Source organism: Cydia pomonella, unplaced genomic scaffold, assembly GCF_033807575.1.
Source record: "Cydia pomonella isolate Wapato2018A unplaced genomic scaffold, ilCydPomo1 PGA_scaffold_143, whole genome shotgun sequence".
In the NCBI taxonomy this organism is placed as follows: domain Eukaryota; kingdom Metazoa; phylum Arthropoda; class Insecta; order Lepidoptera; family Tortricidae; genus Cydia; species Cydia pomonella.
The window spans coordinates 288,359-348,374 of record NW_026907786.1 but is presented as its reverse complement, the minus strand read 5'-3'; the positions used below and the strand labels follow the sequence as shown (position 1 = coordinate 348,374).

Here is a 60,016-nt window from a genome sequence, read left to right as displayed (position 1 = left end):
ATGTGACTGTTTTGTTTAAGAGGGTGAACGTGAGCAAAAAATCCTTGGGCGTCATATCATTTCCTTGGAAAAGGCTCAAAATCAAAAGGCACGGATCCGCCACATAATTGTGACTAGTTGTAGTTTCCCGGTGACCATCAACAAGACCCGCTGCACTGAGCTGTGGAGCAGAAAGTGTCCGACAATCGGATAGATGTAACTTTGTCTGTCCATATATTCATGTAATTTTTAGTTTTTTGGGCTGATATATGTGATATGATTACAAGTTACACTAATTGCAATTGTGGAGTAAAATCAGATGTGCCAAAGATCATGTTGTTAGATATATAAAAATCTATATTAAATGCAATAAATAGTATATGTAATATAATAAAATTGTTTTTTATCATGAAAATTTTAATGACTTCTATTTATTGTTATGAAGGTGATCTGGAATTAAAACATGCGCTAAAAATAGACAACCTAAACAAAATAACTCCTTAAAAAAATCAAAAGATAATCACACGCACAGGATAGGTTAACTATTTGGTACCCACATCAATAATGAACCGAAATTACCGACCTGTGGTCTCATTGAATAAAATTCATATAGGTATGTAGATATTATATGGAAGTGTCCACAGTGTAGTTCAACAAGCCCCGTCCGATACATAAATTTGTATAAAAAATGACTTTTTTCCTGCCTATTGTATGTTTTTTCGAACGAATTAAGCTCTTTTGATCCTAATATATAGGAATAAAAACATTTATAACTTGATAATAAACTGTATTGTTACCTTTTATATTGAATAAACTTTAAAATATAGATATCATTATCTCTTAGGACAAAAGATGCCTGTGATTTTGATTAATATGTAACATAATATTTTTTATTTGATAAATACTAATTTAAAAACCTCACCCCAACAAAAACAAAAAATGAAAAAATACAAAAAGAAATTCCGTCGCCGGGATTCGAACCAGAACCACTAGCTAGAACTGGATCACTACCTACCAAAAACCCGCCAGGCTAACCGGTTGTCAATTTTAGTACTGAGATACAAAGAGAGCGCCACTAGTATAAACGAACTTTTGAAGGGGGCATTTTTTTGTATGGAGTTAGCGTTCTTCTCCTAGTGAGTATTATATTCTTTGATAGAGATTGCTACGCCAGCGCATGCGGTTTGTTGCAAGATCTATTGAGCCCTTTATGACCGCACCGGGGAGCCTACCGCAAAACCCGAAATTTGTAAATTGCGGGGATCTTTCTCTGTTACTCTCACTAAGATGTAATAAGAGTGACAGAGAAAAATGCCCACAATTGACGAACTTCGATTTTTGCGGTAGGCGACCCCGGACCGCGACCTTGGTTATATGGCTAGTTTAAAGTGCCAATTACATCCACACTTTATCAGGCCTGATATCAGACCCGATTTCGGGTCCGAGAAGAATATTTTTGCGTTTCACATCACAGTAAAATAACCGGCCAAGAGCATGTCGGGCCACGCTCAGTGTAGGGTTCCGTAGTTACTCTTCCGTCACAATAAAGCTAAACTGGAGCTTAAAGTATAGTAAATTGTTAACCAAGGGATGAAACGCTACCTTTCCCCTGAGATAAAGAAATAGGCAAATTTGCATAATCAGTACCTAATTTAAAAATAAGTCTTTTTACTTACGCGTAAGTTCCACGCAGTGTCGGATAGGAGTCACAAGTGTTCTCAATTACACTAAACACATCACACACACAAAACAACACTAAATGAAATATACTAACAGTGTTCACTTCTACACTTTTTGCACAATGACACATTAGACAGTCAACAAACAGAATAGTCTTTAGTTGCTAGGCTAACTTGTTCTTTTTTCAATATCTCCTCTCAACAAAGACCTATCTGTTGAGTTATTTTTCTCAACCTGGGTCTTGCAAGTGGCTTTGTGAACATATCAGCCAGTTGCTCTTCACTGGACACTTTAGCTATGGCAAGTTCTCCACTTGTAACCAGGTTCTCTCACAAAGAAATGTCGGACTCGGATGTGTTTCGTTCGACGATGAAACTCCGGATTCTCAGCTAGCTTAATAGCTGCTTCATTGTCCACTCTTAGGCAAGGTATGTGCTTGAGGTCGGTTATACCACCGATGAGACGAGAGAGCCAATCGATTCTCTTGCAGCTTCGCTCGCAGCTACAATTTTCAGCTTCCGTAGTTGAAATAGCTACACTCGATTGCCTTTGGCTGAGCCAGGAAATAGCTCCTCCCGCATACATGCAAAGCACACCACTTGTGTGATCTTCCAGTGTTAATGTCTCCTGCATGATCAGCATTCACTATAGCATTCCAAATAAACCCTTTCTGTGATCTTTATGATACAGTATTCCCAAGTCTGGCGTAAATTGTAAGTACCGCAAAATTCGCTTCAGCTTGATGCAATCTTGATCACTGGGATTTCTAAACTTCGTGATACTACGCTGACAGCATAAGCGATATCAGGCCTGGTGCATACCATTAAGTAGGCCAAAGCTCCAACCATCTGTCTATAGTTGCTCAGCATGTAACATCCGGTCAACTTTGTCACAAAACATGCTGTCCTTTGCTATAGGCGTCGAGACTGGCTTACATGCATCCATCCCGAATCTGCGCAATATCTTATGAACGTACGAGGGGTTGACAGATTTTTATATTATCTCCTCTGGTTTGTATCTCTACTCCTAAGAAGTAGGATGCTTCCTTTGTCGTTATCTTGAAACGACCAGAGAGCTCTTTGACCAGTTCGTCTATTAGCTCCTTATTAGTGCCAGCGACCAAGCCAGTCGTCAACGTATAGAGCTATAATAAGCTTTCCAGAACCCTTAGTGCGAGTCAGAAGGCATGGATCGGCGACACTTGTTTCAAAACCAATCTCTTTGAGGAAATCCAAGATACATCGATTCCAACATCGTGGAGCCTGTTTCAAACCATAGAGGCTTTTCCGTAAAAGGCACACTTGACCAGAGCCATCATCATAGCCTTCTGGCTGTCTCATATAGATTTCGTCATCCAGGGAACCATACAAGAAGGCAGTTGCAACATCGAATTGCAGCATTGCCATTCCTTCACTTGCGGCTACGCTAATAACAGAGCGAACCGTCGCCATTCTTGTAACTGGACTGAAAGTTTGCTCGTAATCTATTCCTCTTTTTTGATAAAACCCTTTAATAACAAGTCTGGCCTTGTATTTTTCCACAGAACCGTCAGGGTTTAACTTTATGCGGAACACCCACTTACAAGGTATTGCTTTTCTTCCTTTCGGTAAGTTTTTCAGTTCCCATGTCTGATTTTCATTCAATGATGTCATTTCAGCATCCATAGCTGCTTTCCAAAATTCTTTTTCTGGGCTCAAAATGACGTCCTTTATAGAAGTCGGTTCCTGATAGTCAGAGTAGCCCATCTCTGCGTTCATAACAAAATCTTTGAATCTTTCAGGAGGGCGAAGAGTAGCACGATCTCTTAATATCATTCTTTCCGGTACCTCAAACTCTGTGCTTAAATGTTCTTCATCTTGGTTTTCTCCAAGCAACATTTCTTCCGTAAATCTCGATCCTTGCTCATCGTTTGAAAGTAACATTTCTTCCAGATCTACTCCTTGCTCTTCGTTCCTCTCATCCTCCTCTAATTCAAAAGATTCTTGTTGAACTGGCGCTGGTAACTCTGGTAACGCATCTTCGAATTCATCTCCGCTAGCGTAGGAACTTCAGGATAATCTACACCTTGGTCTCCTCTAAGACCAACCTCGTCACGCTGTATCACAGGAACAACCATGCTGTGATCTTCTTCAACGCCAAGTCTGTTACGTTGTTCTCTATCCTGGTCTAGCTCGTTTTGCAGTTTGTCGACAGATTTACGTACCTCCTTATGAAGAGGAATCTGGAAGTCAGTCGTTTCTTCTCCTCTTTCCGTGTCGTCTGAGTCTATTTTTGTTCGAATAGGTCTTTCGTCAAAAATAACGTCTCTTGACCTTACTAAGGAGTTCGTACCTTTGTTCCAGAGTCGGTAGCCATCATCGTTGTCATAGCCAATTAAGATGCACTTTGTTGCCTTTTTATGCAGTTTCTTCCTTTTCTGCTTAGGAATATGCGCATAACACGTTGAGCCGATAACCCGTAGGTGTTTTATTTGAGGCTTTTTACCAAGCCACAGCTCGTAAGGTGACTTTACTCCATCTTTGGTCGGACCTGTCCTGTTAAGAATATATACGGCAGTACTCACCATTTCAGCCCACAAAATCTGAGGGATTTCGTCGTGCGCGTGCATCATGGCTCGAGCTGACTCGACTATAGTCCTATTTTCTCGCTCGGAGCATCCGTTTTGTTCAGGAGTGTAAGGCATAATTAATCTTTGCTTAATTCCACTTGCCTTCAACAAATCCTTCACTCTCTTGTCATCGTATTCACGACCATTGTCGCTGAGCAGCTCTTTCACCGTATGTCCAGCATTCTTAGCTTCAGACAGCATCTCCTTGAGCTTTTCATATACGTCCGATTTGTTCTTCAAGAAGTATACATACCGGTAACGTGTACATTCATCCTTGAATAAAACAAAATATCGATATCCAGAATTGCTTCTTGCAAATGGACCACAGACATCAGAGTGCACCCGTTCTCCAGGCATAGTGGCTTTATCACGAGTGCCAAACGGTTGTCTATGCGCTTTTCCAAAAATGCAACCTTCGCATAGCTCTCCACTCTTCACAGTCTTGACTCCTAATTCTTTTTCAATCAGTCTTAATGTGATTTTTGTCTTGATGTCCCATACGCTCGTGGTACAATTGAAGCACGTCTTTATCCTCAACAAGGTTTAAGTCAGCAACTGGCTGTATGGCTTTACAATCCAATTTGTATAGCCCTCCATATCTTTGCCTTGTTCCTGTCATAACAACCTTCCCGTTGATAGTCATGGAGCACTGTGTAACCTTTGACTCAAACAGGCTATTTGTATTCCTGTCCTGGGTACTGAGCACTGAAAAAAGGTTTTTGCTTATTTTTGGTACATACCACACGTCTCTTAAGTACAGGTCATGCGTCTTTTTATTGACCGTGGCCTTCACATGAATTGTACCTTGTCCCACAGCTCCAATGACATTACCATCAGCTGTTGTGACGGTATGTGGTTCTCCAAAGTGCTCAAAGTCTGTATAAAGGTCACTGCGCATAGTGACATGGTGCGTAGCCCCGTTATCTACATACCAGCCCTCACTATCTGCGATAGAGTCAATAGAGCTCAATGTGAGCAGCATCATATTGGTGCTTGTTGACTTCTTCTGAGTGTCCCTCTTTGCTTGCGTCGGACAATCTTTCTTCAAGTGACCTACCTCTTTGCAGACGAAACACTTAAATTTACTTGCAGGTTTCTTTGCTTCTTTCGATGTGTCTCCTCTGGCTACCTTCTTGCCGATTCTCACAGTCAATGCCGTGCCGCTAGACTCTCCGTGAGTATCCTTAGCGAGAAGCGCCTTTTCATGTGCACAAAGCTGGCTCGTAATGTGTTCCACTGTCCGATCTTTTTTCGCCATCAATAGCCAACTCGATCTGAAGGCGAAAAAATTTTCTGGTAGAGTGTCCAGAATCTTGCAGATCAATAATACCTCAGGAAGTTCTGCTTGTTTTTCTTTAAGGAGTTCCTCTTTAAGTCTATGCCATAAATTCTTTAGTTTTGACACATGAGTTGCCATGTCGTCGGAGACTTCCTTCTTTAATTGGAAGAATTCAAGGCACAAATCATATAACCGATCCTCATTAGCACCCTCATATAGCCTGTGGAGTTCTTCCCAAACTTCCTTTGGTGTTGACAGCCTTATTACTTTGCCGAGTGTCTCATCAGTAATGTTAGTTGTTATCAAAAGTAGCGCTGTACTTTCCAACTTTAAAAACTCTTTTATTTCTGTGTTGTATGTTGCCAAAGCAGCAGCATGAGCAGCTGGTACAGCAGCATGAGCAACGGCATTTGCCGCATCACCTTCGCCACTGCCGACCAAGGGTCTAATTGGCCTTTGTGTGTTGCCCTCCACAATATCCATGAGTCCATGACCGCGGAGCAGCGCTAGCATGCGGTATTTCCATGAAACCCAATTGTGGTCGTCTAGTTTGGTGATCGAAATTTTTGACAACTCCATTTTTATTTTCAAATTTCCGGCAGCTGGGCCCGTAACCACTTACGCGTAAGTTCCACGCAGTGTCGGATAGGAGTCACAAGTGTTCTCAATTACACTAAACACATCACACACACAAAACAACACTAAATAAATATAACTAACAGTGTTCACTTCTACACTTTTGCACAATGACACATTAGACAGTCAACAAACAGAATAGTCTTTAGTTGCTAGGTAACTTGTTCTTTTTTCAATATTTTTACTATGAAGGGAAAACTTTTTTCTTAAGTCTTTCTTAAGTTCTACTTCCACGATTTTTTTCATATTTTTTGGACCTATGGTTCAAAAGTTAGAGAGGGGGGGGGACACATTTTTTTTTCTTTCGGAGCGATTATCTCCGAATATATTCACTTTATCAAAAAATGTTTCTTGAAAACCCCTATTAGTTTTGAAAGACCTTTCCAACGATACCCCACACTCTAGAGTTGAAGCGAAAAAAAAAATTCACCCCCACTTTACGTGTAGGGGAGGTACCCTAAAAAAAATTAAATTTTTAGATTTTATTGTACGACTTTGTCGGCTTTATTGATTTATATATCCATGCCAAATTTCAGCTTTCTAGCACTAACGACCACGGAGCAAAGCCTCGGACAGACAGACAGACAGACAGACAGACAGACAGACAGACGGACATGGCGAAACTATAAGGGGTCCGTTTTATGCCATTTGGCTACGGAACCCTAAAAATGATTCATATGCAAAAAGCAAAAATATCAATTGAACCTTTTTGACAATTAGACACAAAGTATTTTCTACATTTCAAAATATTGTTAACGATGTGATGATATTTCGTTAAACGAAAACGATTATCAGGCCCGAAATCGGGAAGTGTGGATGTAATTGACACTTAATAGTTTATTGTGTCAGAAAGTATGTTTTGTCATTTTCAATTTACAGTAGATACATTATTTATTAGAGTTAGATGGACTTTAAACGTGAATATATTACTGAACATTCAAACTGTATTATTTAAATTAAAGGCCAATTGTTGCTATTGTTACTGAAACAAAATCAACATTTTCAGTATGTTTTTTTTTTTTGCAATGCAAAAGTTACTTAGTTTGCTTTGATCAATTAAAATAAGTGATTTCTAATATTTTTCCAGTAATAAAGTATGGCACTGCGAGGCATAAAAGTCGTAGAAATGTTAGGGCTTGCCCCTGGGCCCCTTTGTGGAACCATATTAGCTGACTTTGGAGCTACAGTCACTGTGATTCAAAAGGTGTTTCTTATTTCTAGGTCTTTATGTTATAATACAATAATTGTTACTTGTATGTGATTGGTATATAAATCTTATTTCATAAAAAAACTATTTTATTATTTTTGCAGATGGAACCATCACCATTTGATGTTTTATCAAATGGTAAAAGGATGTTGTCTGTTGATTTAAAGTCTATGGAAGGAGTACAAGTCATCAGGAAATTATGTGCATCATCAGATGTTTTACTAGACACATTTAGACCTGGGGTAATGGAAAAATTAGGTCTAGGTTCTAATTTGCTCCTTAAAGAAAATCCAGGTCTTGTTTATGCAAGATTAACAGGCTATGGGCAAAATGGAGCATATGAGACCAAAGCTGGACATGATATCAATTATGTAGCCATGTCAGGTGTTTTATCTGCACTGGCAAGAAAAGAAGGCTTACATCCACCAGTTAACTTACTAGCAGATTTTGCTGGTGGAAGTTTTATGTGTGCTCTTGGTATTGTTTTAGCACTTTATGAAAGAACTAAATCTGGAAAAGGTCAAATAATTGACTCCAGTATGACAGAAGGAGCAGCATATTTAGCAACATGGCTATACAAATCCAGAAACTTACCAGTGTGGTCAGGACCTCCGGGAACAAATGCCCTAGATGGGGGGCTTCCATTTTATGGGACTTACAAAACTAAAGATGATAAATTCATGGCAGTAGGAGCATTAGAACCACAATTTTATGTTAACTTTCTGAATGTACTGCAGTTGTCTGAAGAAGACTACCCACAGGGAAGTGATGTGGAACACTGCAGGAAAGCATTTGCTGAAAAGTTTTTGACCAAAACTCAAGAAGAATGGTGTCAATTATTTGATAGAGCTGATGCTTGTGTCACACCCGTTTTAGATATTGAATCTGCTGATAAGCACCAATTACACATGTCTAGAAAGTCTTTCTACAGAGACTCTGAAAATCTCTTAGTGCCAGAGCCAGCCCCACGGCTATCAGTGACGCCAGGGGTTTCCACGGGACACCACAGCATGCCTATTCCAGGACAACATACAATACAAATTTTAAAGGAGTTGGGTTATAACAAAAATGAAATAGAAGACTTCATAAATAAGGGTGTTGTATATGCTGCAGAGAAATCAAAACTATAATGGTTTACTGAACATTGTTAATTATTTGTTGTTTAATGGTGAGGGTGTCATATTTATAATCTATATTTAGAGAATTATTTACAATCAAGAGGTGGTTATTAAACAAATCTATTATTTTTAGTAACTTTTTCAAGTCAAACATAATATGGTTTTTGCCTAATATATATTTGTTGAATACAATGCAATTATTTCCTTCTAGTTCACTAAGTCTCTTTTTAGCTATATCCTCGTGGCGCCCACGCGCCTTTTGATAAACCAAAATAAACATGGCGACTCCAGCCCAGAACTTTTTTCAGGTAACTTTCAATTACCGCTCATGCGCCTTTCAGAAGGTCATATTAATAAACTCTGTCTAGATTTTTTAAATTTCGCGGGTCAAAGAAATAATTTATTCCGATTTCTGATCGAAATATTAGGGAACAGTTTCCGGTATGCTACCATTAGCTATCACAATTGACAGATGTCATTTTTTTGATAAATGGACGGCGGTATGGCTGGCTCACGAACACGTGGTAAGTAAATCGCATTTTATTATGATAATCCGTGACTGTCGAGTGTGTTTTTATGCAAAAAGTTGCTAATGAATGGGTAATTCTTAAATGGAGATAATTATTTCGCATTTTTATAGCTTAAATTTTTCGAAATCTTGGTTTGAAATAATATGTACTTTGTGAAGTCGGTTGGGTCGAAGCTAGTACTAAAAATATCTTAAGATTTTTAGTTTGTGGCTTTATGTTACGCTGGTTTATGAAATATTACTAAAATGAAAATGCTACTTTTTCAGTAATAATTTAATACTCTTTACACTACTAAGTTTTCGTGTCTAGTCTGTGTAGATACACTTATCTAGCACTATTCTAACCCAGTATTGTTAGCCAGAGGTTCAGGATTGCATTGATCACCTATACGTAAGGTGTTTTAATCACAGGTTTGCGGGATGAAGAAATCCAAGCCTTTATGGGCGATGGTAACCTGGACAATTCGGAGTTTGAAGATGACGGAGAAGCGGATGCAGATTGCATCATGCAGAGATAAGAATTTAATGAGTAAACCAAACCTAAGCCTTGTAATATGAGACTGATTAAAGAATAACTGTAATAGAAGTAAGTCATTTAATTGAAAAATAACTGAAATAAACATATTAATCCTAAAAAAGTTATTAATTTTACATCACTTAATAATTCCTTCTAATCTAGCAATTGTGGCCCAGTGGCCTTTGTAAAGAACAAAAGGTAGACAAATAATTGAATTGAAAAACATATGCTAATATAATCATAATTATACCCCGAAAGTTTCACTTCAAACCGGTAACTCTAACACATAAAAATTTCAACTCGAAATCTTGGGCGGATAGGACTATAACTATTATGTCCTATAAGAAGGACGGTCGGGTCATAGTTAAAGAAGAGCCAAAAAAGCCTTGGGCGCCACGAGGATATAACAGATAAAGTTAATAAAACATTCAAAGTCCATTCCAAACATTGATTTTAAGATTAGCTGACATTGGCTCGCAAACTCCGGAGTGCTTTGGAACTCTTTTATCTCATGTTCCACACTTAACAAACATTTTTCCAAAGCTTTCCAAACTTCTTCTATGTTGCAAGCATTAATCCAGTTTTGGTTGATGGATATAGTATCAAGCTCATTGGAAACTTGATGATGCCATCCTGAAGGCACAAAAATAGCATCACCTTTTTGTTGTATTACTTTGAAGTGTGTTACATTTTCAAATTTCGTATCTTCAAACATAAGAGGTAAATTTCCTAAATGATCTTTAAGTTTTTCTTCCTCCCCAGGAGGAAATAAAATCCATTTTTTTCTACCAACAACATTTACTGACCAGCTAAAGGAACTATAAACATCTGCATGTAAAGGTGTCCTGTAAAAGAAATAAAATATATTTTTAATTTATTTAGAGTATATTATTTAAATTTAATGACAGATATACACATACAGTACATACCAAGAACCGCTAGGTCCTATGTAAACAAACATATAATCATCTTCTTGGTGATCTTGTGCATACTCATTGAGCCAATCCGAGCCAAAGATTATTGGAACGTCATAGAAATTGTCATCAGGACAGAGTCTTCTTAAATGCCAATCTTTCAAGTACAGGAGCTTTTCCCTTTCTCTGGTTTTTAAATACGTCATATAATCAGTGATTTTGAGATCGTTTTTAGATTGCGCATTATAAGCGATAGTACCGCAATCTGCTACAGGAGCATAAAGATCACTGTATTTGTCTATGAAATAGTTATAATTTATTGTGTCGTCTTTGACCCATGTTGTAGAACATTCCCAGTTAGAACTAATGTTTCGTATTATACACGGCAAATTGTTGTAAATGTAATCCTTATAAAACTTACTGTATTCTATGTCTTTCGGTAAAATACTAATGTCGCAACCAGCGTATTTATATCTATGTGTATTATCGAGACATTCATTTATTTCTATTTCCATCACACTAGGTATAAATAAATTAAAACAGGAAATAAATAAAAAATGTTAGATTTTTCTAATATTGTAATGACTGATACTTTTGACAAGACTGAAGTATATTTTTCTTCATAAATTAGAACAAAAATGAAAAATACAAGAAAATACGAAACATTTTTGAATTTACCCATTGCTTTTAATAAATTCTACTTAATTAAATAGAATGATAGGATAAATAAGTTTTAGTAGATTTTTTTACAATTTAGATTAATATTGATAAATTTCTATAAAATTATGTGTCTCGAACAGAGTCCTTTGTTTAATTAGTTGGTTTTGTCTGTGGCATGTCATATTTGTGATGGCGGTGCTAGCTTGGGGGCTTTGCTGCCTTGCTTAGTCGTAAATTTACGATACAATACTTTCTGATTGATTTCGAAGTTACTAATATTGTTTTATAAAGTTTTATTTTGTTCTGTTATTTTTCATGTATAAATCATGATGTATTTCTTTGAGATCGCTGAAGTTTGCAAGATAAGAATTCTTGGCGCTAAGAAAACAATTAATGATTCTTGATGAAAAATGTGCTTATTAGAACCTTATTAGCGTAAGAGGATTATTAAACTTCGATGCAAGACAGTTTAGTGCTATATAATTCTTCTTATTATTAGTTGAATCAAAAGAAGCACCATGAATGATGTTCGAGACAAAGTTGTTGCCGGGTCTTCGAGTTGGGAGAACACAACAACGCGAAGCGACTCATCACCCGAGACCCAGTCATCGCCCGGCGGCAGTGGGGAGACCCCCCAGACGCCCGGAGCGCCAGCGCCGCTGGCTCCACACCTTGCTGCCGACTTACATCCAGATCTCATACAACAGGGCTGGCGCAAGTACTGGTCCAAACGAGAAAACAGACCATACTTTTGGAATAAGCTTTCTGGGGAATCAATGTGGGAGTTACCGGCGGTAAAAAGAGATTTTGACCCTATCACAGACCCCCTTGGCATTTGTCACACTGGTCCACCCAATGCAGGTAATATGACTCCAAGTGCCAGCAAACGTCGACCTTCAGAGGACAATGGACCTCCTCCTAAAAAGTTTATTCTGGCAGGGCCTTGGGATATTGAGGTGCCAACAAATGTGGTTATATATGAGCGGCCCCCAACAATCTGCCCCCATCCTCATCCAGAAATAGAAGGTTTCAGATTTACACTTGCAAACAAACTTCGGCAATGCTATCAAGAGTTGTGTCATACCAGAGAGGGTATTGATGCTCCAAAGGATTCATTTAATCGTTGGCTCATGGAGCGAAAAGTGAATGACCAAGGAGGTTCAGATCCACTTTTGCCAAGTCACTGCTTCCCTGAAATATCCCGTTCTATGTATGAAGAAATCATGAATGATATACCAATCAAGCTGACACATCCAAAATTCACTGGGGATGCTCGTAAACAATTGTCACGCTATGCTGAAGCTGCAAAGAAAATGATAGAATCCAGGAATGCATCACCTGAAAGTCGTAAGGTGGTGAAATGGAATGCAGAAGATACATTCCAATGGCTTCGACGCACTGTTGGAGCTACTTATGATGATTTTCAAGACCGACTTGCACATCTACGGGTTAGTTATTACATTTTAAAATGATTTCACTTCTTTGGCTTTAGTAGCATACTTTTTTTTAAATAACTATTTGTAATCTTTTGTGAAATATATCTCATGTTAATCATTTTTCAGAGACAATGCCAGCCACATTTGGCTGAAACAGTCAAGGCTTCTGTGGAAGGCATTTGTTTGAAAATATACCACTTATCTGCAGAGTATGCGCGTAAAATAAGAGAGAAGCATAGTGCTCTGTTAAAAGAAAATGGAATACAGGTATGGAATAATAAAAAAAATCTTTGCAAATATTTATTCATACTTGTCACACAATTCTTATTTATTTTTATTTTCTTACACATAATGTGTGCATAAAAGTAATTCAAACAAAAGAACATGTTTTGTAAAATATAGTACCAATAGTATAGTATATATAATTTCCGTATACAGTGGGAAGATGTTGATAACTCGTGAGATTAAATTGATTTTTTTTTAACTTAAAATAGAATTACAGACAGACGTTAACAAGCTTTTCTTAATTCAAAAAAGATGCATTTGTGTGGTATGCGGATTTGGTCCACGAGACCCTTGTAAGCCATTATTTAAAAAACTAAACATACTGACACTTACAGCCATGTTCATATATGAACACGCAAAGTTTGTTAGACAAAATCCTGAATTATTCACTAGGCCTGTACAAAACCCAATGTTACGGGAAAGGGATATGTTGAAAGTTCAGCAGCCCATTTCTAAAACAGCCGTATTCAGGAAAAATTTTTATATTATGTCAGCTAAGATCTATAACCATATTCCTCTCGAATTAAGAGTTTTGCCGTATAATATATTTTTGATAAAGCTTCGATCTTGGTTAGTAGATAAATGTTTTTATTGTATAACTGAATATTTTAACATGAAATTGATACTTTAAATAAACCTAATTTACAATATATATGGTTTATTAATAAGAATAAACTAGCTTATTTATTAAATTATTACGCTAAATGATATTAAAATGAATGCCTTTAAATTATATGCTGATATCGACTCTTTATATATGACATTTTAGTATGTATTGTGAAATTTAATAATTTATGTATTTTGAAGTACCTAGGTAATTTTGATTTTGTATAATTTTGAAAATTAATGTAAATGTCTGTGTAGGTATTAAACTAACTATAAAATAGGTATTCTGTGTAAATATTGTTGTAATAGTTAACTGTAGGAATATATATAATGTTTTATGATGTAAATAATATCCTTATGAATTGTTGTGTAAATAATTAGCGTAAGAAATTCCTTTGCATGCCCTTAATGTTGGCGAGATGTGTGTACTTTATTACCTTGTGTAAAACCTTACAACACCTTATGTAACCATGTCTCTGGCAGAATAAATAATTTCAATTTCAATTTACATAAGATCTAATTTCTTCAATTTTATATCTCGAGTTATTAACTTCTTCTCACCATGTTCGGCGCCAGATATAGAAGTGACCCGAAGTGAAAAATCTCTATTCTATTGACCTCTTCTACATTATTCATCTTTTGTCACTTTGTCATAATAATTTACTATAAATACTATAATTTACATCAAAGTCAAAACTTTGTCATGATAATTTACTATAAATATAATCTTGTAATCCTTTTTTATGGTAATTTATTTGCACTTAAAAACCTCTATAAATAACACTTAGCTACATTGCCCACTAAATTGAATTCACAAGAATTTGCAAATGGGTGTGAAAGTAGTTATAATGGTGGTAGTTATTATTATTACCAACAAGATTTGAGATATAAATCTTTAATCAACCTTTTTGAGTGTCGAACACAAAAACTGTCACTTGGACGCCATGTCACTGGAGTGACAAATCTGAAATTGAACTTTATGCATATGCATGTAGGTCTATGTTTGCTCTGTGGTCTGTGACGGATTAATCCGTCTTCGGCCTTTGACCTACGGTGCGGATATATCCGTCATTGGCGTCAAAAAGGTTAATAGGTTTCCATTGACAGTTCACACCTCGTAATACTTCCAAACAAAATTTTTAATTTTTAGAATTAATATTTTGAACTTTTTTTTTTTAAACCAACCAAGGAAAAAAAACGAAATTTCTAAGAAATTACCTTGACTTGCTCGATTTTTTTTATTCTATTTGTTATGCAGGAACTGCCGGCGCCGCTGCAGCAAGCTGCACTACGGAAGGTGTGGTGCTACCCTGTGCAGTTTGCTCTACCGGCCCCGCGGCCGCCCCTAGTCGAGCACTTCCTCGACCGCGACCAGGCACTGCTGCGCTACCTTGGCGAGACGCAGGTCATCAATGCGGCCTACCTCCAGAAGCTGGTGGGTACACCTGGGCTAGGTCTGGTGTTAGCTGTGCAGTTTGTTCTGCCGGCTTCGCAGCCTATCCTAGTCGAGCGCTTCCTCATCCATGACGAGGCGCTGCTGCGCTGCCTCTGCGAGACGCAGGTCATCAACGCGGCCTACCTGCAGATGCTGGTCGGTGCATCTATTTGAGTCTGGTGCTACTTGGTGTAGTTTTTATTTGCACTGCCTCAACCATAGTCAAGCACTTTCTGGACCACACCCAGACAAAAGCTTGAGAAGCTGATACACCCACTAGCACATAATAACAGAATGTGAAGTATTTGGTTTGGTATAATTTAAATTAGAGATGGGCCGAATATGAAATTTGCCGAATATTCAGTTCAAATATTACTGAACTATTCGGTTCATCTATAACATTCTAATAAACCATTCGAAAACGCTTCAATTACTTAAATTAGCAACTTAAGATTAACCGCTTCTTAGGCATTCCCTGACAATAAACAGGCAAGCGCCAACCCCCAACCCTCGCCAAACAAAACAGACTCAACATGTCTCATCTTGCATTTTAATGACAACGGGAAGACTTCACCTGGCAGAAAGTAACTTGAAAAGTTCTGGAGTTTGGAGTGGAGCTTATATTTTATAGGTTCGCAACCAAACATTCGGCATTTTAACCGAATATTTCGGCCGAATACGGACATTGAAAACTTACCTAATATCAGTGTTGGTCGACGGATCCCTTTGTTTGACATAATTATTGAAAGTCATAATGTAATGATAGTCATATTATCATTAGTCATAACTCTGAAACTGTTAACTTTTCAGGAATTTCCTCAGGTTATCCTATAGATAGGTTAGGTTAGGTTAGGTTTGTTTTATGGCAATTCTGAAAAGTTACGCGTTTCTGAGAAAAACCAAATTATGGCTAACGAAAATGCGGACAAACAATACATTATGACTTAAAACTTTATGGGAAACAATAGAGACCCGTTGGTCGAACGTAAATTAGAATTACCATTAACCATTATAAACTGTAACCGTCCGTTACGGTTATTGGCCGGGCCAAATAATTACCTAACATTCGACCCATCTCTAAATTTAAAATGTTGATAGGCCTTTACTGTTTATTATAATAATAGCTTAACACGTTCTACGATCTTATCAGACAACCTTGACGATCATAACGTATGCATTGAGTGTAAAAAAAAATGCAACATATGCGATATTGAGAGCTAAACTCTAAAAATAGCTCTATTATGAAATGGCGCCAATGCGCCATCTAGCGAATTCCATGAAATATTTCGTGTTTCTTGGTTTTTGCGTGCCTGTTCCACATCCTACAGCTATTAATATAACTTGTTGTGATTTGTATCTGTCTATCTGTTTCAAGTACCTCGTTTTGTTTTCAGGAATGCCTATACCGGTACAGCTGTTTCGACGACAAGAAGTTCGAGCAGTTCCTCTCTCGCGTGTGGTGCGTGCTGCGGCGCTACGCGGCGTGGGTGGGCGCGGGCGGCGACGCGCAGCTCGCACAGATGGCGCTGCCCGTGCCCGTGCTCGAGTGCTTGCACCGTTGCTTCGGTGTCACGTTCGAGTGCTTCGCTTCCCCGCTCGATTGCTACTTCCGTCAGTACTGCTCGGCGTTCGCCGATACTGACTCGTACTTTGGATCTCGTGGGTACGTAGTATACTATTATTGGAGTTATAATTCGCGCGCAGCTCGCACAGATGGCGCTGCCCGTGCCCGTGCTCGAGTGCTTGCACCGTTGCTTCGGTGTCACGTTCGAGTGCTTCGCTTCCCCGCTCGATTGCTACTTCCGTCAGTACTGCTCGGCGTTCGCCGATACTGACTCGTACTTTGGATCTCGTGGGTACGTAGTATACTATTATTGGAGTTATAATTCGCGCGCAGCTCGCACAGATGGCGCTGCCCGTGCCCGTGCTCGAGTGCTTGCACCGTTGCTTCGGTGTCACGTTCGAGTGCTTCGCTTCCCCGCTCGATTGCTACTTCCGTCAGTACTGCTCGGCGTTCGCCGATACTGACTCGTACTTTGGATCTCGTGGGTACGTAGTATACTATTATTGGAGTTATAATTCGCGCGCAGCTCGCACAGATGGCGCTGCCCGTGCCCGTGCTCGAGTGCTTGCACCGTTGCTTCGGTGTCACGTTCGAGTGCTTCGCTTCCCCGCTCGATTGCTACTTCCGTCAGTACTGCTCGGCGTTCGCCGATACTGACTCGTACTTTGGATCTCGTGGGTACGTAGTATACTATTATTGGAGTTATAATTCGCGCGCAGCTCGCACAGATGGCGCTGCCTGTGTGCCGTACTGGAATATCTGCACCGCTGCTTCGATGTCACGTTTGATTTAATGCTTTGCGTCGCCGCTCAACTTTTACTGGCACCAGTACTCCTCAGCATTCGCCGATACTGACTTTTTACTTTGGATCTCGAGGTTATGTAATATTATTATTGGGGTTTTTCAAGGCGCACAGCTCGCACAGATGGTGCTCTCCCATTAGGACCAACACAACCGCGATGGAATTTCGTACTATTGTGTCAACCAAATCAAATCAAAATCTTTTTATTATTACTACCAGTAACAATTTATCCATAAAAGAAATATCTGGTGGAACCCAAACTAGGCTAAGTCTGTATCTTGGGGCTCTGAAGCGCAAAGCAAGTTTAAAATTAAGATTAATATGCTATACTTATACTTAACTATAGTACATTACTACAGAGGCCGGGACGAAAGGGGTTGCCGTCCGAAGACATATAGACATATGTCTGAGGCGGGCATGCCCTATTTCCCGGCGAGGTATGTATAGTGCTTTTCTCAAACATGCAATGAAATAAACAACAAAAAAATCTAAGTTTTATTTTTAAAGAAATTATATGTAAAAAAGACTAAAACTAACGTGTGTATATTACTATTTCGCTATATTTTAACTCGGTTTTAATAAAAAACAGATTCTTCATACATTTATATTTAGTATTATACAGCGAACGAAAAAAACATAGAAGACTAACGTCAAACAAAATATCAGCGTAAAAGTGGCCCCACTATTAAAACACGCAATACTAATAACGGACCAATTGCAACTCGTCTAATTTCAGGTCTTGTTTTCTTCGACGAAACTTCATTTGACCATGATTAGTCAATTTAAACCACCCGAACTACGATCGGTCTATTATGAGGCGCTGTGATTGGCTGTAGCGTTGTCACTTGAACATACATGTCAATGGAAACCAACTCTAGGTAGACGGTTTTATGCAATATAGACTACTTTTAAATGCAATATTTTTGTATGATAATTTATTAATTTATTTTAAAGCCTTTTTTTTGTTCGTTTATCGCACGTGTTAAAGGCAATTAAGCCTTCGAACCAATTAATACATTGTGTCGTTTATCTTATAGGGCACCTGCGACGTTTGGTTAGGTGGCATAGAAATATGTCAGATGTAAAATAATGTAAATTTGATAGGTCACAATTGGAAAAATACAGCTGGCATTTGGGATTTTGGATTTTGGCCTGATCAAGATGAAAACCGATATCTGAGGATCCAAGAGGCTTTTTATTATGAATTTGAGATCAAAATAATAAAAAAAGTGCCGCGGGTTGAATTTTTGAATTTTTCATCCGATCAAGGTGAAAATCCATATCTGAGGATACGAGTGGCCCTTCATTATGATTCTTAAGTCATATTTGGTAAAAGCGCCCTCCATCTTGAATGAAACGCCCGACATCTTGAATTCTCCATTTTTAGGGTTCCGTAGCCAAAAGGCAAAAAAACGGAACCCTTATGGATTCGTCATGTCCGTCCGTCTGTCCGTTTATGTTACAGCCACTTTTTTCCGAAACTATAAGAACTATCTACTATAAGAACTATATAACTATCAAACGTGGTAAGTAGATGTATTCTATGAACCGCATTAAGATTTTCACACAAAAATAGAAAAAAAAAACCAATAAATTTTGGGGGTTCCCCATGCTTAGAACTGAAACTCAATTTTTTTTTCATCAAACCCATACGTGTGGGGGTATCTATGGATAGGTCTTCAAAAATGATATTGAGGTTTGTAATATCATTTTTTTCTAAACTGAAAAGTTTGCACGAGATATACTTCCAAAGTGGTAAAATGTGTCCCCCCACCCCTGTAACTTCTAAAATAAGAGAATGATAAAACTAAAAAAATATATGATATACATTACCATGCAAACTTCCATCGAAAATTCGTTTGAATGAATGAAATTTATAGATATTAGTTCTAAGCATGGTTCTTATAGTTTCGGAAAAAAGTGGCTGTAACATAAACGGACAGACGGACGGACATGACGAATCCATAAGGGTTCAGTTTTTTTGCCTTTTGGCTACGGAACCCTAAAAATGGAGAATTCAAGATGTCGGGCGTTTCATTCAAGATGGAGGGCGCTTTTACCAAATATGACTTAAGAATCATAATGAAGGGCCACTCGTATCCTCAGATATGGATTTTCACCTTGATCGGATGAAAAATTCAAAAATTCAACCCGCGGCACTTTTTTTATTATGAATTTGAGATCAAAATAATAAAAAAAGTGCCGCGGGTCTTCAAAAATGATATTGAGGTTTGTAATATCATTTTTTTCTCAACTGAATAGTTTGCGCGAGAAACACTTCCAAAGTGGTAAAATGTGTCCCCCCCCCCCACCCCTGTAACTTCTAAAATAAGAGAATGATAAAACTAAAAAAAATATATGATATACATTACCATGCAAACTTCCATCGAAAATTCGTTTGAATGAATGAAATTTAATCCAGAAAATTATTTCCATATATATTATACATTTACACATAATTGCATTACATAAAGAATTAAATTAAATTAAAATAAAATAACATCCTAAAATTTAAATAACAATATATTATATTACATTAAAATTCAAATAAGGGCCTGCGTCCCGGGTTACCCTGAGCCCGTCACGATAGGCTTATGGTAGCCCCTCCAGCGCTCGTGCAGCGGGCTGGCGTCCCACTCTCTCACCGCCGACAGTAGCGTGTTGAAGGAGCCATATATTGCCTTTCTGGCGGTGGCGCTTCTCGCGCGCAGCAGCGCGTCCCAGCCCGGCGCGCGCCCTTCCGCGAACATGGCGTTCGCGCTGCACCAGCGCGGCAGGCGTAACAGCGCCCGCCACGCGTTATTGTACTGCACACGCAAGTCTCTGACCGCCGCGCAGGTGTAGTCGGACCATAGCTCCACTGTATAGACGCTTGTACAAAAACTGAGGAACAGCTGCCTTTTTACGCTGTCGCTACATTTGGCGAATCTTCTAGCCAACATATTCGCGCGTACCGCAGTGGCTCGCCTTTGCATTTCTACGTCCTATATGTGCGGTTTGAATTGAATGAGATCTTGTAAGTAGTTTTTTTTAATACGTCATAAATATATATAAAAAAAAAACATCAAACCCATACGTGTGGGGAATCTATGGATAGGTCTTCAAAAATGATATTGAGGTTTCTAATATCATTTTTTTCTCAACTGAATAGTTTGCGCGAGAAACACTTCCAAAGTGGTAAAATGTGTCCCCCCCCCCCTGTAACTTCTAAAATAACAGAATGATAAAACTAAAAAAAATATATGATATACATTACCGTGCAAACTTCCACCGAAAATTGGTTTGAACGAGATCTAGTAAGTAGTTTTTTTTTAATACGTCATAAATGGTACGGAACCCTTCATGAGTGAGTCTGACTCGCACTTTGCCGCTTTTTTGCTTTTATCATGATCATCATACGTCATTTATCATATAAAAGCAAACACGGTGAAATTTAAGATGTCGGTCATTTTTGCCAAATTTGACCTCAGAATCGTAATGAATCGCTCGGATCCTTAGATATCGATTTTCATCTCGATCAGAGCCAAAATGCAAAAATCCAAGATGGCGGGCGTTTGTTTCATTGTTGACCTCATATTCATTATAAAGGTCCTCTAGGATCCTCAGATATCGATTTTCATCTTGATCAGAGCAAACATGCAGAAATTCGTATTGAACACGTCGTCATAGGAACAGTTTGTATGGGAAAGTATCATTATAGTTTTTACTATTTTCCTCGCATTCTTTCCATATTTTTTCACTGTTAAAACCGTCCCTGGACCTAGAAATATTCCAATACCAAAATTAGCCAAATACGTCCAGCCGTCCGCGAACTTAACGATAAGTTTAAATAGCAGCGAGGACTTAGTAAGAAAGTACACATAAAAAACCTCCACCTATAACGGCGATTCATATTTACTATCACAAAGGGTCTAGCCGCAATCCTATAGTGAAACTGCCCCTATACCTTTCTTAGAAGCGTTAATTGGTCTTATTATAAGATATCATACCTGGGCGACCGAGCTTTGCTCGGTTATAACTATTTATTGTAATATGGTGGTGTATAGGTAATAATCTTAACTACATTTTTTTTACTTATTTAAACTTGTCTAAAACAATAAAAACTAAAAAATTATATATAAACTTGAACATATAAAAAAAAACAAAAGTTAGTCACCGGGCGAGATTCGAACCCATAACACTCGTTTAGCAGTCCGCGTCTTAACCCGCTGGACCAGACGGATAGTGGCCGGCAACACGAAATTAGCGACCATATTCTGCGTCGAAAGAAAAACGCATGAAAACTCTAAAACACGCGTTAGATTGTATACCCCCAAAAACCCTCATATACCAAATTTCAGCGAAATCGTTAGAGCCGTTTCCGAGATCACAGAAATATATATATATATATATATATATATATATATATATATATATATATATATATATATATATATATAGAAAAATTAAAAAAGATTTTATATATATATTTTTTTTTATCCAAACCAAGGGGATTTCAGGCTTGAAATATTGTAAAATGATATCCTATAATAAGACCAATTAACGCTTCTAAGAAAGGTATACATTTCAGCCAGGGGCAGTTTCACTATAGGATTTTGACCCTTTAAATTATTAAAATAACAACCTGATCAAATTAAAAATGAAAGTTTCATCGTTTCATCAATGGTTGTTTAAAATGCATAACATCATCCCCATATAAAGCCTGTTGTGCTCAAGAAAAATCAAAATAAATATGATCCTAGCTAAACTGTACGTGATAAGTAATCCCATATTTTTTCCAGTGTTTGTTGGAACGACTAACACATCATTTAGCCGCACAATAAGGCATATTTCTTTGGTTAAAGATATTATTTGAATACTTCTTACTATGACTGTCACAACGGGCTGCCATTTGCGAACTAAATAGCTCCACGGCACAAAGTTGATGCCCCGCCCGCTTTGGCACAATGTGTGTGGGGTCATTTTGCAGACCTAGTTCGTCATCTATGTTTATTATCAGTCGCTGGTATTATATTTCTTTAAAAAAGTACGAAAGAACGTTTCTGAACGAACCTTTAGAATTTCAATTTGTCGCGACCAAAATTAAATTATAACCTCTTGTCAATCTCAATAATAAATCAGAACTCAATAGTAATACTTGTTGCTAGATAATTATGTAGATAAACTAAACTTATATATTAAGCGTTGTAGTCTAAACTGTCGAGTTACAGTTTAAAATACTAAAACACAATGCATTTCGGGTTAAAAGATGCTTAGTAAACAAAACATTGAGCATAGAGTACAATGCCCACTATGTTGAAGACTTTTTTGTTTCTGCCAGTTCTTTTAAATATGACAAAAACAGGTGTTTTGAGAAAATGGACATTTTTTTTGGTTTTCCAATTTATAAAATTGTCATAAGTAACCATATATATATTTCGCCTTTTTGCCGGCTGCAAGTTCTGTATAGCCAATTTTGCTTCGGCTCTTAATTCGGTTCGGACATCATGTTGAATTATTTATAACAAAACAAGATTATAAACAACAAAATTAAATCCGATAAAACAGAATTACAGCGAAAAATTATCAAGTTTCCCGCCAAACCTTTTTTTTTCTATTCGGTTAGAGACACGTTTGAGTAGACATTTTTACCGCTACCTAATATTTAGATGAAATATTGATATTTCAATGTGTATATGTATAGTTATGAAAAAAATTGATAATAATGTGTTATTTATTATGTTCATGCGGATTTATTATGTAAATAAAACTGCACTAAGTACATACCAAATCGTTTATTGTTTTTTTTAATACGCATAGTGGCAGAATGTCATGATGCCGGTGCCAAAAATTTATGTGGAATGGAAATTAAAAAAGAGGACTTTGCCGGCCTAGGACTGCAAGATTTGTATGAAATTCCATTAACGACCTCTTGTCCTAGCCGCACCTGAAACGTCATACTTCGCAGCCATAAGCAATAAGGAACATAACATGAAATTTTCATTGCATGTTTGAGAAAATACCATTAACTATACAATTTATAAAAACAACAAACAATACATAAATAATTTAGAATTCATTATTTATATTTATACTATTATGAATAAATGACTATGTGCTAAATGCTAGTTTTAACTTGTATTCAATCGACCTCAGCGTGCTGCAACGGTCATGTTGTTATTTTTTTATTGAATTTTCTTACACTTTTACTTGATAAAAAATCGTGCCATGATCTTGACAGCTGAATTAGATGGCGCTGCTCAGCTCCATACAATTTTCGTTAACTCTGGGTTTCAAAAGTTGACTTTGGACAATTACCATAAAACATGATGTTTTATAGCACCATCTAGTTCGGTTCGGCTGTCCTAATGGGATGCACTATTTTAATTATTTGCAGACTTTTTTACAATCAACCTCTCTTTTGGTAAACTATAGGATATTTTTTTTTAACTTGCAGACCGTTCCTGGAGCTGCGGCCGGTGTCGGGGTCGATGGTGGCGCACCCGCCGTACTGCGAGGAGCTGCTGGAGGCGGCGCTGCGCCACATGGAGCGGCTGCTGCAGGACTCGGCCGAGCCGCTGTCCTTCCTCGTGGTGCTGCCCGAGTGGCCCGAGCGCCACACGCATGCGCTGCACAAGCTGCAGGCCAGCCACTTCAAGCGCAAGCAGGTACACACCAGTATACGTACAAAACCTTTTTCTACTCGTCGACTGCAATTATTGAATTAAGATTTCGTATACCAAACTATAAATGTGTACTTTTCATGTAGGCCACATATCTATAAGATTCATTTTGTTACGCTGTAGTCAACTATAAAAAAATTTACCAATAGGCGGGTCCACACAGAGCGAACATACGCGCGAGGCTGTTACCTCACGCACAAACCGGCTAGTGTAGACGTGCTTCGGCCGAGGCGGCGGGCTCAGGCGAGTTAAATGCGCGCGCCGCCTCGGCCGAGGCACGTTTAAACTGGCCGGTTTGTGCGTGAGGAAACAGTCTCGCGCGTATGCTCGCTCTGCGTGGACCCGCCTAATAACGTGCCGCCGCGCTCCCATAGAAAAGACTGAACGGGCGCGGGGCGGGAGTCGCGCGTTTATGTCTACATTTTTGTTTACTGACTGAGATACTTACCAATTTTCATTAATTATTTAGGTTTTATAGTTAACAAAAATCCAGCCAAATGCGAGTTCGTTTTACTCGCGCACCGAGGGTTCCGTACAAACTTTCAATTATCTCGTGTATTTATGAACGCGAAAGACTTGATCAGAAGTACTTATACTAAATATTATTGTGTGCAGCGCCATCTTTCGGCAAATTGTCTAACTAATTTTTGCGATTTAATCAAAGAATAGGGAGCGTGCATGAACTATAGGAGACAGCACAGGAGCCGTCAGATTTTTGGCGCGAGGCGTAAATGTGATGTTTATTGTTCCAATGTAGCCCACGAGATGGCAGAACCTACCATGCACAACACAACACGTGACGTGTAGATTGCAGACCCTCCATCGCGCACGGTCCCTATACAATAGTCACAAGGAGAAGAACGCTAACTCCATACAAAAATATGCCTCTTTCAAAACTTCGTTTATACTAGTGGCGCTCTCTTTGTATCTCAGTACTAAAATTGACAACCGCTTTAGCCTGGCGGGTTTTGGTAGGTAATCCAGTTCAGAAAGCTAGTGGTTCTGGGTTCGAATCCCGGCGAGAGTATTTCTTTTTGTATTTTTTGTTTTTGTTGGGGTAAGGTTTTTAAATTAGCATTTCTCAAATAGAAAAATATTATGTTAAGGAGATATTAATCAAAATCACAGGCATCTCTTGTACTAAGAAATAATGATTTCTATATTAGGAAGTTATTTCAAAATATAGGTAACAAAACAGTTATAATCAAGTTATAAATATTATTATTCCTATATATTAGGATCAAAAGAGCTTGTTTCAAAAACATACAATAGGCAAAAAAAGTAATTTTCTATACCTATAAATTTATGTTTATGTATAATTGTTGAACTTTTTTTTTCTGTTTGAACTGCCATCAGTCGGTAACGACTATAATCGGTTTTGATGTATGTAGGAATTGACATTGGGGTTTTGGAGACCATTGTCTCATTTAACCAGACATTAATTTTGCACAATGTGCTTCCTTTTAAGTTTGTGTACAGTTTTAGTCTTATCCAGTAGTTTTGAAGCTAGTGGGTTTTGGTGGCTTGCTAGGCGCTCAATATAATTGTTTGTGAATTTTTTGATCTCTTCCTGTATGGTGGTCATATTGAGATAATCGTGTATTTCATCGTTTCGGATGAACCACGGTGCGTTGGCAATCACACGAAGGATGGCGTTCTGTGCTCTTTGAAGACACATTATGTTACTATCACTAGCAGTTCCCCATAGCTGGATCCCATATGTCCAGATGGGCTTAATGATTGCGTTGTATAGGAGTAATTTATTATCCACTGAGAGAGTAGAGTTTAGACCCAATAGCCAATGAAGATTTTTATATTTTAATATATTTTCATTCCGTTTGTTTTATGTGAGTTTTCCATGTAAGGCGCCTTTCTAGATGAAATCCTAGGTACTTGATACACTCGCAATGTGGCAGGACATCAGTTCCAAGTTTGACTGGAGGGCAATCTCCTCTTCTTAGGCTAAAGGTGATGTGGTTTGACTTGTGAGGACTAGCTCTTACGCGCCATTGTGTTAACCAGTTATGAGTATTGTCCAGTACAAGCTGTAGTTGCATACTAGCTATTTCAGGAGATTTGTGGCAGGAGAGGTAAGCTATGTCATCTGCATAATTGGCAACCGTCACCTGCTCAGAGGTAGGCAAGTCATACGTGAATATGTTGTAGAGAGTAGGTTCAATCACTGAGCCCTGTGGCACACCTGCTTCTATGTTATAAAATTTTGATCTCGCATCACCATCCTTCACTTGGAAAATTCTGTCATATAGGTAAGAGGCTAGGATTTGAAATAGCGAATGAGGCAGTTTCTCTTTAATTAGTACACAATAGTCCCTTGTGACTTTCATCTGTTCCCCAATTTAAAAAAAAACATGGGTGGTATGAAATTTTCAAGCAACGCCGAGGTCCAAGCTGAGGTGGATGCCTATTTTGAAGGTCTCGAGGAAAGCTTCTTCAAAAGTGGTGTAATGGCTCTGGAATCCAGATGGAACAAGTGCATTCAACTCGACGGGGAACTATGTAGAAAAATAAAAATAAATTAAAAAACCTCTGTTTTGTTTTTAATATTCAGGCCGCAAATTTTTCAATCCACCCTCGTACCCTTATGAATTTTATTCAATGAGACCACAGGTCAGTAAATACGGTGCATTAATATTGTGGCTATCGAATAACCTATCATGTATGTGTGATTATAATGTTTTAATTTTTTTTAAGCATTAGGTATTTATGTTAAGTTGGCCTATTTATTAGCGCATGTTTTAATTCCCAGATTACCTTGATAACAATAAATAAGTCATTAAAAATCTTCATGATAGGTAATAAAAACATTATGTATATACTATTTATTGCTTTTAATGTAGCTTTTTAATACCTAAAACATGAATCTGTGGTTTTACTCCACAATTGGAATTAATGTAAATTGTAATCAGATCACATATATCAGGCCAATAAAAAACATGGATATATGACAACTAAAGTTGTTATTACGATTGTCGGACACACTGCTCCAAGCAGCAGTCTTGATCACCGGGAAACTACCAGGGCGGTTTGAGAAGTCAGTGACTATATAAAACAAAAATCATTTTAACATATAAACTTTTTAATTGTAAATTCTGAACTCATTGGTAGCTGGCAGTTTTTTTTTAAAGGCGGGGTACTTTGGCCAAAAAGTGTGTCCACATGAGAAGTCAAAGTGGGCCGTTGCATGTCTTTCTAATTAGGGTGACCATGAGTTATATGTATCTGGGATATTGGGATAACGTGGAATATATAGTTTGGCCAAGATCTTTTCTCATGTATAAATTATTAACTAATAACAGGACTTAATCGCATATTAAGTTTTATGTTTACATCCGACGTTCCGAGGACGGCGTTGTCCCCGTGGTCTCAAAGAAGACTGGCTAAAATTGACATCAACATCTTCTAGCCGCGCGAGTTTTTTGAACTACTCGCACTTGGTCTTGTTTATTGACTTGAACATTTTGCGCACTAGGGATGTTACTCCGTCGACACACAACACTAACGATATCCGATTTTTCGACTGTCGATATTGGTTCTCACTTACACATACTAATAACTGGGGGCCTACCGCAAAAACCGAAATTCGCAAATTGCGGAGATCTTTGTCTTTTACTCTCAGTAAGACGTAATAAGACAGAAAAACGCCCGCAATTGATGAACTTCAATTTTCGCGGTTATAGCCCTGGATTCCATGTGGATGAGATTTATATTTTCTAATTAAAATACTTAAGGTGTTACGATGCCGGACATGTGTTTGAAAATTAGTAAATGGCAGCCGTTAGCCGCCACTGTCGAATTCAAAAATTGTCACGATTTTTCATTTGTAGTCTTCCTCTTTCGCACTCATGTGTATATAAATAGTTAGCAAAACCGTTTCAGTAAAAAAAATTAATGTATAAACTTAAGTCTGGAATGTTTAAGGACTTTGGATTTCAATTTTGGCAATTAATTATTCTATTATAGCTATCATTCCACCAATTTAATCATGTTGAAATATAGACACACCTAATTAGATAAACTTACTTAAGTACTTAATAAGAATTGTGTAAAACTGATTCACATCGTGCCGACATCATGTTCACCCTAATGAGTTTGACAATTATCGTCTTGTATTTTTATCGTAAAATTGAATGATTGTGGTTCACCTGTGAAAATATATACCACAATCAGCAAAACTTTCACTTCTACAACCTGTCACACAACATTTATGAAAATATCTCAAAAATATGTGATCAAGTTGGGGATATCAATTAATATTCAAAGTTTTTACAATGTCTACCATATTACAATTTTGTTTTTTTTTTGTTGTGCACATGATAAAGATAAAGATAGTTTATTATTCAAGTAGGCATATTACAATGCGCTTATGAATGTCAAATAAAGCTACATGCTTTTGCAATCAGTTAATAATATTGACATCATAATTAACTACAAATTACTTAAAAGATTTGAGAACCGCACTCTGTATATAGCACTAAAATAGTATAAGACAGTATTTAATTTCAGTAGTATATTGATATAAATGGTGCGAGTGAGACACCGCGCCCCACTTTTGCTATCTCAAGTGGACCGTTTTCTCTAGTCTGATAAGAACACCTTTCTGCCTCAGTGATAAGGTTCAATTTACTGTAACAAAAAAGTTAGAGTGTGCTCCACTTTATATCTCCATGTAAAAAAGTTGTTGAGGCATATGTCAAATACGATCGGAAAATTGTTGGAAAATGGAGAAAAGCTAATTTCGTGTGTTAATTACACATTACTTTTTACGTGGAAAAACTATTAAAGAGACTGAAAACTGTTTAAAAAAATATTATGAATAATAAATAAATAAAATGAGTGAAGATTCGTGAGATAGCTGAGACTGTACACATTTCATCTGAACGAGTTTTTCATATCTTGCACTTCCGAGCAATGCTTAGCCAAATTCAAGCGTAATCCTAATGAATTTTACGTCGATTTGTGACGGTAGATGAAACGTGGATCCACCATTATACGCCAGAGACGAGAAATCAGTCAAAACAGTGGACTTCTGCTAACGAACGGGCTCCAAAGAAAGCGAAAACCGTTAATTCGGCAGGAAAGGTAATGGCCACTTTTTTTTGGGACAGCCAAGGGGTTATTTATATAGATTATTTAGCGAAAGGTGAAACAATAAATGGCCAAGCCTGGGCAATAGCATGATACGCGCAGATGGCTGTCTTCAAATTTGTATTTATTTTTATTTGTCTAAGAGCATAGGCAAAACAAGATAATTTTGCGGCTATTTTCCCCACGTGAGTTTTCAAGTTTATATGCACATCTATATCTATACCAAGTAATGAGCACCTGCTTTTTAATTCTAGTTTGCAATCACGGAAGCAGTAGTCAAGGTCTAGGGGCGATTTCTGGTGGGGTCTGAATTGGATTAAATTGGTTTACCGTAGATTTATAGTTAAATTATGGTCTTTTAGCTAGGACAATGTTGTATTAAAGATTGTGTCCAATTTACTTGAAACTTCGTTACTGTTGTCGCTGGGAAATATTATAGATATGTCGTCAGCATATAGTAATGATTTAATATTATTTACTTCTAGTAGTTTTGGCAAATCGTTTATGTATAAAATAAACAAGATGCATCCTAAAACACTTCCTTGCGGGATAGCGCATTTTGTAGCAACGTTGAGAGAACGGACTCTATTTATATTTTTGTTTTCATCATTAAACTATTCAATTTCCACAACCTGTTGTCGGTTTTCAAGATATGATGTAAACCATTTGTGTTTATTTAAAAGAATATCATGTTGCACTCGATCGTAAGCTTTGCTCATATCTAAGAGAAGCCCAAACGCGTATTGTTTATTTTTTATTGATCCTATAGCCTCTCGAATACATTTATACACCGTAAGGGTTGTAGATTTTTCCTTCCTGAAACCGAATTGGCAGTTATCAAAAATTTCATATTTGTCACAAAATCAAGTTAACCGTTTCGCCATAATCGTTTCAAAGTCCTTCGAAAATGTACTTAGTAACGCTATTGGGCGGTAATTTTCGGGACCTGACAAATTTCCTTTCTTTGGAATAGGCTTTATAAGAGACGTTTTCAGTTTTTCCGGGAATATTCCTGAAGAGAAAGATTGGTTGATAAGGTCCGTAAATGGGTTTGTAAGCTCTTTTGCGCATTCTTTTACAAGCATAGGAGGTATCTCGTCAACCCCATAGCTAGTTTTTTTTTAAACTCATAGCTAGATTAGTTTTGTTTTTTGTATGTATGTAAGAAAATGCTACTTTGTTAGAAAAATTTAACGTAGAAGTTGTGAAAAAACGGCCACATCTGGCAAAGAAGAAAATCCTTTTTCACCACGACAATGCCCCTGCGCACTCGTCAGCAGTCGCAACAGCCGAATTAGTAGAATTTCGTTACGAAATACTGCCCCACCCACCTTATTCTCCAGATTTGGCCCCATGTGATTTTTTTTATTCCCAAACATGAAGAAATGGCTCGGTGGGAAAAGATTTTCATCAAATGAGGAAGTCATAGCTGAAACTGAAGCATATTTTTCAGGGTTTGACAAAAAATATTTTTTGGAGGGCTTGAAAAAACTGGAACATCGTTGGATGAAGTGTATGGAGTTGAAAGGAGATTATGTAGATAAATAAAACTAAAAAAGGTAAAAAAAATTTTTTTTGCAAAAAGTCACTGACTTATCAAACCATCCTCGTAGTCGGGATATGCGGCGGGTCCGTGTCTTTTGATTTTGAGCCTTTCCAAGGAAATTATATGACGTTGACGGTCAAGGATTATTTTCTCACGTTCATCCTCTAAAACAAAACAGTCACATTTTAAACACTACTAAATATAATCTATCTCCTTAATTACTAACCTCGCTAATTGCTACCAGGGGTCTAACATGCCAGCTTAAACAATATTGGATTTTACATCTATGATGCATTTTGATTGTAATTTTGGACGCGATATAGCGTCCGTGGGACTTAAGGGGGTGGTAAGATTAAATTTATGTTATGTATTTGAATTTGGCAATAGTACGCTTATTTTATATAAAGATTGAAATATTTCTTGCCTTGAAATAATTGTTGTTTCTTGGTTTAGTACAATGGTTTAAACTTTAACTGAGTCTGTGCGGAGACTGTGCGGTGGATTTTTAATTTTGAAAATTAATCAATAAATATATTTTATGGAAATAAATCGTAAGTTAATCATTTTATATGAAAACTTTGATAATTGTGCGTCACTGACATTATTGACAGCATTGAAATTGCAGACTTTTGTCTATCTTCTAACCGGCCAGACCCAAGTGCAAGGCCTTTTGTTAAGATTTTTTTTTATATTATAATAATTAAATATTATTATAATAATTTATTATGGAGGGCCTCTACTCTCCATAGATTTTATGAACATAGTCAAAGACAAACTGAAATAGGTAATAATTTATATAAGATAATAAAATTATAATTTACATATGGTAGTGTGACATAAATCAAAATATTTGATAAAAATAATTTTATTTGTTCCTAAAGTTGTATAAACAAAGCCAGATGGGAGCAATGTTGCTGTAGCAAAATATTTTTAAGTTAATTACTGGCAAAGTATTTCCCCAGCATCAGACCACACATGCGCAATTATAAAGGGTCATGTCTTTCTAAGGAAGTCGACAGGCCTTGGATTTAATGCACGTATGTTGATTTTTCGAGGATAATTCTCTGTCATGTGATCCGATTTCAAAAATTGTTCTTTTGTTTGAAAGGTAGGTGGCAGGTGTCTTTAATGTAATCTCATAGAAATTTCAAGTCTAATAAACACAAAGTTAGTTAAATTTCAAACTGAATTCGGAAATGTTTTTGGATAATTAAAAAAAAGTTGTCACAATAGAGATCTCATTATATTTTTTTTTGTAGATTTTATAGTAATGTTAGTATCATGTAAAAAATTGTTTTGGAATGTTCAATTTGGGCTCTTTTAAATGATACCCCACTTGACCTAGTCACTAGACTTTGCAATATTGGGCATTTTCCATAGTTATTAAAAATTAAATATAAAAAGAATACTTTCAATGTGTCTGGGTTAGCGTTGTTCATAAGTATTCCAAATTTCAAATAGATAGCTGAAGTGCTTAAGCGGGGGATGTGGGTTTGCCAGCGTTTCTTGCGTCGGCGCACGGAGTGGCTGGTCTTGTCTCTAGAATTTTAAATTACCATGGAGACGGGGTCACCATTCCGTTTGTTGACGATGCACTGGCGCGGTGGAGGACCCACTTCCCATTGGCGACATTGCCCGAAGCTCCGCAGGTCCAGCGGGCATGGGACAACGTGGGGGCCAAGAAAATGCTAGCGCGGCTCATTGGTGCGGTCACAGGGGTGTACTTAGCTAGACTCCGGTCGGTGTCGAGGGCAGATGCGGGGGTGTGGCTGCTGGCTCTGCCTGCTCCTCACTTTGGAACTCTCCTGGACAGTGACTCAATGCGTGTGGCAGTGGCGCTCCGCGCCCGTACCCTGCACTCCTTTTTCACTCGGGGGAATCCCCGGCAGTCAAGACAACACGCGTCGTGATACGCCCGCGTCCGCACCCCTTCTTCACTCGGGGTAAACCCCGGCAGTCAAGACAACACGCGCCGTGAACGCACGTTTGTGTCGTGTAGCGCCCGCGCCCGCACCCCTTCTTCACTCGGGGAAACCCCGGCAGTCAAGACAACACGCGCCGTGTACGCGCGTTTGTATCGTGTAGCGCCCGCGTCCGCACCCCTTCTTCACTCGGGGGAAACCCCGGTAGTCAAGACAACACGCGCCGTGAACGCGCGTTTGTATCGTGTAGCGCCTGCGTCCGCACCCCTTCTTCACTCGGGGGAAACCCCGGTAGTCAAGACAACACGCGCCGTGAACGCGCGTTTGTATCGTGTAGCGCCCGCGTCCGCACCCCTTCTTCACTCGGGGGAAACCCCGGTAGTCAAGACAACACGCGCCGTGAACGCGCGTTTGTATCGTGTAGCGCCTGCGTCCGCACCCCTTTTTCACTCGGGGTAAACCCCGGCAGTCAAGACAACACACGCCGTGAACGCGCGTTTGTATCGTGTAGCGCCCGCGTCCGCACCCCTTCTTCACTCGGGGGAAACCCCGGTAGTCAAGACAACACGCGCCGTGAACGCGCGTTTGTATCGTGTAGCGCCTGCGTCCGCACCCCTTCTTCACTCGGGGGAAACCCCGGTAGTCAAGACAACACGCGCCGTGAACGCGCGTTTGTATCGTGTAGCGCCCGCGTCCGCACCCCTTCTTCACTCGGGGGAAACCCCGGTAGTCAAGACAACACGCGCCGTGAACGCGCGTTTGTATCGTGTAGCGCCTGCGTCCGCACCCCTTCTTCACTCGGGGTAAACCCCGGCAGTCAAGACAACACGCGCCGTGAACGCGCGTTTGTATCGTGTAGTGCCCGCGACCGCACCCCTTCTTCACTCGGGGGAAACCCCGGCAGTCAAGACAACACGCGCCGTGAACGCGCGTTTGTATCGCGACAAACGCAAACATTACTGATTCGACTTGTTTAGTTTCGAGAAAGTTGGGACAATTTATAATTTATCGGTTTATAATAAAATAATAGCGGAATTTAGTGTGAGATCGTGAGTAGTCGTCGTCAAATATGCAGTATACACTGATTATTTTATTATTTTGTGACAGGTGGTGATACCAGCTTTTGAACATGAATATCGACATGGCTTCCAGCACGTAGTTCCAAAGTGAGTAACTTGCATATTATGACCTAATATTCGTTACAGTCAGCGTCAAATACTTTGTAGCAACCAAAGTAGCCAAATAGTTCGGTACACCATATATGGTGTACCGAACTATTTGGCCACTTTGACTGCTACGAAGTATTTGACGCTGACCGTACCACACCTGGCAAGGCGCGCGATTCAAAGTTTGATCAGTCGACTGAAGTTATAATAACGTTTATTTTATTTCCGATGTCTGAAGGCCTGGGCATGTTCGTAGTGAGAATCAGAAAATATTGCTCATCATCATCACAAGTAGATATACAATGGTGCAATTGGATGTTTTTTATTTATTTACTTGAATAACGTCGACGGCAAACGAGCATACGGCGCGCCCGATGGTAAGCGGGTACCGTGGTGTACAAGTCGGCGCTCTAAACGGCCGGTCCCCCGGCAGGAACGAGGTGTACTTCCGCTGGGGCGGCGGCACGGTGGTGGTGTGGCTGCAGAACGCGGCCGGCTTCGCGCGCTGGGGGCCCACCGACGAGCGCGTGGAGGCGCTGCTGGACGCCTGGCGGCCGCGCGCCAAGCTGCGCTCCCCGCCGCCCGCCGCGCCGCCCGACGCCGCGCCTGCTGTCGCCGCCACCCCCGCGTCCGCGTCCGCGTCCGCGCCCGCCGCGCCCGACAAGCGCCCCAACGACAAGGTGTAGAGGTTCATGGCGCTCCGAGCGGCCCACGTTCACCGAGCGTCCCAAGTGTCAATGGCGACCTGCATGGACACATTATGAACTAATTCATTTTCATAGTGGCCGTGCAATTTTGCAGCCGGGTGTACAGATTTGGAATCAGAAATGTAAGCGATGACTGCTGTGATCCCGAATGGTGAAATGCTCCTATGTAAAATTATACAATCATGTATGTGCGCGATTGGTCGTTTGCGCGACGCGACCGGTCGTCCGAGGAGCCCGTGAAGAAAAGTATCGAAAGCCAAAAGCTAGCCGAAATAGGATAGGAAATTGAAAAGGGTCTATTATTGAATCGAATAGAATTTATCCTAATTTACTCGGCTGGATACCGATATACAAATCCACTTAGAAAATTTACTAAAACTATAACGTCTACTAAAAGCCTTAATGCACTGGGGTTAAATTATGCGTGCAACAGTATACTTAACTAATACCGCTCCATCCCGTCCAAAAACTGTTCGAAAACGTTTGTCTTTCCTTTATACATGACTTGTTTTAAATAAATATACTTTTAATAACCCAAACCAAACCCTTTACCTGCATTTATCTTCAACAAGTTAAATTTACTAACATGTGAACAGCTAGTCCTGTCGTCCTACTAGCCTGAAATTATTTTCTTTCTATACTAACTTTAGGAATATTATTCAACTTCTTTTGATAAATTGACTTAAGATTTAATCGTATTACTGACTGTATGTATGTTACCTCCACAGTGCGCTACAGCTGTAAGTAATAATTAATCCTTGCCCATCGTGTTTTTATGTTCGTGTCATGCGTTTTTAGTCAGTTAGTACAGTCAGCGTCAATTACTTTGTAGCAGTCAAAGTGGCCAAATAGTTCGGTACACCATACTTAATATATGGTGTACTATTTGGCTACTTTGGTTGCTACAAAGTATTTGACGCTGACTGTACATAAAGTACCGAGTCTACTACTAGTAGTAGCATGACACATACGAATATTTCCGAGAAAATTATTATTATTATATAATTATAGGCGAGCAGCTATTTAGCTGATTAGCCTATGTCACACAGTGGCCTGTATTATACAGTTCAAAGTTTGTAAAGTCGTATCACATCACTAAGTAACTTCAGTCTAACTTATTGTTTAAAAGCCACTTGTCCAATCTGTTTTTAAAAACATTGATCGAGGGAGCAGTTACAACACTATCCGGTAAACGGTTCCAAGCCGCCACGACACGGTTGGACAAAGAATGATATGCAGCTTTAGTAGTAGTGGGAGTGCGAACAATTCTTAAGCTGTGACCTCGGGTCTCGCGGCTGATAGTTCTCTTGTTGATTATATCGTGAATGTCGGGGAGGTTGTAACAGTGGGTAACAATCTTAAAACACTCGATAAGGTCTCCTCTCGCTCTCCTGGCTTTGAGTGTGGGCAGCTTCAGTACCTTTAGCCTTTCTTCATAAGGTAGGCGTTTGAGCTTAAATGGAAAATATCCAGTGCGAAGTCCACTCCGTTAACCTATCCAAATCAGATTGCAGCTAACCAGAAGAAACATGAAGGTTAGCGAAGAACTTTCCATCATCTGCAAAGAAGCACGATTCTGACTCTATTAGTGCTATTAAGTCAGTCACAAATATTCCAAACAGAGTCGGAGATAAGACAGATCCCTGAGGTACTCCACTCAGCACATTTAGTGGTGAGACGGGCCGTCACCGACTCGCACACTGAAGGTTGTCTGACAGGTACCCTTCTATCCATTTTAGTAGCTTTCCACGGATTCCAAAATACTATGGGAAAAGATTATTCACTACAACCTGTATCTTTTGTTAATCAAGGGCCTTCAGTGTAGTTTAGATAAAGATTTGTGCAATAGGGAAGAGATATGTTTATACCTAATTTCGGCTAGTTTTTTGAGCGACACAAACCGTCAATGGACGTCGTTTCTCAGACATTTGAAGGGGTCGGGGAAGAGCTAAGGCACAATGTAGGAGTTTCTCGAGTAGTGAATGCAATCCCGAATTCGAGATCCCGGAATTTTAGGAATCCCGAGTAGATTTAAAAAAAAGTAAAATTCGATTGAATTAAAACGATAATAACGGCATGTTTGTGATGGTGACGATAATTAAAATAACATATTAATAGACAGAAAACAAAAACCTTTATTCTTTAATATTATTATATAACTAAATCATCATCAGTTTTTCTTGGAAATTAACAAAGGTAGTCAAAACAATAAGTATAACTGTAATAAGAATCAAAGCAATAAGGAATTAGAGAGTATTACAGGTGGTTTTGAAAGTGACTTCTTAAAAAACAAAGGGTATTAAGAGTTTTATCTTCTAAACGGCATCTTACATCCGTTGCAATGTGCCAGCTGCTGAGAACTGGACGTGTGTAGCGTCCCGTCAATCCCGAACGGGATCTCGTCATATTATACGTCGGGATTGATCCCGAAAAATTACACGGGATCTCGCGAGATCGGGATCCCGCGGGATCGGGATTGCGTTCCCTATTCTCGAGTCAATAATGTATTGTACCTTTATCAAAGTCCCTTTTTCACACTGCCGCGCTAAACATATCTGTACAGCAGAATAGTTATTTACGATACAAGTGCAGAAAATAGGAAATTCGCAACAAGTGTTGATAAATTACGACACGAGTCGAAAATCGACACGACTTGCGAATTACCTATTCGCACTTGTGTTTCTAGTTCCTCCTTCACGCGGCAGCGTTATTAATGCAATTTAATACATTTAACTGAAATCAAAGAGTCATTCTACCCAGCCAATTATCTCAAAAACAAATGATTTTTTAAAATTAATATTTTAAATATGGTATATGTTTGCAAATTGAATAATTTTGATTTGAGATACCGCTATGAGGGCAGTATTGATCTTAGAAGATAGGTAAAGTCTAAGAAAAATTGTAAAGTAGATGGTGCTGTACGGTCCACTAACATTTTGCATAAATTATGCGGTAAACTCTTTCAATTACTTACCACATAATATGCCCCCGTACATTAGTTTCACAGCGGGGATACTTTAACTATCAATATATATTAACTGTTTGATTTGATTAATATATAAATAATTTTGAGCATCTTTCTCTGACCCCTTCATATGCGTAGTATATTTGTGTAGGGTTGTAAAAAATGTGTTCTCTCGGATTAGGAAAGATGCTATATAGGTTTATAAGTGTATGTGGGTGATAGGTGGCGACGAAATGCTAATTTCGCTTATTATCTTTGATATTGTACACACAAAATCTGAATGCGGCACTTTGTAGAGATTACCTACAAAATCGAGTGTATGTATGTTTTGTACATAATGATAAATTTGTATCATGTATATACATATTATTTAGTTGTAAAGATAATTTCGATTATCATTTTTTTAGTTATTTTAAGAGCCACATCTCTGTTGTATAGTTCGATAAATATATTGTTTTGATTGTTCATCATTATATTTTTGAAAAAAAAAGTCATTTTATTTATAAAGTCCCCCTAAAACTTAAGTGAAAAAAGCGAGTGGGCTATATGCTATTTAGGTTCTGCCCCACGCCTGCCCTGCTGTGCACAAGTCACTGACTATGAATGTCGAAAATAAAATTGGAGTCTTAATCCTTTTCCAGGCTGAAAGTGTAATCTAATTTGAACCTTAAATCGGAATGCTAAAACGGACGGACGGACAGCGGAGTCTCAGTAATAGGGTCCCGTTTGACCCTTTGGGTACGAAACCCTAAAAAGCAACTTTGTTCACTGATTGCAAAGAATAAAGGCATCCTTTTCGAGCAGGTGATGTTGAAAATAATAATAGACAGCATCAAATTGCTTTCATCCAATACATCAAGACTTAAGTTTTTATTTTAATGATTCAAAAAAATTACACAGCATTATAGCGAACTAATACACTGTGAAATTTATAATAGACAGTATTTGTACAAACTAGGTACATGATACAGTCTAGAAAGGAAAAACAGAACAAATGTAAGAAAGAAGACTAACATTAGACAGAAGATTCTCGCTTAATCGTCTCACAGAACTTCATACAGGGCCGGATTTAGGGGAGGGGGATTTGCCATGGGACATAGTGCGTGTTTTAGGCACAGCTAATAGGTGACGACGTCGTGGTCGGAAATTAAATTGGGCCTTAGCCAGAGATGGACGAACAGGCGTACGAGCTGTGCAACCAGTTCAGGGCAGTCAGAGTTCCCCCGTAACAGCGCGGCTGACATGGGCGATGACTCGCGAGTGCGACGCGGCGCGGCGGCCCAACGGCATTCGGAGCGGAGATCGCCCACTTAGGACACTTCCATAGGTATCAAAGGATTGAATTCACCCGCGCCGCGCCGCTTCGCGTTCGCGAGTTATTCGCTTAGGTAAGACATTACATACAGTAGTCAATAGCCCGTAGTTACGCCTCACCTCTAAGGAATTAATTCCTTAAACCCTAAAACGCCAAGCAAGAACTTTGATGGGTACAAATATGGGTAATACCCGTTAACCTTTTTGTATTAGAATCGCAGAAAGGCTTTCTGGATTTTTTCCAGAAGCAAGAGTTACTTGACCTCATACGGGTTCCAAACCACCGATGCGGCTTCAACGCAGACGCGGGGACAAACGCAGTGTACACTAATTTAATAGCCCTGACGTCATCGAAATCTCGCGAAGATACGACTTTTACACAGTAACCGAACGCCGGCGCCGACCGCAGGTGCGCCGAAACAACGTGACGGCTATAACAGTTTTGATACTTTCGCAACTTATGCATAATATTTAGTTTGGTTAAAATAAAACTTTCGATAAATTTTGTATATAATCGTTATTATATATTCTTTATGAATTCATGTAGTACATATAAAGTCTATTGCACTAAATATATAATATACGGTGTTGAAACAAATATTGGGCTCTGGCGGGAAAGTGCCTTAAAAGTCTTAAAACCTTAAGTTAGCTCATTTTACTTAAAGGAAACATTATTTTATTTTTTTAAAGAAATAAAAATGCATTGACAGTTTTTTTTTAATTCGCTGGTATTGCCTGGGAATCGAACAGCCTAAAAATAAAACTTTTGCTATTTTATTCCACTAGTCGATACAGTTCGTTAATGTTAAAAAAAAATCCAAGAAGCATTAGGTCTTACACTCATCTGTCATACAAAATATCCATAAAAACGAACATTTGGTCTCGATTTCAAGACTATGGAAGCGGATTTAAAATAAAAACCGGTAAGGCGCGAGTTCGTTTTATTCGCGCACCGAGGGTTCCGTACAAACTTTGACGTGTAAGTATAAAAGTGAAAAACTTTTGATCAGAAGTACCTATACTAAGTATAATTGTATCGACCATCCATCGGCAAATCGTCTAACTAATTTACGCGTAATGCACGTATGTTGGTTTTTCGACGATAATTCTCTATCATGTAAACCGATTAAAAAAATAGTTATTTAATTTGAAAAAAGGTGCCTTTAATGTAATCTCATAGAAATTTCAAGTGTAATAAACACACGTAAAGTTGGTTAAATTGCATACTAAATTCGGAAATGTTTTTTGTTTAAGGTTTTAAGGACGACACGATAGCTAGGGTCTCCTTTTTAGCTTGGGCAAAACGGCTTTCATGATGAATACCTACTAGTAATTTCTGCACAAAAACATAACTGTGAAATGAGAACCAAGTTCAATATTAAGAATATGTATCGCTGTTGGTCCGCCGACAAAAAAGTTGTAATCTGTATGGGTTCCAAGTTCTGTGATGTGTAGAAAATCTTGAAATTATAAAGGATTCGACTTGGCTTAATTTGAATTCCACGTTTATAATACCTATTACTACAGTTGTAATGTGATTTGTAGACATAAAGCTGATCATTTTTGGATTGGCACCGACTTCAACCATATCAGTTGGTAACGCATTTTATCCTTTTTGAAGTCGGTTTACTTTTTTTGTAATAAGTTTTTATTTTACAGAAGTGCTGGTGGCCTAGCGGTAAGAGCGTGCGATTTGCAATCCAGAGGTCGCGGGTTCAATATCAATATCATTTGATATTTACCAGTCGCTTTTCGGTGAAGAAAAACATCCTGAGGAAACCGGACTAATCCCAACAAGGCCTAGTTTTACCCTCTGGGTTGGAAAGTCAGATGGCACTGATGGCAGTCGCTTTCGTAAAAACTAGTTAGTACCTACGCCAAATCTTGGGATTAGCTGTCAAGCGGACCCCAGGCTCCCATGAGCCGTAGCAATATGCCGGGACAATGCTAGGAAGAAGAAGAAGTTTTTATTTTACCAATTTTAATTTTAAGGCATTGTTAAGTGCTCATGAGTGACGCGTGACGCATGAATGAATTCACAATCATCTTTTACACTAAGTTCGTTCAATTTAATAAATAATCTGGATTTTCCTCGAGTCCCTCTGGGAAATCATTCCTGCCACTACTCTAAATCTATCATCCGCCCAGCCACTGACCCAAACCCTCAACCCTCCGATCACCCGACCTCACAGCACATCAACCCCTGTCACTCACCGCCCCTCAACCCACTAACTTCTGAAAACCGTGACTCAAGCCCCTGTGTACCTCACAAACCTCTCACACCTACCACTCACCTCTTATTTCCAATACTACCTACATTAACCCTTTTCCAGGCCGCACCAATCTACAAGGTTTTCCCAAAAAATCCTAATATATTCCAATTAATCCAGCTTTGATGATTCAGTTGAAGACAAGTAACATTTCCTGAAAGTGTAATCTAATTTGAACCTTAAATCGGAATGCTAAAGTTGAAATTCTAATGGCGCGTATGTGGTCGATAAATCGTACTATGCCTGGAAAAGGGTGAAAAACCGTAATAGACCCAATTATAAGAGGGAAGTTCCATATATCGCTCGTGCCCTTCATAATCAGTAAGCAGTACCACGAGTTTGACATTGATATATTCGCTAGCGTAAATTACTTTCCATGCATCTCGCTCATACTGGCATCCTATTAGTGCGAGCGAGATGTATAGAAAGTAAGTTACGAACACGTCAGCTAATATGTAGAGTCAAACTCGTGGTAAGGCTACAGTTGCACTAAATTAAATTGGTAGTTTTCGAGAGGAAATGCATGAGTTGCATAAGAATACCACCATGTAATAATCACCATACATGTGCCTTTAAAAATTGAGGAGTCCCCTCTATTCCTCGTGGATCCCATCATCAGATCAGAACCAAAAATTTTATGGTACTCCTTTCAAAGGGAACAATATAAATAACTCAAATCGGACCACGGGTGTCGGAATAATCGGTGAACATATTACAATAAAAAAAATCATCATCATTATCATCAAACAATCATCATCTTCAGATCCACTTCATCAAATTGATGGTATTGAGAGAAAATTCTCGATTCAATCGTGAATAGTGATGTTGAAATCACTATACATCACGATTCACGATCAGGTTGATGTGTACTCTTGACCACCTCCCGGTCTCATCATCAGACTCTGAGTACAGTCAGCATCAAAAGTAGCGGATCAAATAACGTTTCATAAGTATCTCATTCTGTAACAGCTTAACAAAAAGTGATGTCTTTAACATAGAACAACTAAGACTGTAAAAGATATACTTTTGAGCACGAATTTTAGAAATTTATCTATTTGGAAAGTTATCCGAAATATCAGATACTTTTGGCGCGTTGTTTCATACGCTACTTTTGATGCTGACTGTACCATCTTGTGATAAAGATCTTGTTGAGACGAATTGAACGAGCCCAAACATGAAGTAGATTCACGATCTGGTTGATGAGTATTCTTGACCACCTTCCGGCTTCATCATCAGACCCTGAGTACAATCTTGTGTCAAAGATCTTGTAGAAACGAATCAAACGAGCCCAAACAATAAGTGGATTCACGATCGGGTGATGAGTACTCTTGACCACGTTCCGGCTTCATGATCAGACCCTGAGTACCATCTTGTGTCAAAGATCTTGTTGAAACGAATCAAACGAGCCCAAACACTAAGTGGATTCACGATCAGGTTGATGAGTACTCTTGACCACCTTCCGGCTTCATCGTCAGACCCTGAGTATCATCTTGTGTCAAAGATCTTGTTGAGTTGAGACGAATCCAACAAGCCCAAACACAAAGTAGATTCAGGATCTGGTTGATGAGTACCCTTGACCACCTTCCGGCTTCATCATCAGACCCTGAGTACCACCTCGTGTCAAAGGTCTTGTTGAGACCGTAATGTATACGCATAAGAATATAAAGTCCTTTAAGAAACTGTTTAATATCCATAGTTATAATACGCGAAATAAACATAAGTTAGTAGTCTCCAAGTTTCGTCTACAGAAAGTTAAAAAATCGTTCATGGGAAACTGTGTAACATTTTATAACAAAGTACCCTTAGAGGCATGGAACCTGCCCTATACTTCATTCAAGCAATACGTCAAAAATGCACTTCTCAAAAAGGGATACTATAAAATAGATGACTACTTGGGAGACACGGAATCATGGCCAAGTATCCAGTCTCAAAAGCTGTAATAGTTTTGCGTGCAGTGTCCCGGAGAGGCATATGGCGCTGTTGTTTCTAGCTGTTCAACCTTATGTATTAATGTTTGTTATGTTTTAGTTATTTTGATGATTACATTGACATATTAAATACATAGTAGTTATGTATTCTGTAGAACTAGTTTTAAGATTGTTAGCTTAACAGTCTCTTGACGTGAAATATGTATTTCATACAATTTTTTATTTTTTTTATTCTTTGACATTTGGAGAACCTTTACACCTCCAAATCTTATTATTGTGTATTATTATTTTTCTCAGACCGTGGGGACCTTATACATCTCCAAACTTAATGTATTAACCGTGGAGACTATACGTCTCTGTCATATTGTATAATATACTTGACTTGGTACATACTAGTTATGTACAGAATGTAGCATTAGTTTATGAGACTGCTAGTTTAACAGTCCAGACGCGGTTTATTTATTTAGTATAAATTTTATTTTGACACTTGGAGAGACTTTACACCTCCAAATTTTATTAATATTAGTACTCTGACATTGGGGACCTTTTACATCTCCAGATTTAATGTGTTTTTAACCATAGAGACTATACATCTCTATTGTATTGTAGTAATTATTTATTTTAAGATTATTATAATGTAATGTTTACCCAGGTATTGGCTGTTGTATTTATAAAATGTTGTTATCTATTTTTCATGTCACTATATGATGTTACTGTAAATGTTGTATTGACTTGTAAAAGAGCCCTTGAGGCCTACTTGCAGAATAAAATTTTGAATTTTGAATTTTGAATTTTTGAGACGATTCAAACAAGCCTTAATACTAAGTGTTTTTGTAAGACGGTTCATGAGTATCATCTACCACCTTCCAGCTTCATGATCAGACCCTGGGTAATACCTCGTGTCACAAGTATTGTTGAGACAAATCATGTATATCATCATATCTACCCTGTTAATTTTAGGAGTATAATACTTATAATTTAGATTAGAGAATCAAATACAAGCAGCACAAGGATCAAATCGCAGGTTGTCGCAGTTTACACGCACACAGTAGAGTGATACCACTCTGTATATACACGTCGTGCGAGGCACACAATGATAAATAACTTCGTAACAAGTTGATGCGTCGGCGCGCAGCCGAGCGACATAGGTCTTAACCTCTACAAGCGCTCCCGCGATACTAAGGACGCGAGCGTGCGGCACCGGTAATTATACGAGAAGAGGCATTTAAAAAAAATCATCAACCGATCCTTGCTTCTTTCGCACCAAAGTAGCTTTGGTGTGAGTGGCCTTTCCATCCTTTCTGGATTTTTGGCGGTTTCTGGTCGCCGCCCGTGACGACGGGCGGGTCTTTCTTGTGCCCGTTACAAAGGGCGAGGGCTTCTGGGCCATGGTCGGCCGGAGGCCGATCATGGCTTTGTTGTTGTTGTTGTCTCTCCTTCTCTTCTAAAATGGCTGACGGGGCCAGTCCGGGCTGCCCAGGAGCGCGATCAGTGCGTCGACCTCTTGTTCAGCGGGGGACGGCGTGGTTCTGGCGGCTGGAGCCGGCGTTGGCGGCGAAGGTGGAGGTGCAGCGGAGGGTAGAGCTGGCGCTGCCTGGATTGAGGTGGCTGAGGGCACTGGCTTCTTTTTCGTCGGAGACCCGGGCTCTCTCGCCTGCCGCGGTCTTGACATCCCCCTTTGGGTGGGGGGGTTTGCCGGCGCCATCAGGGTTGATGGCGTCGACTCTTCCACCGTGGGCTTCTCGATCGCGGCGTTGGTTAGAGGTCCCGGGCGGGACAGGGCCGAGAAGTAAGATTTCCCGGCCTTCCATAATCTGTAGGCCTTCTTGAATGCTGGGCAATTCTTGTGGTTTCCAGGGTGGGTTTATGGTTTGCGCCAGTCGAGCGACTAGGATGCGATCCCGATCCAGTAGCTCGAGAGGGGCAAGTCGGAGCTGAGCTTCCCGCGGGACCGGCGAGAAGGTGCGTCCAGGGGCTGCGTCGGCCGAGTGTCACGGCTTTGGGGAGCCGTCGGCGGGAGCGGTTGTTGCGGCATCCTTGATTTCGGCGATCTCGTCGTCGAAATCGGCGTCTGGCTGCGACGTCGTTGGCGTAGGTGGGTGCGAAAACCCGCTTTCTCTCTCGGGATAACTCAAAAACAGCTAAACTGATCATGTCCGCTATAGTTTTCATTTAATGTCTTTCTTAAGCTCTACTTCCAAGATTTTTTCCATATTTTTTGGACCTACGGTTCAAAAGTTTGAGGGGACACATTTTTTTTTGCTTTCTGACCGATTATCTCCGAATATATTCACGTTATCAAAAAATGTTTGTTGAAGACCCCTATTAGTTTTTAAAGACCTTTCCAACGATACCCCACACTGTAGGGTTGAAGCAAAAAAAAAATTATTCACCCCCACTTCACGAGTAGGGGAGGTACCCTAAAAAAAATTTAATTTTTAGATTTTATTGTATGTACGACTTTGTCGGATTTATTGATTTATATATCCATGCCAAATTTCAGCTTTCTAGGACTAACGACCACGGAGCAAAGCCTCGGACAGACAGACAGACATGGCGAAACTATAAGGGTTCCTAGTTGACTACGGAACCCTAAAAATGTAGTTAACTAATGTTGAAGTACAGGATATGTGTAATACAAAATTACCAGTTTTAGCAGTCCAAACTTTACGGAATTTACAAATAAGAGCTTTAAAATCAGTCCTTTACGCAAGACGTGCTAAAAAAACTAGTACTTGTTATTTCTAATAGTTAACAAAAGGTGTACAATTTCATGCACTAAATCTATCAATTTGACATTTTTGCGACTAAAATCGATACCGGCCTCTTAAAGTATCAAGTACAGTTGAAAACTTTTTTGGTTTGATCTTTGGTGGAGGCTTTGATTTGAATATTTTACTTTTCAATGAGATGGATGATGGGTTAATTCGCAACAGTTAGGAATAAATTATAAACAACTTCGGGAAAAAATGTATAATTCATCAAATGTGTAATTATGTCGCTAACAATATTGAAAGTGACGCCCTAAAATATAGGCGGATTTCTAAGTGACTTAAAATATGGTTTACGCTTTCCACATTACTCTAATACTTCAAGTTCATAAGCCAAGTCTCGTCACAAACAAAATACAAATGTGTGTACGTTCTTGGCAAATTATGAGGCAAAAACCCTAATAAATATGCTTCTGTCTTAACGAGCTTATACTTGGCCGCAATCTACTGATTCAAGCCGTAAAACTAAGGTTGTAAAGTAAAAATAAGGACACATTTATTGTACAAGATGTAGAAATTAGATTGATTCTAATTCAAGCACCATGCACATCCCAAAGCCAAAATAAGTTTTTAACACCAAAATGTACAGTCAAGTATAAAATCTCAAAAAGACACCATTCTTGGTTGTCGCTAATTATTTTAAGATTTATAACTCGATTATACTGTAACGACAGTAAGTACTACTTCCAAGTAGTAGTTATATATATTCGTTCCAAACTTTGACATTAAATATACATTTTGATACGAAAAATTGAGATCTGAACTCAGCTTATTTAATTTACATTTTACATGTCACACCTAAATCTACACCCTATACCAGATATATCTGTAACTATAAATAAATTTAATTACTCCTAAAATTCATATGTTTCAGCAGGTAAATCTGAATAGAGACCGACTAACATAGAAACCAAAATTAACATTTAAAACTTTCGCGTTTTGAAACCATTTTAAAACAGAGATCCGTTTTAAAATATGAAACAAAATTAAGTATTGTAATTGCAAGAGAAGAAATGCCACTTAATTAAATGCGGCAAGTACGGCATCAACCGAAACCAATGCTTAGGCCCGATTTCCTCCTACGCTGACATCGGTCACGTATGACAAAGAAAGCCTTCATTTTCTCCAACTTTGACATCGGTCGAGCGTACAAATTAACACATGATGCTCACGACGGCATGTGTGTATAGCCAACCCGTCAGCTTTGCACTGAGCGCGCGATCTGTGGTGTATAGCGCGCCAGCGCACCGACGCACGCGGCGCTGACGACCGAGAACGACGTCACCGTTGCTGTGCGGTGGGTGGCCCATACAAAAATTGTGTAAATCGTACGCTTGACCGATGACAGCGAAGGAGGAAATTAAGCCTTTGAGGAATAGCAACGGCCGGGAAGTCAGGAATTGCTTGAAGGGTATGAAAATCAAGGTAGAGCGGTGCAAGATCCTGGAAGAAAATTACCTAATATACTAGTCAAGCAATACCTCTTCCTTTCCAGGTTTGTAATGCTTTTCTCGAAAAAATACATGGAAATTATAACTCGTGTCAAAACTATAAAATCCATTGCAGAAATTGCACATTCATTAAATTTTAAAATTAATGTTTTGAGAGTTGTAAGCCTACGGTAGGTATTTCCGTGCATGATTGAGAAAAGATAATAGAAAAATCTTCTTCTTCCTCGCGTTGTCCCGGCATTTGCCACGGCTCATGGGAGCCTGGGGTCCGCTTGACAACTAATCCCAAGATTTGGCGTAGGCAGTAGTTTTTACGAAAGCGACTGCCATCTGACCTTCCAACCCAGAGGGTAAACTAGGCCTTGTTAGGATTAATCCGGTTTACTCACGATGTTTTCCTTCACCGAAAAGCGACTGGTAAATATCAAATGATATTTCGTACATAAGTTCCGAAAAACTCATTGGTACGAGCCGGGGTTTGAACCCGCGACTTCCGGTTTGCAAGTCGCACGCTCTTACCGCTAGGCCACCAAATAGAAAAATAGGTACATATTCAAATTATTTCGACAACACATTTAGTTGAAATTTATCTGCGCCACTCGCTGACTGAATAAGCCTGCAGGATGCAGTTTTAAGTTACCGAGTTAAAAAAACAATGTGTTTCATCTGAATCTAACGTATATACTTATCCAAGCCACGAGAGCCCTCAACCTATTTATGTAATTACAAAACTCAACTGTGAGTTTTTGCTTGTATGTCCTATAGAACAGGGTTTCATAAACTCTACCCCCCGAACCAACTTATACCAGATGCTGCGAAACACAAGACGAAAACTAATTTGTATAAAAAAAAAGTTTGGTTATAGGTACAGTCAGCGTCAAATACTTTATAGCAACCAAAGTAGCCAAATAGTTCGGTACACCATATATTTAGTATGATGTACCGAACTATTTGGCCACTTTGACTGCTACAGAGTATTTGACGCTGACTGTACTTGTCGCGAACCCGTTTACGATCAATGGCAAAGCCCTAGGAATGAGAATGAGTCTCATTCATTCCCTAGGAACCCTACCTTACCCTAAGCCCTGAGAACCCGTGCCCTTGATAAGGGGTCGGCAAACTTTTAAGAAGAAGAGCCAACGGCAGTAGAAATCACCAGTTTTAGGAATCTGAGAGAGCTGCAAATGTTGTTTTGAGTTTTCAGTGGTCTAACGACTCTAATTGTGATTTATTTTGTCACTTGAAGAGCTAACTAAATTGACACTTCATTAATATAGGTCACGTCATAAATTCGAATAAACGACTCGCGGTGGGCCGCTGGGGTCACTAAGTGGTATAAATAACAGCTTATTAGGTGGGGCTCGCGCAGCTCACAGCGTTTAGCGCAGACATAAAAAAGGAGTTACAAAGAAAATTACAATAACTGGCTATTACGCCGATGCGGTTTCCGCACGCCACTTGGATGTGCGGGTGAGACAACGCTATGCACGACTATAACCATGTCCAACTCGCACTGCGGAAGACCGCCTAAGTGAAACATTTGCAGTTTCATATATGATCATATAAAGTATAATTAAAATAAAAACATTATAAAGCTATATTAAAACTTACAGCACATTTATAAAAAACATTATAATTTTGACTGTTTGATAAAAGAGAAGATTCCGGAAAATAAATCTACGGCTACCTACAACCTTTTCTACAAAACACCATCAATATTTTATTCCACTTCCAAACTAAACCGAAAATATTACAGTATTTCGTTAAATTCTCAAAAAATTTAACAAATATACGAGGTACGTCAACTTGTCTAGTTACAATTAACTTATGCGTAAAATAAGCAATTAGTTTTTAAGTTTAAACGCATCCATTGCAAAAATAATTGCCCATGTGTTCATAAAATTAAGTGTAATGTTAATTTTAAATCTTTAAATTAGGAGTTACATAAGAGGTGCACATCTTACTTATTAACATTGAACAACTTTGAAAACCATTATTTAATTATACTCCTCATCTTCGTCCATAGCAAAATCAACGCCAGAGTCGACCGCGCAAACTGGGCTGTGAAAAAAAATGCGTTTATAAATAAGACTGACACATAAATTTTATCAAAATGGAGTGTGTGATTAGATTGACTCAATTGCTGTAACTTACTAAACGTTCGAACTGTATGACTGTACTACTAACTGGCACCCAAGTAGGGCTGCCATCTCGAATTTCGCCAAACCCGGACATTTGGCGTAAATCGCATTTTTTCCCCGGACGAGTCCGAAAATAATATTTTTAAAAAACAAGACCTTTAATTTTACATGTAGTTTTAATGTGCTTCCTTACATGAAAAGTGTCCGGGTTTTCCCCGGACACTTGACACCCCCCCCGGACGGCCTCCAAACTAGGACAAATCCGGGAAAACCCGGACGGAGTGCAGCCCTACACCCAAGGCATCCATAGAACTCAATTCCTACTGGCTTGCCTAAGTTGAGACATTGTAGCCCCTTATCCTACAGCTTTCAAAGTAAACAGGCGGGCCCACAGAGAGTCAGCGAGCGAGCACGTACGTGCGAGGCAATTTCTTCGCGCACAAAACGGCCAGTGTAGACGTGCCTCGGCCGAGGCAGCGCGCGCGTTTTCCTCGCCTGAGCGCGCTGCCTCGGCCGAGGCACGTCTACACTGACCGGTTTTTGTGCGAGAACATTGCCTCGCACGTATGCTCGCTCTGTGTGGACCCGCATAATGGCGATTAATTTCTGATTATGTAATGGATGTGTCATAGTTTTTCAGGTCGCTTTAATATAGACAGTTTTATGAAAACCGGCCAAGAGCATGTCATGTCACAATAGGCTTTGAACGAGTGCTATTCGTAAGTATCACGAACATAACAAGCAAAAGGAAGTTTAGGGAGTACCTTCACAGCGCTTTGTGCGACATCTTACTCGCGATAATTCAAAAAAGGTTTAACTGATTATGTTTGCTATAGTTTTTATTGAATATCCTTACTAATTTATATTTTCACGATTATTTTCATATTTTTTGGATCCATGGTTCAAAAGTTAAGAGTGGTAAGGTGAGGTAGGGGAACCGCGCCATGCCGCCTAAGTGCGCCTACCTTGAATATATCGAAAACTGCTTATATACTACTAATATTACTAGTATTCTACAACACTTAGAGTGGCATGGCGCACTTCCTCTACCTCACCTTAACTACTGGAAAAAAAACACACTAGTTAGCACCACTGGTAAAAGGTGGGAAAAAAAAAATGCCAGTAGTTACCATTGGCAACAACTTGGTGGTAACTAGTGGGAGTGTCCCACATATTTCTTCTTTCGGAGCAAATATTTCCGAAAAAATTTATTTCTCACCATAAAATGTTCGCTGAGGGCTCCTATTTGTTTTGAAAGACCTATCCAATGGTACCCTATCAAATTTTTTTTAGCTTTTATTTTACCACGTTGTCGGATTTATTGATTTACGAGGGTGGATTGAAAAATTCGCGGCCTGAATATTAAAAACAAAACCGAGGTTTTTTAATTTATTTTTATTTTTCTACATAACCCCCGTCGAGTTGAATGCACTTGTTCCATCTGGATTCCAGAGCCATTACGCCACTTTTGAAGAAGCTTTCCTCGAGACCTTCAAAATAGGCATCCACCTCGGCTTGGACCTCGGCGTTGCTTGAAAATTTCATACCACCCATATGTTTTTTTTTAAATTGGGGAACAGATGAAAGTCCGATGGTGCTACTTAAATCGGGTGAATAGGGTGGGTGGGGCAATAACCCACATTTGGCAATCTCCGCCATCGATTTTAGTGACGTGTGAACACGTGCATTGTCCTGGTGGAAGATAACTTTGTTTGTTAACATTCCAGGTCTTTTTATCTTCAGAGTCTCGCGTAATCTGCGTAATAACTCGCAATAATAGTCGGAATTTATAGTTTTACCTCTCTGGAGACAGTCAACCATTATTATTCCCTTTGCATCCCAGAAAACAGATGCCATGACTTTATTGGCCGACAAAATTGCTTTGGCTTTTTTGGGAGGCGGAGATCCAGGACGAACCCACTGCTTCGATTGCTGTTTGGTCTCTGGTGTATAGTGGTGGACCCACGTCTCGTCCATAGTTACAAATCTGTCCAAAAAGTCTTGAATATCGGCTTCATACAGGTCTAGACATTCACGTGAATTAGTACGGCGAGCGATTTTTGTTCCACTGAAAGAAGCCTCGGGACCAATCTCGCCGACACCTTGGAAAAACCTAATTCGTTAACTATAATATTTTGAGTTCTTTCATAAGAGATGCCTACGATGTCAGCTATTTCCCGCACCTTTAATCGCCGATCTTTCATTATCATTTCGCATATAATTGCCACATTGTCCGTGTTAGTCACCGTTGTTGGCCTCCCGGGACGAGGGTCATCTGCGATACTATCTCGTCCACGCTTGAATTCAGCTGCCCATTTTTTCACCATCGTATATGATGGACAGGATTGCCCTAATGTACTTTGCATATCATCATAAATTTGCTTCGGTGTCAATCCTTTTTTATGCAGGTATTTAATTACAATACGCTGCTCTAATTTCTCCATTTTCACGATATCTACCGACACGTAACTTTAAATATGCCGTAAAATTGCTTTAAATATAGACGCCAATTGAAATTTTGCGGGAAGACAGTTGAATAATGACAGTTCAAAATGGCGGCAGCAAAAAGAAAAAAGTTTTTTTTTAATTGGCCAGGCCGAGAATTTTTCAATCAACCCTCGTATATAGGTATCCATACAAATTGAATTTCCATGCGAAATTGCAGCTTTCTAGCACTAACGATCACCGAGCAAAGCCTCGGACAGACAGGAAATGGCGATAATAGTTGACTATACGTTGACGGAACCCTAAAAAACGAAAGGTTAATATTCAACACGGTTAGCTACTTTTGGTGATCAATTTCGCGAGTACCTTTTTATGACAAGGTACCTTGTCGACGAAAATACGCTAGGCCCTCTGATCCAAATACTTTTTAATTATATTTCTGTAGTCGATAAAACTAAAAATGCCGGAACAAGAGTTCATTGAATTTTCCCTAATTCTCACGAATCTTGCCCCCTTTAGGCTAAGAATACTAATCGAGTGAAAAATAATAATTTTAATACAATTCACAAACCTCATAGCTCTGCATGTAAAAAAGACAATCCGTTTGAGCTTCTTGTTGTAGAAGAAGTAGTTGAAGACCCAGAGGCAGCCGGGCTCGCCGAAGGGGTCGCTGGCCAGGTCGGGGCTGTAGCTGTAGATGCGGCACTCGGGCAGCGCCACCTCCTCGTCCACGGCGGCCCACAGCGCCGCGCGCAGCCCGCGCCAGCGCGCGCCGCCCACCGGCGACAGTGCGCCGTCCACCGCCGCCTGCACCCAGCTCAGCGACGGCTCCGCACTGAACTCGCTGCTCTGTTCATAACAAACATTCTTTTATTTTTTCAACTCTAACAGTCCATGTATAAAGAATAATTTTTTGCAGGCTAGTATACATTTTAACAAGGAATGTGTTAAACTATTTATGGAAACATCAAGGTTGACGAAACAGCAAGGCAGACCAAAACAGAAAAAAAAAACAGGTATGAACCCTAAATAAATATATATCAAATTGCTAGTTACCTTTGCCATTGAAAAATCATAATCTGGAAAGGCAGAATTCAGCGTTGCTATTAAATAGAAGAGTGTCTTGCGTGAGATGGTGTCACACAGCACACCATCCTCATCCCCAGACAAGCTCCGACTGCAACATTACAGAACAACTCAATTAAATTATCTCACATTTATACTCTGCGGTGGCATCATGGTTCCATTTTTATCGCTTGTCAGTATGCCCGTCACTTTCACGCTTACATACTTGTTAGAACGTGACAGGCATGGTGACAAATGATAAAGAGACGACCATCTTAGCCCTACTGTGTAGCACCTACTTTATACAGATGAATGTAAAATGTTTTACTCGTTTTTAGGGTTCCATAGCCAAATGGCAAAAAACGGAACCCTTATAGATTCGTCATGTCCGTCTGTCTGTCCGATTATGTCACAGCCACTTTTTTCCGAAACTATAAGAGCTATCCTGTACAAACTTGGTAAGTAAAAGGAATTCTATGAACCGCATTAAGATTTTTACACAAAAATAGAAAAAAAAAAACATCAAATCAGGTCTTCAAAAATGATATTGAGGTTTCTAATATCATTTTTTTCTAAAATGAATAGTTTGCGCGAGAGACACTTCCAAAGTGGTAAAATGTGTGCCCCCCCGTAACTTCTAAAATAACAGAATGAAAAATCTAAAAAAAATATATGATATACATTGCCATGCAAAGTTCAACCGAAAATTGGTTTGAACGAGATCTAGTAAGTAGTTTTTTTTTAATACGTCATAAAATTTAAAAAAAAAAATTTTTTCATCACTCCCATACGTGTGGGGTATCTATGGATAGGTCTTCAAAAATGATATTTAGGTTTCCAATATCTTTTTTTTCTAAACTGAATAGTTTGCGCGAGAGACACTTCCAAAGTGAAAAAATGTGTCCCCCCCCCCTGTAACTTCTAAAATAACAGAATGAAAAATCTAAAAAAAATATATGATATACATTACGATGCAAACTTCCACCGAAAATTGGTTTGAACGAGATCTAGTAAGTACTTTTTTTAATAAGTCATAAAATAAAATAAAAATTTTTTTCATCAAACCCATACGTGTGTGGTATCTATGGATAGGTCTTCAAAAATGATATTGAGGTTTCTAATATAATTTTTTTCTAAACTGAATAGTTTGCGCGAGAGACACTTCCAAAGTGGTAAAATGTTGAACGAGATCTAGTAAGTACTTTTTTTAATACATCATAAATGGTACGGAACCCTTCATGGGCGAGTCCGACTCGCACTTGTAATAAAAAGCTACCTCTTTTCAGGTGATTCTAAGCTAAGAGGTACTAAAGATGACCATGATGCATATCCATACTTTTCTATAAATAAATAATTAAATTAAGATTGTATCCCTAAGGTATACATATATTGCATTTACTTCATGGACAATTAATTTAGAGGTTGCAATATTCTTACCCCCGGAGTTACATACTATGTTTTTCATCACACTTGTGAAAAAAAAAACAAATTTTAAACGAAATAATTCTTAAATACGGTGTCATATCAAACGTATTGTCATTCTTTGACAGGTTAGACATTGAAGGCACAGACCTATTTGGCATTCAGCCATGATTGAAAATTATGTAAAAAAAATTTGAACTGCTATAAAATTAATCAAATGAAATATTTTTAAACATAATCAAACATATTAAATTATTAACGGCAGTATTTTAAAAGTAAAACTCATTTACACTATGTGGTTTGTATGAATTAGTGACATAATAAATAATAATAATAATTCACCTATATACGTCCCACCTGCTGGGCATAGGCCTCCTCTCATGTGCGAGAGGGCTCGGGCTATAGTCCCCACGCTAGCCCAATGCGGATTGGGGACTTTCCTCACGATGTTTTCCTTCACCGAAAAGATAGTGGTAAATATCAAATGATATTTCGTACATAAGTTCCGAAAAACTCATTGGTACGAGCCAGGATTTGAACCCGCGACCTCCGGATTGAAAGTCGGACGTCATATCCACTCGGCCACCACCGCTTCATACATAATAAATAAATAAAATTATAACTCCCTAGGGAGTTATAGCTTTTGTTTTCACATTTCATAACACACACACATTCACATTCCCACGGGAACAATATAGGCCTTTACTATTAGAAGTATTAGAACAAATTAAATTATTTTCAGAAAATATTTTAATTTGTTTATATTTGAAGTAGAAATACTACTATATAAATTATAAACTGAAATAAATGTCATATACTAAGAAAAAGTGACCAAGGCCTCCAGTGTCCCAGGCTGGAATCGAACCAGCATCCTCTGCTATTGCGGCAGGTGCCTGAGCCACTCGGGCACCGGGGTCACGGCAGCAGTTTAATCCTAATTGTGATGAATTTGGTTATAAACTAACAACCAACCCAGCAATGGTCATCTTTTTGCTCTGATTGGCAGTCATGTTGATTAAGTCATCTGTAATACTGTTCACTAAACATGGTATCTACCCAGGTCAGTTTTTGTTTTTTTGTTTTATTTGTATATTTACTATAATTTGTGCATAGATCATAGTAGTATTTAATTATTTATTTCCAATGAATACTTTTGCAATGAAGTATATTGCTTTTCACATAAAAAAGTCTATACTGATACTATAATTTTCGAAAATATTCACTGAGATATGAATACTGGTTTAAATTAATTATTACACTTTAATCTGCTCAAATCTGTATGGCTGGTCAATTTCAATTTTTTTTTTGTTTTTCAAGAGATTAGGGGAGATTTTCCTGGTTATTTAAAAAATGACTGGTGACCTTGCAGGTATATATTATTTATTTATTATTATTTATGAATGCACAGGCAGCTTATAGCTGATATGTGCACATCAATGTCCTGCACTTGTGTTTTGTCCATTTATAAAATGTTTGTAGAGTCTATTTTTAAAAGAATTCACTGAGGGTGCACTGATTACGGATTTGGGCAAACTGTTCCACACTTTCACTACGCGGTTAGACAGGAAGTGTCGTCTTGGGTTGCTACTACTCTGCGACCGTGTCAGCTTCAGAGAATGTCCTCTCAGTCTGTCACACATATTCCGAGTGAAAATATCACTCAATGCGGGTAATGTGGGTGCGGGTATATAAGCTGTTTCAATAAAATTATTGTATAATTAGATAGAAATTTTAACATTTATGTTGTGCCACATTTTTTATGTATGTAATTACCTATTTATTTATTTTCTATACTACATCGGTGGCAAACAAGCATACGGCCCGCCTGATGGTAAGCTGTATCCGTAGCCTATGTACGACTCCAACCCTTTCATTACTTTTGAGTGTACTACAATGCCAATTTATTTCAACCCTTTTAACATTTCCTTTATAAACAAAATAATTCGGAAGAGATACCTATACATGACCCCTTCAGGTGGAGATAGGGCTTGCAGGTCACGGGAGGTCTCTCCATCAGCGGTAAATCGTTTGTAGAAAGCTTTTTCAGTTCCAGCCATTTTGCAACTGTAGCTCTCTACGCGGCTTTGAACAGCACTATCACCGTTCAGGATCGATAGGGCGCTGCTCAGGGCCTCCAGACGACCACTCTCCAAGAGTTTCATTTTTTCAGTTTCTCTATTTCGTACGCAACAAGACTTTACCCACACAAACTCCTTGCTATTGAAACTGTAAAATTATTCGTACAGCTGCGTGCACTACTTCTGTACATAGCCGACGGGTGTATGAATATTCCTTTTCTTTTGGAATGAAGAAGCTTCACACTCGGAATCAAATTCGTCTTCTGTTCTTCTTCAGCGCTGGTGGAATGCGGGTACATCACAAATAAGAAAAGAAAGTTTAGTTTACAAATCGCTATATAACGAAGCAAAAGTATTTTTAGCTTGTTATGAGTTGGGCCAAGATCGCGTCCACTTCACTTCACTTGTCCTACAAAAACTGAACAAACACTATTTTGTGCTAGAGATCAAAATCCATAGAAGACATCGTCGTAAAATATCACTGTTAATGTTATTTTAAGTTATTTACACGAAACAATTGACACTTAGCGATTTTTAGACAAATTTACAAACAAAGAAGGAAAATAGAAATTGTTGATTTCGCAGCCATCAAACGAGTATAGACAATTAGACAAGACAAGCCTAGAAATCTTAGAATAGAAAAAAAAACAAAAACTACTCTCTCTATGGTCACTGTTTAAGAACAAGATTTAACCGTGTTTTTACCACATTGTAATGGATATTTGTCATGAAAATACGGCTCATAAGTACTCATAACTCTTAAACAAATATACTGACCGGTATTCAATTTTGACATTTACACTACAGTTTTACATGTATTTATTTTGTACATCGTAGCCGGAGAAGTCCATCGCTTATTATAATAATGAATTAATTATCAACTGTAAAATTACTAACTGAAGTTCGGCGAAGGATTGGATCCACTAAGATTTAAGGTTTTATATGTAATTGTAATTTACTTATTTCTGTGGTTTAGTCCATGGTTGGTGTGGTTTAGAAGTTGCGCCTGCGTATCTATCTAGTAAGGTTCGGGGAAAACCCTAAAATGACTGAATCACCGCCTATCGGGTAAGTCAAACCTTTAATAAATAACACCCAGTTTATAATATAATTGGCTACTTGACTGTTTTTTGTAAATAATGTCAAACGATCTTGATTTTCCTGAGGATCAAATGTCTGTATAGGACTCATGGCATTTCAGCAACACAAAGGTCAGAAATGAGAGTTAAAGTCTGACGCTTGCAGTCGACGATTGAAACGCCTCTAACAAAATGATAAGGTGATGTGACGTCACATCATATAAGTATATAAATCGCAAGTTTGACCCCATATGGAGTATTACTGTCACCTTTATAAAATAAAAATAATAGCGTTGAATAGAAATATTGCGTTTATGATATAGTTGTCATACAATTTATTTTTCAATAAAATGTAAGGACTCGAATGGTACCATGATCTTTTCTATTTTTGAAAGACAAAAGAAAAACAATTTTTTGAGACTTCGGAGCCTTGTATTTTTTATAATCTCAATATAATTTTTTAATTCCACTTTTTTATAATGGATGGCTCATTTTCTATCCATTTAACTAAATTTTGTTATAATATTCAACATGTGTCAAGTACCCAATTCTTCAAGATAATTAAAACTACAGCTTCTAGGTAATTAAAGCAACAGATTTGCAAAAAAATTGCTTCAAATACAATTTGTTAGTTATGAGAGATGTTTTAATTATGAAGCTTCATAAACGTCAGCTGTTGCTCTGTTGGAGGGTCGAAAGCAGCCACCTAAAGATGTAAAAAAAGAGTCCATCCCAAAGCAGAGAACTTTGTCAGATGATAGTTTATATGCTATTGTGAATAAATAATATTGTCAGTTGAGTGTGTTGTGGTGGAGAGACAGTCAGCTGATGCTCAAAAGGTCATAATGCAGAAGCCAGACAGCAGCATCTATTACATGTACAGTTTAGAACATTTCTATTTCAAAATAGTACATTACAATATGATTAAGAAAAATAGGAAATTTGCAACAATTAGTGATAATCAGGGGTCGGACAAAAAGTGCGGATGACGTCAAACCACTTATAGGATGATTTCAAATAGTATTTTTGATTTTCATAAACAATTATCACTTATCATTTATCAACCTCTTTATTAAACGATATCGCCACTTGAAATGAGTAAGTACGTTTTTGACTGACACATTGTCAATCAGATGAACAATAAATTGACTTCGTTATTGTTTACCTATTGTATCTTCACGATTATATTTAGCTAAAATTTATATTTACTAATGTATAAGAAAACGCTCTAAAATGTCATCTTTACTCAAATATTGTGGCAATCCCACAGACTTGTTCTAACTAATTTCAAATAATTATACCTAATGGGAACAAGTTTCGTGAAATTTATTTTATTCACTACAGCACCCTACCAACTGTATTATTAATTCCATGGATTTATTTAAGATTATTTTGTTACTTCATTAATACTACTTTGTTACTACATGCCACATGGAAGTTTAAATACAAACTCAAACATCATCCTGTGTGCAAGAATACGTCATTTTTACGTCATCCGCACTTTTTGTCCGACCCCTGGTGATAATTTAAAACAATTAACATATAGGCACATAAAGTAGCCCCATATGTACTTACTGTAAATGTATTCTTGTTGCCCTATATGTAAAAAGTGTCAGCTTTTTATTTTGAGTGAGTATAACAGGATGAGGTTGAATTTAATAAAATTTGACATATAGAATTGCTTTATTATAGGTAGTCATCAGTATCACACAATGTGAAAGCTTCCTTACTATTTTCATTGTTCGCATCATGTATAAATTATATTTTATTAAATAATTTAAATAGGAAATTTTATGTTTTAATTTTGAATTTTTATTTCATGTGTAACATAAGTAATGAGCCTCCTGCTAAAAGAGCCCGCACTGATGATGATGAAAATGGTGATGTGGAGAGATATGGTGATGTAAGACTTTATTGGCATTATACTCAATCACTCATATTCATTCTCATATTTCTCTTTCATTGCAATCAAATATAGGTAATATAGGTAATATAGGTATCATCTGCATCCAAGTTATAAATTGTTGTGGTAGATCCCTTTTTTAGTTTTTCGTAAATAACTCGTAAATGGTGGCCCATAGCAAAAAATGTTCTTTCACGCAAATAATCTACATAAAATTGCCTACAAGAAAGATTCATATACACCTACCTTTAAAAAGATATTAAAGCGGGAAAGTTAATTAAAATCAATTTTATGGTCCATTTTACTATATTTTCATAAATAACTCGTAAACGGTGGCCAATAGCAAAAAACGTTGTGAAACGAAAATAATCTAATTAATAGAATCAGGCGTTACTTTGCGGAAATCCATGCTAACAAGAAAATAACGTGTTCGTCAAACAGTGCTAACCCGTTATACTTACTTGCGTATTTTTACATGCAATTAATATTCCCACCCTCCCACCGCAAAAATAAATACGCAAATAAATATACGCATATAATAATATGACTGACTGATGTCAGTTGTCGGGTGTCAGACCGTCAACATCTCCAGCATCTCCTGAGGATGCCTCGTAGAGAGGCGAAACACGTATCGAGTTTTGTACTTTTGGTGGTGGGTTGTTATATTTATTTGCGTATTTATTTTTGCGGTGGGAGGGTGGGAATATTAATTGCATGTAAAAATACGCAAGTAAGTATAACGGGTTAGCACTGTTTGACTAACACGTTATTTTCTCGCGGATTAGCAAAGTAATATTAAATTGCTTGCTTTGAAAATAAT

General features: G+C 38.5%; 4 protein-coding genes across 6 annotated transcripts; 2 read left to right on the top strand and 2 right to left on the bottom strand.

Annotated features, from left to right (window-relative positions):
• The first annotated feature begins 6,864 nt into the window (after positions 1-6,864).
• On the top strand, positions 6,865-8,699 carry LOC133533256 (alpha-methylacyl-CoA racemase-like). 3 transcript variants are annotated; one of them, XM_061872210.1, is made up of 3 exons: positions 6,865-7,034; positions 7,270-7,386; positions 7,494-8,699. In XM_061872210.1, the coding sequence occupies exons 2-3, from the start codon at positions 7,279-7,281 to the stop codon at positions 8,517-8,519; spliced, it is 1,134 nt and encodes a 377-aa protein (XP_061728194.1). In that variant the 5' UTR covers positions 6,865-7,034; positions 7,270-7,278; the 3' UTR covers positions 8,520-8,699. The 3 variants fall into 3 exon arrangements, with proteins under 3 accessions (XP_061728194.1, XP_061728192.1, XP_061728195.1); XM_061872208.1 differs by lacking the exon at positions 6,865-7,034 and adding an exon at positions 7,041-7,187; XM_061872211.1 differs by lacking the exon at positions 6,865-7,034 and having other exon boundaries at positions 7,283-7,403.
• Positions 8,524-11,056, bottom strand: LOC133533252 (2-oxoglutarate and iron-dependent oxygenase JMJD4-like). Its single transcript, XM_061872206.1, is given in 4 exon segments — positions 8,524-8,711; positions 9,296-9,318; positions 9,946-10,398; positions 10,483-11,056. Coding segments are annotated over 4 exon segments (1,164 nt in total). The 5' UTR covers positions 10,983-11,056.
• Positions 11,057-11,305: 249 nt separating this feature from the next.
• On the top strand, positions 11,306-37,796 carry LOC133533262 (mRNA (2'-O-methyladenosine-N(6)-)-methyltransferase-like). Its single transcript, XM_061872218.1, has 7 exons — positions 11,306-12,575; positions 12,690-12,830; positions 14,713-14,889; positions 16,284-16,552; positions 23,692-23,902; positions 33,599-33,657; positions 34,091-37,796. The coding sequence occupies exons 1-7, from the start codon at positions 11,646-11,648 to the stop codon at positions 34,341-34,343; spliced, it is 2,040 nt and encodes a 679-aa protein (XP_061728202.1). The 5' UTR covers positions 11,306-11,645; the 3' UTR covers positions 34,344-37,796.
• An 8,003-nt stretch (positions 37,797-45,799) lies between these two features.
• Positions 45,800-56,812, bottom strand: LOC133533263 (repressor of RNA polymerase III transcription MAF1 homolog). The gene is made up of 4 exons (XM_061872219.1): positions 56,093-56,812; positions 52,706-52,826; positions 52,221-52,498; positions 45,800-49,124 (listed from the first exon to the last, which is right to left on the bottom strand). The coding sequence occupies exons 1-4, from the start codon at positions 56,296-56,298 to the stop codon at positions 49,061-49,063; spliced, it is 669 nt and encodes a 222-aa protein (XP_061728203.1). The 5' UTR covers positions 56,299-56,812; the 3' UTR covers positions 45,800-49,060.
• Between the last annotated feature and the right edge of the window lie 3,204 nt (positions 56,813-60,016).

What these genes read in the sequence shown, in the direction of transcription:
- LOC133533256 (XM_061872210.1), top strand. Translation starts at nt 7,279, where the DNA reads ATGGCACTGCGAGGCATAAAAGTCGTAGAAATGTTAGGGCTTGCCCCT. An exon ending in CAGTCACTGTGATTCAAAAG is followed by an intron (nt 7,387 to 7,493) that starts GTGTTTCTTATT and finishes TTATTTTTGCAG; the next exon opens with ATGGAACCATCACCATTTGA.
- LOC133533262 (XM_061872218.1), top strand. Translation starts at nt 11,646, where the DNA reads ATGAATGATGTTCGAGACAAAGTTGTTGCCGGGTCTTCGAGTTGGGAG. An exon ending in CGGCCTACCTCCAGAAGCTG is followed by an intron (nt 14,890 to 16,283) that starts GTGGGTACACCT and finishes TTTTGTTTTCAG; the next exon opens with GAATGCCTATACCGGTACAG. An exon ending in TTCCAGCACGTAGTTCCAAA is followed by an intron (nt 33,658 to 34,090) that starts GTGAGTAACTTG and finishes GTCCCCCGGCAG; the next exon opens with GAACGAGGTGTACTTCCGCT.
- LOC133533263 (XM_061872219.1), bottom strand. Translation starts at nt 56,298, where the DNA reads ATGAAACTCTTGGAGAGTGGTCGTCTGGAGGCCCTGAGCAGCGCCCTA. An exon ending in CCTGAAGGGGTCATGTATAG is followed by an intron (nt 52,827 to 56,092) that starts GTATCTCTTCCG and finishes GTAATGTTGCAG; the next exon opens with TCGGAGCTTGTCTGGGGATG. An exon ending in TTTACATGCAGAGCTATGAG is followed by an intron (nt 49,125 to 52,220) that starts GTTTGTGAATTG and finishes TTTTTTTCACAG; the next exon opens with CCCAGTTTGCGCGGTCGACT.